Genomic DNA, 72,089 nt, shown 5'->3' on the forward strand with positions numbered 1-72,089 from the left:
CACTACATTTTTGTTGAATTTAATCTCTTATGGTTGTGGTTTGTAAAATTTTATTGCTACAAGATCTGTGAAACAATACATCATTGTCATGAGAGGAGATAGATGATCGGATTAAGGGCCAAAATGGTCGAATATCATTTTTGGCTAAAATATTTAGCAATCTACAACTATTTGCAAAATATTTAACAATCTACCATTGTTTTGAAACTCGAGTTCTACATAAAACTTAAGTTTATGAAAATTAAGTTCCAAAAAAAGTGACACAGTGGCAAAAGCTGATCTTGCATTTTATAATTTAAAGTCCACGTGGAATTTGAGTTTTAAAAAATTCGAGTTCCCTATAATATGAAACTCAAGCTCTTGAAGCTTGAGTTCCTTTAAAAATTGATGTGGCCTTATGTGTGTGGGACACGCTAAAGTGAAGAAGAAAAGCTAAAGGAAAAGAAGAAAAGAAATAGACTAAAGAAAGCACAAGTCAAGTGTGTGCAAGTGTAGTGAAGGATAGGTGAAGTGTAATAAAGAAAGCAAGGATGATGCCCATGCCGCATGACTTATGAAGTGAAGGATAGGTGAAGTGAAGTGTGTAAAAATCACAAGTCTAAAAGTCATAGTGTGTAGGTGTCTAGAAATAAGGTGTCAGGTGTGTGCAAATGTATTTGGTGAGTGAGTGTATTAAATAAAAAGCTAGTGTGTACTGGTGTAATAGTGGTGCTTGTAAAGTGTTGTAAAAGTTCTTTATTTAGTGCAGTTTTATGGTACTCAAGTTTTATAAACTCGAGTAACACATTACAAGAAACTCGAGTTTCACGTAACCTTTTTTAATTAAAATAATCTAGGTTAGTGAGTGCCACTGTGGCAGTTTTTATGGAACTCAAGTTACATGTGTTAAACTCGAGTTTCACGAACTTGAGTTTTAAAAAGGTAGTAGATTACTAAATATTTCGCAAACAGTGGTAGATTGCTAAAAATTTCATCCAAAGATGGTATTTGGCCATTTTGGCCTGGGATCGAGGGTCTTAGCCTTAACAACAACAACTACTATTATGAAGTATGAACAAACATGTTAAAGAGGAGGGAAATGACATGATTTGGATGGTGGTTGGGTCACGCAACTGTGGATGGGTCGCTACAGTGGCTATGTTATGGCAACGATTGGGTAGAGAGAGGGATAGCTTTTTTTTCCAAAAGAAATTTGACAAAGGCTAACAGAAGGATTAAATTGAATAAAATTGAAAGTTAGAAGATTGAATTAAACAAAAATAAAGTTAAAGAACTATATTGAATTATAGACAAAGTTAGAGGTTGCAATTTGTAATTTAACCAAGAACATAAAAGGACAAAACATGTGTTTTCATTCAATAGATTTTTTTGCTACAAATGGGTAAGCTCCAATGTTTCCTAGCAACCAAAACACTCACAACACTCAAGTAAGGTAATGTTTTGTGATTGGATTAATCTTCCTTTAAAGGATTTGTTTATGATGAGAGGGAGAAGGTAGAGGGAATAAGAAGGTTTTAGCTCTAGGATTTTAAGTCTCTCTCTAGCTCTTCAATATGGGTGTCCATGGGGTAAAATTCATGGGAATAAGATGTGTATGCTATATGAAATCTCAAATAGTCTAAAACACTATACCTTGTTTAGAACCCCAATTTTAAATTATGGTTTAATTACTTTTAATTTGCTCAATTAAGTGCAAAATAAGAGTAATCAATGTGCAATTAACCGGGACTACTTCCTAGTGCATAAGCATACATAATCAACAATTGAAAGTAAAGCAAAAGGAGTAAGGGAAGAGAGATGCAAACACAAGATAACATCGAAACGTGTTATTGAAGAGGAAACCGAAAAACTTGACGAAAAACCTCTCTGCAACTCTCCAAGTCAAAATGATCCACTAGTGAATAAATTGGAGTACAAGGATACCAAAAAGACCCTTCAAGCCTAATCTACCCAAAATACTTGAGCCCTCCAAACTCTAACTACCAACAGACTTCTTGGAGTCTTGTCTTCACTAGTTATCCAGATCTAACTCCGTTAGTTAGGCGAGGGTCCTTCCCCCTCCTAGAAGTCAGTCCGTTCCCTCGGGGAGAAGAAAGCCTTACTCTCATTTAGTTCGAACGTGGTCCGCAGGAGTCAAGGGGTTGTAGGGGCTACTTCCAGAGAGAATTACGGCGAGGGCAATACTGCGTGATTGCATCCGCCAAGCCTTACCAGCTTATTTTGGCAAATCCCCAATGCTTTCCCAAGCTCCAAAACACTCTCTACACTCTAAATAGGAGTGGGTTATGTTTAGAGTACGAATCTCCTCTTAAGGTATAACAATGGGAGAGAAAAAAGAGAAGAGACTTCAAGGATTTCTCTATTGAGGATGAGTAGCTCTCTCTAACAAGGGTGGGTGTGTTGTAGAAATCTCTCTAGGGTTTTCTTTTGAATAGCCTTCTTACAATTTTGTGGGTACAATAAGGATATATATAATATGGGTGATGGGTATAAGAGTCACACTTAAAAATCCCAACTGTCAATGCATTTCGCGGGTCATCTTGTGAGTTGGCCAAGTCGTGAGATGAGTCGCGAAAATCACTGACTCTTCAGCTTCTGACATGTGCTCCTCATGTGACCTTCGCGGGTTACACCATTCGCAAACCAAGTCGCGGGATCAACTTCTTCAGTAATCTTTATCAACTTAATACTAAACCCATCACAAATAAATCCCACCATAAATACAAGGAAATGATTGAACAAAAATATAATTAAATTTGACACAGAATTAAAGCCAACATAAAAACATAGTTGTAAATCACAATTTTACACTATATATAGTGGGTATAGAAAGGTACAACAACTAATCCAAAATAACATATTTCTCTCCAATACAAAGCCACTTGTGGGACAGGTTGTCTAGCAAGTTTTCTCACGAAAGCCCTATCAACTCCTTTTTTTAATCTTCTCTTGTGTAGGCTGCATGCACCACTCGTGAGTTACTTGGTCTGGTGAATCATCTCGTGAGTTAGAACGTCTAGCTACTCTCCATGTGATTTCTAACCCAATCCAACTATAAATAAAGCCCACGAATACATAGAAATCTCAGCTTGAGTGTTGAGTGTTGAGATATAAGAGCCTGTTTGGCCAACAAAATTTGGTCACTCAATTTCCGTCACTCAATTTTCATCACTCATCACTCATAACTCATCACTCATCACTCAATTTTTCACATCCGTTTTCCTTCATCACTCAGTTTCCATCACTCACTATTTTTCACACTATTTGGAGGGTCCATGCCTGTCACGGTGCATCTTTTTTTTTTTTTTTTTTCACTAAGTTTGGTGAGTCTAGGTTAAAGAAAAAAAAATACAGAATAGAACAGAACAGACCAAACCAGTAAAAAAAAAAAAAAAAAAAAAGAAACCCAGACTGAACAGCCAACCTAGGAGGGGAAAAAGAAAAAAAGAAGAAGAAGAAAAAAAAAAGAAAAAAAGAAAGAAGAAGAAACCAGACCGAATAGCCAACCCAGAGAAGAAAGAAAAAAAAAAGTCAAAGGTCAAAAGTTGCGGTTGAGTACTGTTTGTGGGTCCCCTATGTGTGTTTAATTACAATATTGTCATTGAGTTATGAGTTATGGAAACTGAAAACATCCAAAATGTATTTTCAGTTTCCATAACTCATAACTAAAAAATCAGAGAATTGAGTGATGGAAACAGAGTTATGGAAACAGAGTTATCGTTTGCCAAACAACCTTTTTGCTATGGGTCCCACCATTTTTGAGTTATGAGTTTTGGAAACTGAGAATTGAGTTATGGAAATTATGAATCCAAACAGCCCCTAAGTGACCTCTAAACCAAACAAGGCGTTGCCAAATAAAAGTCTATTCTCACTTAGATTTGACCAAGACTAGCCAGCAGGTGAGCAAAAATGCATATGGCAAATTGAACAACTTAGTACATATATATTGGTGTGAGAAACTTTAGGGCAACAAAATCTCATAACGTTTTTATAATACCCTTACTTTGAGTTATGGTAGGTCTTGATATAATTTATTTTAGACAAAAATACTATTAGTGTTTAAATTTAGGGGTCATAATAAATTTGGTCTTTTTTATTTTCAATTACAGTCAATTTAGTTCCTACCATCAATTCAGTAACAGAAAATGCCTTTGTGGCACATGACATGCACAACTATCACACTTGATGTTGATGTGACTAATAAAATAATAATAAATATTTTTAAATGTCACATCAACATTTAAATTGAAAAAGAAATTACAAAAAATAAATTTACATTCTCAATTTTAAAGATTTAAAAAAATGTTGGAATATTTTTTTTTCTTGCACTTTCTTTGCAATCAAACACAAATCAAATTTACCAATCTCTAACACAAAAATCAACCCATCAACTAAACATACGTAGATTTGAACTTAGATCAGAACAAACTAAGCAACTAAAATGAACAAATTTGGACCTAAATTTTTGTTTGTTCAGATCTTATTCACTCATACAGATAGACATGACAAAATGGGCGGGTTAGGTCAGGTCAATCGGGTTGCAGGTCAAAAACGAGTCATTTTAAGCAAGTTAAAAACAAGTTCGGGTCAATCAGGTTTCGAGTTGGGTTGACCCGTATTTTTCACGTGAATTTTTTTTTTTTTTTTTTTAAAGAAAATAATATGTATTTGTCATTTAGAAAGTCATGCAACAAATTACTTGATGTAAAATGCATTACGCTGAATTCACACTTATATCAAGAATGAATTACACTTATTAATATTTATTCAATAATTTTAAAATTATACAAATCCTAACATTGCTATCTAAAACAAAATAACACAAAGATAAGTAAAACAAATACGCAAGTTTTATTTCAACACAATATCAACATCTCAAAATATAAAACAAAATTACAAATGACTTATTGGATAATTCATTTGACAAATAATAAAAACATATAAGAAATTGACAATCTTGAAAATTAATTTTATAATCTATTGTCAATTGTGGTTGACACTCTATTTCAATTTGAGATATATATTAAAGTTTAATTGTTTACTTATTTATACATGGTTTTTTTTATGAATATCATATCATTGTTAAGCAACACATACTCTAGGAAATATCATGATTTATTTTGAAAAGTCGTTTATTTTGGACATAAATTGTTAAAAAATAAGTCTAAGCATTTATAATTTATGTTAATTTGATACTTTGACTTCACTATTTTCACACTTGTGAATGTTTCTCACACATGTCTACAATTTTAAATCTATGATTTTAACTATACTGTAACCAGATTATCTTAGTAAATATTTACTATTTGATATCTAAAAATCTTTACTCATTACAGAATACTCAATCATTCATCTTTAAATTTAAATGCTAACATGAAATTTTTAAATATTTATTCAAAAATTTAATTATTATTTTATTAATCATGTTAGCGTCCATATTAATTATAAGTTAAAAATAATATAGATTAAATTAAATACTACCAAAATGTAGTGACCAAAAATGGTATTTGCCTTTATTTTATTTTATTTTATTTTGATCTATGGTTGACGCCTGAGCTTGTTCACTTGTGAAAATGTTTATGAAATTTTATCCAACTGTAGAATTCCCGTGAAAGTTTATCTAAGTCTTATATTGTTTTATGCGAATGAGCTCTTTTTAAAGAGAGAAAATGGTTGTATTCCTAGTTCTAGGACCTAGACAGTTTAGTCTTAAGCTCTTAATTGTTGGTTATAGTTAACTCAACTGGTAAAGTTTTTTATGGTTAAATGAGAGATTTGAGATTCATTCTCTATTTACACCAAAAACTAATTAGTGTTTTAGTATGATAATAAAGAGCTATCATCAAGAATGAACCTCATAGGTTGAGACTATCTTTCTTTCTTTTTTTTTTTCTTTTTTTTTTAATTTTTTTTAAGTTCTTAGACTCTTAATTAGTTAGTTTTAAAGCAGTGAAAATACTTTGAGGTTTCCGCATTCTTTAGCTGTACACATCTCATTAACTTCAATAGGACAAGCTATGGTAATTAGCTAAAACAAAAGCCAAGATGTGGAAATTACAAGCGTTTGCCTCAAACAAAATTTTAATGTTGAAAGAATCAAATTATAGTAAAGATTCTAGTATCGAGATTAATTCTCAACTTTCTGGAACTGACTTGGGCAAATTACCAGTTTTGCTATAAATATACGGGTTTACAATACAGGAGTTGACCAACATTTCCCGTGAATTCAGTTTAGCATATCATGAGAAATTATTGTTTCAAACTCCTCTTTGATTTACACTACTTCACACCATGTACACGTTAAGTCTTTCATTGTTGTTGTTAAATTTCTAATTATTGTCAAATATTTGATTTGAATTCAAAATTTAAACAAAAATTATGGAGTTATTCAATGTTTGGACTAGTGATAATAATACTAAAAGGAATAAGAGAATTTTTTTATAAAAAAAAAAAATTCAATAAAATAATGGTTTTTTTTTTATACATGTTTATAGCAAACTAGGAAAATTTTGAATACTCAAAAATTTTATAAAGATAATAATTTCTCATATTTTAAATGTTTTTTTATTATACTGCATGAAAGGGGAGTGATGCATGATAAGAATTCAAAACACTCTTGAATGATTCCAAATCAAATTTTCAAAACACCATATTTAGTCCTCGCGTGGAAACTGCATGAATATTGAAAGGAAATTCTAGTGGCTTTTTCTCCCCAGTCCCTACTACCAATCGTAACACTTCCGTGCTTGGTTGCACTCTTGTTTAGCAAAGAACTAAGAAATGATATTATTATATTACTTTAGCTTCTCATATAATAGTCGAAGATCCCCCGAGTTCTTGACCAGAAACAAAAAAATAAATAAATAAAAAAGAAAAAAGAAAAAGAAAAAGAAAAGAGAGTCCTAGACCAGGAATAGTCTCTTCTTGTTCTCTTTTCAAATCAATTTCTTTTGGTCAGGTACCGCGAAACTTAAACATCCTCCAATCCTTGCTATCTGCCACAAGTCATTTTATAAAGAATGCATTCTAACTTTTGTATTCCGTGTTGCTCTTCTCTTCTTGCACTCTAAAATAATATGTACTGTAGTGCATATTAGGCTCTAATAATCCAGGGAGTACTAAACTACTACTATATATTATCATTGTGGAACAAAATCATTATGTTGGAATTAAAAACTTGAGAGTTACAGCTTGCAACATGCAAGCAATTCGGCCCATCTTAAACTTTTCTGAATAAAAAATTGAGGAGGCATCCCTTCTCCTGAAGTTTTTGCCGAGTTCCTTAGAGAGAGTTATCTCGCACCCTAAATAGCACTTTTGTATGCATCCATTAAGGGGAGCAATAGCTCAAACAGTTTGCCTCTCTACACGGAATGGGCAAGCTTGGTCCTCTGTGGTCTTTCTTGGTCTTTGTTTTCATATTTACTCAGAAGGCAAGAGTTAATGGAAGTACTAACTCGGCAGGAAATGACAACGTTATGGGCGTTATAGGCGCAATTGTAGATAATAGTTCTCGTATTGGTAAAGAAGAAAGTGTAGCAATAAAGATGGCACTGGAAGATTTCTATGTTAAGTTCAACCAAAGTTTGGTTCTGCACATAAGGGACTCTCAAAGGCAGCCCATTCAGGCAGCTCTTGAAGGTAACTACCCATATACTTTCTCCTTACTGAGTTATCTAAACCTTATTTTCGTATATGAAACTATCGTCTCCAATATAACTAGCTCCTTTGACAAAATTTTGGTATCTAAGTAACCTTAATAATAATGAATTCAGCTATGGATAGAATTTTCCAACTCACTTGGTGGCACTTAAAAGACTACTCACAAGTACTTTAGTCACCTAATTTATTTAATAGTATTGTAAACATACTTATTTGAAATATTTATTTAGTAATGTAATTTAACACATTGATGATTTTATGAACTAATACCTAATGTTTGAAGTAAACTTTTATCCAACTAACATTAATAACGGCTTGTTCCTTGTCTTCCTTTTTTATTTGCCTGAATATAACTCATAATTAACTTATAACTTACAAATACTTGTTTTATTATCATAGTGCTAAATAAAAGCATGATATCAGAATCTTATGCATAAATGAGCTCTCAGGCACCAGATTATAAGCATGATTGAAACAATTTTTAATGCATGTGAGCATTTGTTAATTTGAGGAAAAGTCTCGCTAAAGTTAGTTTAAGCAAGAGAAGACCATATCAAATGGATTTATGTAATGGTTAATTGTGTACTAATTCAGAAGTGATAGAAAACGATTGTGCTCTTTATCACACTCTGAAGGTGAAACCATGATGTCTTTGCTTCAGGGGGGAGGGGAGGAGTATCTGGGTGATTAACAATAAATGAAGCACACCATTAATTTTTTATTTTTTTTTGGTTGAAACAGAGAAGTGTAGGATTCAAATTCAAATTCAAAAAAAAAAAAAAAAAACAGAGCAGTGTATATATAAAGTAGAGCACGTCAAGAAATTTAGTTGAATTTTACTTACTCAATCGTTTTTGCAAGTGATAAATTCTCTGCTTTTACTCTTTTTCTTTCATTCTTAATTTCCCTGGACATGACAAATTGATTTGAACCAGTTACACTTCATATATTATTGCACGGTAGACGCATGGTAAGGTTGCCTAATTGAGAAGTTCAGTATTCAATTTCAGTGTTCGTTTGGCAAAAATAATTTTTGCTAACTTATTTTACTATTTAGTTTATTTTTTACTACTATTTCTAACTCCTGTTACACTTTTTAATACTATTCATGAGTCTCACTCTACTATTCCAACTAACTTTTACCTTTATTTATAATATTTTTAGCAAAAAATTTTCAATTTCAACAAAATAAGCGAATCCCAAACGATCCCTTAGTATATTATCAGCAATTTTTTTTTTTTTTTTTTTGAGAATTCAATAATTTCATATTACAAAAAAGACAGCAAGTCTACACACTATTAAAAACAGAGACAACTCCTCTGGCAAACTTACTACTACTACGCAAATTCACTATTCAGTATATTATCAGCAAGTATTTACTTACTACTACGCATGTGATCTACCATCACTACTGGTAAGTATATATATAAAGGAATATGTAGTTTTTGTTTCTAATACCATTTCATTAATCAATTTGCAGCTAAGGATCTCATAAACACGCAACAAGTGCAAGCCATTTTAGGACCGCAAACATGGGAAGAGACATCATTAGTCGCTGACATTGGAAGCGAAACTGGCACCCCAATTCTTTCTTTTGCTGATACGACTCCAAAATGGGCACCAGAGAGGTGGCCTTTCCTGTTGCAAGCATCGCCTAACGAATTTAAGCAAATGAAAGCTGTGGCAGCTATTGTTGAGTCCTGGGAATGGCGGCGGGTCACTGTTATATATGAAGATAGAGATTCTTCAGCCTTCAGGGTTTTACCTCATCTCTCCAATGCCCTGCGTGAAGTTGGTGCAGAAATAAGCCAACTTGTAGCACTTCCACCTTTTGCTTCCTCTTCATTGTCTAAAGATCTCGAGAGGCTTAAAGAAGGGCAATGCAGAGTCTTTGTGGTTCATTTGTCATTGAGTTTAACCGAGAGGCTATTTGAAATGGCAAAAAGAAAGAAAATGATGGAAAAGGATTATGTATGGATCACCACTGATCCCATTACAAGCCTTGTCCATGCCATGAATGCCTCCACCATCTCCAATATGCAAGGAATTGTAGGAGTCAAAAGCTACTTTCGTGAAAATGGAGGCTGCTTTCAAAATTTCCATCATAGATTTCGCAAAAGGTTTAGCTCAGAACATCCTGAAGAGGATAATCATGAGCCAGATATTTTTGCTTTAACAGCTTATGATGCTGCATGGACAGTGGCAATGGCAATGAGGGAAAGCAAGAAAGTATCACATCTTTTGTTAGAAAAAGTTGTTCATAGTGATTTTCACGGCTTAGGTGGAAAGGTTGAATTCATTGACAATAAATTAGTCCCTGTAAATATATTTCAGATTGTCAACGTGATGGGTAAGAGTTATAGAGAACTTGGATTCTGGTCAGATGGACAAGGTTTTTCGGAGAATCTCAATGAAAATGCTGCTTACAACTCTTCCATGAGGGTTCTGGGACAAGTATTTTGGCCAGGGGGACCTTGGTATACTCCAAGTGGATGGACTCTGCCAATAAGGTCCAACCCACTGAGAATTGGTGTACCTGTTGGATCCCTTTTCAAAGAGTATGTTAGTGTCAAAAATGATCAATCTGAAAGCAATATATCTTTTACTGGATTTGCAATTGATGTCTTCAAAGAAACTTTAGAACAGCTGCCATTCTATTTACCATACAAGTTCTTTCCCTTTAATGGAACATACAATGATTTAGTGGAGCAAATTCATTTGAAGGTATGAGATTCACTTTCATTTAGACTATGACTAAATTAATTTCAATTTGTAGATAAGAGTTTTGTGAGAAGAATATTTTCATTGAATTTGGCCTGGTGGACCTTCCTTATAGCCCTACTTTATATGTTTGAGATTAACTTGAATAAACTTTCATGCTGATCTCATAATAAACTAATTTTTTCAGATTTAATTAACCAAGGTTCTCCCATGGCAGCTGTCCTGAGAGACAGTTTATGTTATAGTGCCCAGGAAGACTTTAGACTGCCCTCTCTTTCTCTCAAGATCACTATATTGATATCTCTTTTCTCATAAGACTCTGATTTAATCTGTACACTGATTTCTTTAAACTTGTGTTTGCAACGGACCAGATTTTTGACGCTGTTGTTGGTGATGTAACAATAGTAGCCAGGCGATATCAGCATGCAGAATTCGCACACCCCTACACCGAGTCAGGACTGGTTATGATAGTTCCTGTTATATCTAAAACATCCAATAGAGCTTGGTTATTCATGAAGCCTTTCACAATGGCCATGTGGATTTTGACAGCAGTAATAAATCTCTATAACGGCTTTGTTATATGGTTGTTAGAGCGAAATAATTGCCCTGAACTGAAAGGCTCCGTGCTGAATCAAATGGGAATGTTAATTTGGTTGGCCCTCAACACACTCTTCTCTATAAATGGTAACAGAATTCTCGTTTCTTTTGGTTGTGTCAAATAATCTTGTCTTGAAATAGATTATGCAGCAAAGTCCTAACATCACTTTAATTGATTTGATTGGAAAAGGGGGAAGGTTACATAGCAATTTGTCACGGATGACAATGGTGGTGTGGTTGTTTGTAGCACTTATCATTATGCAGACTTACACAGCAAACCTCACCAGCATGCTTACTGTCCAGAACCTTGGACCTACTGTAACAGATGTTGAGGCACTAAAAAGTAGCAATGCTATAATTGGACATTGTACCGGATCCTTTCTGTCGAAATATTTGGTGGATGTGTTACATTTCAATGCTAACAACATCAAGAATTTTACCTCAATTGAAGCTTTTGCTCAAGCTCTCGAAACCCAAGAAATAGCAGCTGCCTTTCTTGAAGTTCCTCTTGCCAATTTATTCCTAGCAAAATACTGCAAGGGCTTCACTATAGCTGGGCCAACATACAAAGTTGGAGGGTTTGGATTTGTAATTCTTCTAATACTTTCTTTTGAATATCTTCTCAATACAAAAAGGTTAGTTTTGATTAATTACACTTTTATGTTCTCTGAATGCCTCAGGCTTTTCCAAAGGGTTCCCCATTGGTTTCCAGCATAACTGAAGCACTACTTAAGGTATCTGAAAGCGGCCAGCTACGTGAATTAGAGAACATCATGATTGCAGCCGCTAAGTGTGAAGACGTAGAACCAGACAAAGAAACTCCTAGTCTTAGCCCCAACAGTTTTTTAGTACTCTTCATATTATCTGGGGGCACATCAACTGTTGCTCTTTTAGTCTACATTTTTTGTTTGGATAAATCTATGCTTCGTCGCAAAATCATGTGGAGGCTAATGAAGGCTGCAATGAGACACTGGAGGTGTCAAAAGCAACGATTCTCGCGAAAAGTCAGCAATGTTGCTGAGAGTGCATGTAATTCTCCTAACACATTTGATCCACAGAATCGAGTATAGAAAGCTTTATGGCTATAGGCATTTAGAGAAATTGATCCGAAAGAAATCTCTTTATGTAAATCAAATGAAGTTCTATGTTAAATTTAGACAGAACAAAATTAAGACTATTGTACAAGTGCTGCTTTGTGTTTGAGGGAAATAGCTTTGTGTTTGAGGGAAATAATTAATTTCCCATTTTTTCCCTCCTGTAAATTCAAATAGAGGCACTTTCATGGAAATAAGCCTTTGTAAATTCAATATAGAAAATTTCGTAGAAATAACCCAATCACAATAACCAACATAAAAAATAAATTTGTAATAGTCCCTAAGAACACAACAACGAAATTTACGTGTAAAATCCTCTACTGTGCATAGAAGAACAACAGAAACCCTTTAGTGTGCAACTGTGCATAGAAATCGACAGGACCAAGTACAATATCTTCTAATAATTCAAAAATCAACTGGAGTTCCATAGCTTTTCTCTAGTTAAAGCTAGGGACATACAAACATCAAGAAGAAAATCTTGGCACACAAATACTACTATAATTATTACTGTTGTAAAATAGCGGAAACTCAAATTACCAAGATTGATTGTGAAAATATTTTAAGCTTGTGAAAGATCTTTAAACTAACAATAAGAATGAAGAAAATTAATCCAAAAGAAAATAGACACAAAACACCAAAATTTACGTGATTCGACAATAGCTTACATCCACAAGCGATGATAAACAAGTTTCACTATATCAAATTTGGGATAATACAAATTGGTGTAGAGGCACTCTCACAAACCCAAATCCCAAATACACCCAAATAACTCCCTCTCACAAATACAAAATCAAAGAACCAAATACGTACCAAAGAACTAAAGGTTCACAAATACTAAATACGAATACCAAACACCAATTGCACACAAACCAAAGAGAGAGCCACAAATCAAATCCAAAAGTTGCAACGCATCAAGAGAGAGCAAATCACCAAACTGCAAAACCAAAATCAAGCGGTAACAAACTTCTCTCACTATTCTAAATTGCAACCCACAAATATCAAATAACCAAACAAAGAGAAAGCCTTTTTCTCACACACACTCACTCCTCTCTCTCTCTCTCTCTCTCTCTCTCTCTAATTTTCTGTAGTAGCACTATGCTTATATAGGAGACTTGAGTCCGCTAGTATATCCAAAACCAAGAAGGAATAGACTTCTTTTCCACACACAAAAGGAGAATCACTCCTATTCCAAATAGAACTCGAAATCAAGTGGTAGACAAGACTTTTAATAAAACTTGATAACTTCAAACAACAAAAACCCAAAAGGAATAAAATTACTTCCTTATCCAAATCCAACAAGGAGTCGAACTCCTAATTCAAGCCATATTCTACAAATCTTCACCTTGGCTTGAATTCCATCAAGCCTCACAAACGAAATTTGCAAACCACCAAATACAAATCCTTAACAAGTCTCCACCTTGACAAGACATCTCCCAAACCACAAATGCAAAGCACTCAATAAAATAGAGTTTTCAAACAAACAAAGTGTAAATTATCAAAAACCACTTCCAAATACGCCAATGGACGCCAAATGCACCTAAAGATGGTGCCAAATCCAAATAAGAGTCCAAATCAAAGTGCATATCACCACAAACGAAATTTCTCCGTCGCCACCACCAAAGCCCCTATGGGCTAATTCAAATTGCAAATACCATACAAGTCCAAGCAACGCTTGAACTTGTGCAAAGGTTTAATCACCATGTCACCACCAAAATTAACATTTTTGGCCAAACACAAATAAATAGTGTGACAGGCTTGTCTATTAATCTTTTCCTAATCCTTGTCTGACATTCATTCAAGTTTGTCTTCCAAAGTAATATCCAACTCTTGTTGGACCAAGATATCCATAACTTCGCATTGCCAAATGCTAAAGTTATTCGTTCCATCAAATTTCTCTACTTCAAATTTGGCATTAGAAACCATCGTCCTAACTGCCAAAGGTTTTGCAGAAGATTCTGACAAAGCTTTTCCAAAGGAATCCGTTGAAGATTTTGTAGAGAATCACCCGACATCTTTCTCCCTAAAAATCAAATTCACAAACCAATCTCCAAAGAGAACAAATCCAAACGCCTAGGTAGCAAACCTTGGCTTTGATACCAATTTGTTGTAAAATAGCGGAAGCTCAAAAAATTAAGATTGATTGTGAAAATATTTTAGGCTGAAAAAAGATCTCCAAACAAACAATAGAAATGAAGAAAATTATTCCAAAAGAAAATTGACACAAAACACCAAGATTTACGTGGTTCGGCAATAGCCTACATCCACAGGTGATGATGAGCAAGTTTCACTATATCAAATTTGGGATAATACAAATTGGTGTAGAGGCACTTTCACAAACCCTCTCACAAATACACCCAAATAACTCCCTCTCACAAATACAAAATCAAAGAACCAAATACGAACCAAAGAACCAAAGGCACAAATACTAAATACGAATACCAAATACCAAATTCCAATTGTGCACAAACCAAAGAGAGAGCTACAAATCAAATCCAAAAGTTGCAATGCACCAAGAGAGAGCAAATCACCAAACCGCAAAACCAAAACCAAGCGGTTACAAACTTCTCTCACTATTTCAAATTGCAACCCACAAAAATAAAATAACCAAACGAAGAGAAAGCTTTTTTCTCACACACACTCTCCTCTCTCTCTCTCTCTCTCTCTCTCTCTCTCTAATTTTCCGTAGTAGCACTATGTTTATATAGGAGACTTGAGTTGGCTAGTATATATAAAACCAAGAAGGACTAAACTTCTTTTCCACACACAAAAGGAGAATCACTCCTATTCCAAATAGAACTCAAAATCAAGTGGTAGACAAGACTTTAATAAAACTTGATATAACTTCAAACAACAGTAACCCAAAAGGAATAAAATTCCTTCCTTATCCAAATCTAACATGGAGTCGAACTCCTAATTCAAGCCATATTCTACAATTACTTCATCCCAAAGAGGTGCATTTCCACAAGAGCAAGTTTAGGTCTCAGGGAATTGAATGTATTAAAATAACAATATGATAAGGTTTTGCCCATGATTCAAACCAAGAATAGTGAAGAAAAATAAATTAATAAGCATACACACAAACAACAATACAATTTATGTGGTTTGGCAAGACCTACGCTTATGTCCACAAACGTTTAACATGAACAAATTTCACTTAAAAACTAGGGATATTACAATGATGACACAAAGGCTCTCACCAAAAAAAAAAAAACTATTAGGTCTATAGGACTAGATTGGCAAACTATGGCTTTGTGTAAACTTTTGAAATCTTAGTGTGTCCTGAGTTTGTATTGAAGGTATTTTCAAGTGCAAGACAAGTCAAAATTCAAGCTATAAAAGACCCAAGAAAACTAGAATTTCAACTGCAACTTAATTCAAGTTCGACCCATTGAGTTATGTTTAACTCAATCAATTGAAGCAAAATCTCAACTGATCAAGATTCGTGCAAATTTGGTTTATTAATTTGTTTTTCTTCAATCATTTGAACTAGAATTTCATGAATTACAAGACAAGTATAAAATTAACACTAGAGCATGTTTTTCAAGACTCCTTGAGAGTCGTGTTACTATACACAAATCTTAGAATTTTCCATTTTTTCTTAAAATATCAACCAGAGATCTACTTCCATATTAAAGATCTAGTGAATGAAATTAAAAGTTTTTATTATCTAGTTTACCTCAAAGTTACTAGTTTAAACCTTAAAGCGGTTTTTAAGAGTTGTGAATAAGGGTTTATATGCAACAAGATCCAAAATAGAAGAGTTTGAGAATTCTGCGTTGTGTGTGGTCAAGTTAACAAATATAAAGTAGTAGTAAATTTCAGATTAAGTTTGTTGTACAAACTTTCATTATATTCTAGTGGATATTGTTTACCTTGGGATTGTAAGCTTAAATCCCTCTAAAATTTTTACCATGGGCCACAATAATATTTGATTTTGAATTACTTGAGATTGAAATTATATGATTGAATTTTAATAAAGTTGTAGAGAGCAATTTGTAATTTAACCTTATATTTTTCTTAAATTTGATAAGGGTCAAGTACACTATAAATATTTTCCAAGAAATTAAGTCACAAATAAAATATTAGGTAATTTTTAAGGAACCAAAATAGAATAAAATTTATTGTATTATGATCCTTCACTAACTCCGGCCAAAGATTACAACTTTTCATAACTTTCAATAGTGGATGGACGCGTGTAAGTACAGGAATGGACCAACATTTCCCACGAATTTCATGCTTTGCAGATCAAAATGTTATTGCTTCGATGGTTTTGCAAATCAGCTGCTTAACATATATAAATCAATGGTTTTGAATTTTATCCATGCTGAACATATAGATATAGTTGATTAAAGTACTTTAAAACAAAACAGTACAAGACAGTACACATCCAAGAGCTCGAAAAAGAATTTATTTAAAAATAAAAAAAAAAACCCACTGATTGTGCAATCTAGGAATTGACATCTTGTTCTGACTTCTGATCCCTTTTTATGGATTCCAGTTTCTACTTATCTTGTCCTCACATGGGTGTAAGCTGCATGAATGTTTACAACGAAATTCCAGTTGTATGAACAATCTACCAATCCTAAATTTGTCGTGCTTGGTTGCATTTTTTGACAAAGTTAGCATGAAAAATGCTATAAATAAGTAGTTCGACAAAAATCTGATTGCTTTGCTGCTAATATTATAATTTAAGATCTACATCCTAAGGCTATTATGATCCTATTGTCAGGAATTTTCTCGTTTTCCAAATTTCTTTTAGCCATTGATGCGGCGAAACATAATAACGTGAGGCTGACTTTCTGAAGTCTTATTAAAGCAAATCAAGAAAAGAGGCTAAGGGTTTTGAGGGTTTTTTTTTTTTTTTTTTTTCCTGAGAGAGAAGGGTCTTATAATTGAATTGGCACATTCTCATGCCCAAAGTATTTGAAGATTTAGAAGAGAAAGAATTCGAACTATAAAGTTAGTAGTATATTGTAATTATTTCTAAAAAAATATACATACATGTTACCTCCACGGTTTCATTTCTTGCACTCTATAGCTTATTTGGATTGAATGCACATTAATCATGCCGACTCTAGGGATGCTAAATTGATATCTTAATTGAGAGAGTAATTTTTTTTTTTTTTTTTTTGGAGAAAGAAATTGATTGATTTTATAAATGTAAATCAACTTCATCCACTCGTAAAATCGAAACAAAATGCGATGGAACATCTTCCATCCATACTTTAAAATCTGGTATGCGTAACGCATTTTTCGTCAAACTATGAGCTAACCTATTGCCGTTTCTCTTAATGTGATAATACAACAATCTTGCATAATTATTAGCAAACATCTTCACATCTTCTATCAGCAAACCCGTTGGTGATAAGCTATGCTCCTCTGTCTTCAATGCTTGAATCAGTCCAAGAGAATCACCTTCAGGATTGGCTCTTCGGGAACCCAGCTCAAACGCAAAAGACAGAGCCTTCGTGTTTGATATTGATATTGACCATATATATTAATTATTGACGTGTGTAAATTACGTTACTAAGCACTCTTATATATACAAGTAGTGGCCTAAGAAAATATCTCTAACAAACTATTATTTCTAACTAATTACAAAATCGCATATAGAAAATACAAAAGTTCATGTAAAAAATGTGTAGAGAAAAATATGATCTACAAAATACAAATATGCTAATTTAAAATACAATTTATAATACTTAGATCTTACATGAAATTCTCTCCTAGAAACTTGAATCCTGACCCTTACCTCTCAAACCCTACAAGCACTTATATTTGTGAAGTAACCATCGCACCAAAGGTGTGCGTTGACCAGAGTGTCACAATTTTAAATAACGTTGTGTTAAATACACTAATAAATTTGTAATATATAAACTGTATCATTTTATAATTAAATGACAAACACTTATATTTGTGAAGTAACCATCGCACCAAAGGTGTGTGGTGGCCAGAGTGCCACAATTTTAAATAACGTTGTATTGAATACACTAATATGTGATAATGATGCCTAATTGAGAGATTGACTGTTCAAATTCATATTAACAAAGAGCACTACTTTAGCTAGGACCACTACTAGTAAGTATATTTTGGATCTAAACTTCCCTAGAGAGAGAGAGAGAGAGATAATGAATAAGTATTAAGTAGTTCTCTGTGTTTGTAATACCATTTGTTTAATCAATTTGCAGCTATGGATCTTATACTCACAAAACAAGTGCAAGCCATTTTAGGACCACGAACATGGGAAGAGATCTCTTTAGTTGCCGAGGTTAGCAGCCAAAATCACATCCCAGTTATTTCTTTAGCTGATACTACTCCAACATGGGCAGCACAGCGGTGGCCCTTCCTGGTGCAAGCATCACCCAACCAATTTATGACGATGAAAGCCGTAGCTGCTATTATTCTGTCTTTGGAATGGCAGCAAGTCACTATTATATATGAAGATAGAGATTCTTCAACTAAAGCAGTCTTACATCATCTCTCCAATGCCATGCGTGAAGTTGGTGCAGAAATAAGTCAACTTCTAGCACTTCCACCTTTTGCTTCTTCTTCATTGTCTCTAGAGCTTCAGAGGCTTAAAGAAGGGCAATGTAGAGTCTTTGTGGTACATTTGTCATTGAGTTTGGCCGAGAGGCTATTTGAAATGGCAAAAAGAATGAAAATGATGGAAAAGGACTATGTATGGATCACCTCTGATGGAAAAGTGTGTTTGGCTCCAGCTTAAAAAGTCAGCTTATTTTACTATTCAGCTTATTTTTGCTATTATTTATGAGCCCCTATTTCAATTAACTTTTACCTTTATTTACAGTACTTTCAGCAAAAAGTTTTCAGTTTCAACAAAATAAATGGATCCCAATCAGCCCCTAAGTTTTAGACTAGACCCTTGCAGCCCTTTCCTTTCAGTTCGACCTTCCTGAGTTCACCCTATTTATGACATAATTTAAGTTGACTTCTATTATTCAATTCTACCTTCCTAAGTTCACCCTACTTTATGAAGTTGGATAAACTTTTATATTAAACTCTAACAAACTAATTTAGTCCAAATTCCTAAGTCAATACCACCATGGCAGTTGTAACAACCCTTGGCTGGTTGGTTTGACTGACTAGTTAAGTTACAATTAGAACCTCAATTCGACTTGATAAACACTAGATGTGAAATTCAACATATGCCCACCTATGAAGCACTGGTGCGTTTCGGGACTCGGGTGTGGGTGCGAGTGCGGGTGTGGGACTCGGCAATTTTTGAAAAAGGTGGGTGCAGGTGCGGCAGGACTCAGCAATTAAAAAATTATTAAAAATATTTTTATTTATATTTTTAATATATTGCTAAGCATACTTTTTCACATTATACAAACATATACCAAATTTAAGAGCAATAGTAGATAATAACTAAAACATGATATTCATAAATTAAATACAACCCACAAGATTGAAACTAAAACATTCCATGATGTTCAAAAATTAGAATACAACTCACAAGTTTGAAACTAAAACAAAATAAAAGATAATCAACAAGACAATTAAACACCAACATCATCATCATCAAGATCAATAGCTTCACTTCGAACTTCACTTTCACTAGTAGTAACACTAGTGCTAGCATTCCCAATAACCATGGCCTCCAACTCTGGCTCATCAAGTGTAAGGGTTGCATTCTCAAGAATTTCAGCTCCTTCATGTATGTCGCTCTCATTCCAAGAGTCTCCTGCAATATCCCACATCTTTGTTGTTGTACTTACGTACTCCTCATTGCGCCTTGACAAGAGTCGAAAATTAGAATGCACATATACCAAATCCTCAGCGCGTGCAAGAGCCATTTTCTTTCTTTTTAAGGAATGAATGAATTTGTATGTGCTCCAATTCCTCTCAGCACATGAGGATGAACAAGGTTGTCCAAGAAGTTTAAAGGCAAGGGATTGAAGAGTTGGAAATGCGGAGCCATGGTATTGCCACCAAACCAAAAGGAGTAAGGCCCACCTATTTGTCAAGGCATTTGGTGAAGGAAACCTCCCTCCTGAAAATGCAGCAAACTCAAACTTCACCACCTTTAATTCATTCTCATTTTCAAAGTATCAATCCAAACACCTGCTCATTTCCATAGAAATTTCATTATCCTGATGTGGAGAGATGCATTTTGGATTCTCCGAAAGCCATTCAATGGAGTAATACCTAGTTAAAGATTAAAAAACAAATATAGATGAAACGTGTGTTTTACTAGAAGGGGGAACTAAGGAAAATAGAAAATAAATGTACTTACTTAGGATTTAAAGAATGAGCCAAGCAATGTAGTGGTGTACAATTTTTAGTCCATCGATCAATGAGTATATCATACACCACACTCCAAAATGAGCTATACTCATCATCTTCCAAGTCTTTATGCCGATATATTGCTGCCTTCACTTTCTCTATCATTGAATCCCACATCTCATACACAAGATGAAGATAAGACTTATCTGTATTGGCTACTCGTAACATATCATAAATAGGTGCTGTGAATTCAAGGATATAATCAACTTTATCCCACCAAAGATCACTTAGAATCATATCTTTCACCTTTTGAGCTTTTCCAACATTATCCTCCCTATAAGAAGCCCATTGCTCACTAATAGCCATGGCTTAAAGGCATCTTTTTTATCAACTTCAACCTTTTCAGCATTACAACAATCGAAGCAAATCTAGTATCAACAACTTGGAGCAGTTTTAATGGACAAAATTCATTAAACATTGCCAACCTCATTGAATGGTTCATAATAAAAACACGTATGAAGGATGCATCATCAGCAATACGTGTAATTCAACTACATTCCTCATATGTAACTTCATTCTTTTCAGTGTTTTTTACTGCACAAATATTCTTCAAAGCTAGATTGAGAGTGTGGACAACAAGGGGTGTCTAAAATATTTTAGGATACTCACCTTCAATAAGAGTTCTATCAAACTTCATCACATTAGCATTATCAATGATAACTTGAACAAATTTTTCATGTCCAATCTCTTTTATAGCATCCTTCAACACCCCAGAAATATAATGTTTGTCTTTGAACTCACCTAACCCATCAATTGCCATTATAAACACTAGAACCCCATCTGATACAACCATAATATTAATAAGAGGCCTCCTTTGTGGATCTGACCATCCATCAGAAACTATGCTTACACCATTTTCAAGCCAAAAGTCCTTAATTGGTTTCAAGAGTCTTTCAATATGAGCTCTTTCTTTTTGCAAAAGTGTTGTTCTTAAGGCATTGTATCTAGGAGGAACATAACCTGGGATGCTATGGGTAGCAACATATGCATAGGAATTACAATAATATGGGTTCCTTGCAAAGTTAAATGGAAGCCCACCGATGCAAAACATCTTAGCAATTCTACTATCCAATTCATGTCTAGCATTATTCTGGAATGCTTTCTCAATAGGAGAAATCCCAATTACCTTCCTCCTCTTACCATCAATCGGATTTGTACTATCACTCCCTTCCTGTCTTCGAAATGGGGAAATAGATATAGGCCCACAACCTGGGAGAGGTGGGGGGTAAGGGAATTTGACTTCTCTGTTCTCTCTCTAACTTATCATTCTCAACTTGATCATGCATTCGCTGCATTTCCAGCCTATGGCTCGATGTCACATTAGGGCATACTTTAATACCTTTATTAAGAATTTTTAATAAATGAGCCTTAGCCCTAGAATAGGATCCCAAATAAACTACACCACAATAGTTGCACTTAAAGTATGTGTTTCCACCTTTTTTAACAGTAGCACCAAGTGGTTTTTCTACTTTAGTCACATATTGCCAAAGAGGACATTCAACATTTGGCACTTCTTGAGATGAAATTTTTGTGCTAGTAACTTCATCCATTGTAAATTCAATAGATTCAATTCAACCTACAAATAATAACTATTAAGTATTAACTAAATAAATTAATAATAAATCAAACCCAAGTGCACAAATTCACAAAACAAATTCACAAATCACAATGAGTAATAAGTAATAACTATTAACTAAATAAAACTAAGATTGAAAACTAAGATTCACAAATCATAGATTCACAGATTCACAAACCACAAATCAAAGATCAAACTAAGATTGAAAGCTTTATATCAATACCTGAGTTAAGAATGCGTGAGAGAAAGCTGAAGAAAGAATGAATTGAAGTGACTGAGTGTCGAGTAGCCACAGGGGAGACAAAGAGCACTAAGCAGAGACAGAGGCAGAGAGCACAGAGAGTAAGAGACGAGTGACGGAGCGAGAGAGAGCTGAAGTTTGGTGTTTGGATGAAGTGAGCTGAAGTAGGGTTTTTTATTAAGTTCAAATGGTGCATTTTGCACCTTTTTTTTAATTTTTTGAATTTCGGCCTAAATCGGCTGTTTCGGCAATTTCGTCGGTTTTGGCCCGAGTCAGCCCGATTCAGCGCGAATCAGCTCGAGTCGGAGCTGCATCGACGTTAGTCGGCACGAGTCAGCTAAAAAAAAAAAAAAAACCACGTGGCATGACACGGCCCGACGTGGCTGGACGCGCGGGCAGCAGCGTCCCTCGTGCATTGCCGCATCGGACATGGGTGTGGCTCCTCTAGCGCCGTATCCGTGCTTCACAGATGCCCACAGAACACATTCATCTAATCTGTTCCACATAATTCAGGTTATCACACGTGCATTTCTAATCATGGAATTGTTTATGCCTTGGAGTAGAATTTTGATACAGTAGTTGGTGACATAGCAGTCATGGCCAAGCAACATTAACATGCAGAATTTACACACCCCTATACTGAGTCAGGACTGGTAATGATAGTTCCTGTTCAATCAAAAGCATCCGATAGAGCTTGGCTATTCGTGAAGCCGTTCACAAAGGCCATGTGGGTTCTGATAGTGACAATAAATGTCTACAACGGTTTTGTTATATGGTTTATAGAGGGAAATAATAATCCCGAACTTAAGGGCTCTATACTAAACCAATTGGGAACCTTAATGTGGCTGGCCTTCGGAACACTTTTCTCTATACATGGTACCATAATTTTCCCCATTTTTTGCAACTTTGAATAAGATTTTATCTTTAATATTAACCTCAAGATATATAACTAATGCAAGTTACATTACTTTAATTGATTTGAATGACAAAGGGGAAAGTATACATAGCAATTTGTCACGAATGACAATGGTGGTGTGGGTGTTTGTGGCACTAGTCATAATGCAGACTTATACAGCTAACCTCACCAGCATGCTCACTTTCCAACAGCTTGAACCTACTATAGCCGATGTTGAGGCACTGGAAAATAGCAATGCAATGGTTGGACATCGCAATGGATCCTTTGTTTCACAATATTTGGCAGATGTGTTACATTTCAAGCCTGACAACATCAAGGCTTTTACCTTACCTGAAGCTTATGTTCAAGCCCTTAGAAGCAAAGAAATAGCTGCTGCCTTTCTTGAATATCCTTTGGCCAAGTTGTTCCTTGCAAAATACTGCAAAGGCTTTACCATATCTGGACCCACATACAAATTTGGAGGGTTCGGATTTGTAATACTTCTACCACTTTCTTTTGCATTTCTTTTCATTAAAACTTCTAAAACCAAAACGGTAATTAAGGAGGTAATATAGTTAAAGACAATAAATAGTTTACAAATGTTAAGATAGTGGGTTGTGATTGGTATATAACAAAAGTAATGCAACGGTGATCTGAGTGAAAGTGATATTGCACTAATCAAAATCTATCAAGTCAAATATGTTGGGAAATTTAGACCCCGATTGATAGAATTAACAAGTTTTAAACCAAAATTGTTAATTAGATTTATTATGAATAAATCTTATTAAAACAAACAAACATCAATATCATGTCAATATCATGCACAGTGGAAAAGTAAATAAGATAAGCTATGATGACCTAGGAAAACCAATGAAACAAACTAATTTCACTATAATAAAGCAATCCACTATAATAAAGAGAAGTTTCAGATCTAGTACAAAACTTTTGTCCCTAGACTCTACAATCTCCGTAGATGAACTTACAGCAGAAACTTTCTACTGCTTCAGAACCTCTGAACTCTTCAATATATGAACACCACCCTTTTGCACAGATCCCAGTATGTGACTGACCAATGATGCACGGCTTCCAGTACGTGACTGACTCACTAACTTGAGAAGAATGTTGTTGGCTGCAAAGTTCTTCACTTCATCAACAATAAAGATCAAGAAGCACTTGGTTACAAAACCATAAAGCGCAAAAACGCAGTAGTTTCTTTAAGGGAGAATAAGGCACTTGGTCACCTTTTTTTTGCATGTGTTCTTCTTGTATTCTCATATGTGACGGCCTCTAACATAAGCCTTATATATGTCTAGGGTTGTAAAAAAAGAAACCTTACACAAATACATAAGCATAGGTCGAAAAGATTTTGTAGATCTCGATAGATATTGTATCTGTCGAGCAGCTGTCGAGACCTCAATAGATATATCTGTCGAGCTTTAATGAACAACACTTCTTCACTTATTTCTTGGACAAACTTGCATGGCTTCAATACTAGACTTGAACTCTTGTTCCTTGAAATATTAAACCCATCCTAGATTTACCCAAATACAAGTAAAATGCGTTTTGTCAAAAGATTAGCCAATTTACATAACATATGTTTCTAACAATTCTTATATATGTCCTAACAATCTTCCCCTTTGGCAATCCGTGACAAAACCACAACAAACAAATGAAGTATGAGAGAAATCATAAATCATTAAACTCATAATCACGTATTAAATACAATAAAATCTAATCCTAACACAAACTCTTAAAAATTTTTGCAAGAAGAGAGTTCATGACATGATAGACTTTGACAACTTGTCTTTCTGAAACACTTTAAACAAAACTCGTCAAGGCATCTTAGTGTGAAATAGAAATAAATGATTGCATACATAATAAGAAACATGTGTATAAAGAGAAAAAAGAAACAACACATGTATAGGTAGGTGAAGAAGACATACATCATATATATATATATATATATATATATATCAAAGATAAGCACAATGTATATAAAAATGGTCATAAGACTAGTGTACAAGAAGCTAAAAGAAGCTCCTAAAACAATAAGGAGGTAAACACTCCCCCTAACAAGATGAAACACAACTCCCTTTTACAAAGGCATGTATCTCTCCTCTTAACAAGTAGAATCTTAAAAAGAAACCACATTTTCTCCCCCTTTTTGACATGATTTACAAAGGGTACAAGAAGCTATAAAGTTTCATCCAAGAAACATAAAGATGATCAAGAGGGCACAAGGAATCCATATAAATGCATGAATGTAATGAAGCAAGATGCTATGGATGACAAGATAATAGAAAGATGCAAAACATGTGAAAAACAATGCATGCAAGAGGATCCCGACAGATCGAGAAGCTGTCAAGCTGCTATCAAGTAGTAGCCAACCTCGATGGATCAAGGATTTGTTGAGAATCTATTGGCCAGATAGAAAATTTCTTGATGGATCGAGAAGCTATCGAGACAAAGTCCAGAAACCTCGATAGATCAAGTATGTGATAACTTCTATCGAGAAAAGAAGAAAAAGGGACTCGATAGATAGGAATCTGTCAAGGATTTATCGAGAAGCTGTTGAGCTTGATAAAAAGCAGTTTTTCAAAGAGAGGAAAAACACGAAGAGATAAATGCAACAAGCAAGCTACTCAACCATAGATTCAATCAACATTTGAAACTTTCAAAAACATCTCTCAACAAGAAAATGCAAAGCATTCATAGATCCAAAACACACACACACACACTAAACAAGTCTAACTAATTTTATATTTCAAAAACAAGTTAAGACAGTATAGTGAGCACACATTTGCACATCTCTCAAAGAATATGCGTGTTGTGTGTGAAAACATTGCAAGAGTGCATAAGTGTCTCATGTTATGACGATTTGAGATATGAGATAATCAATTTAACTCACACACAATCATAACTGCTTGATGGGGATTATCACCTTCGAGGTACATCTTATAATTCTCACATCTCCTAGAAACATGCTTGCAGCCATATTAAAAAACCATTTTGATTCTTTTTGCTTTTGATTTTCTTTGCATATTTTTTCTTTTGAGCATATCATGCATAGACATATAAGAGAGAGAAAAGAAATACCCAATTATGTTAAGCTTAAACATCATAATTTTACTATGTCAAAGCATACAGATGTTATTCATGATTAGTGGGTTTTAGTGGTGAGATGGTTATTTATTTCTTTCTCTTAGAATTTTTTAGTCCTTATCGTTAAAAAGAGTGATATGAGTGTTAAGTACAAGAAATTACTTAATCTTACTCATCACAAACATGAGCCACAAAACTTACTTGCTTAGTTGTGCATAGAGATACTCATCTAAACTACAAAAGATGCAAAATTTAGAAACTGTTTCAATGGTCATCCAAGGTATACAAGTACCAATGTACACAAACACACACTATTTTTATGTATGCGTATATATATATATATATATATATATATATATAAATTGAAAAACAAACAAAATAAAGACTAAACAACCAAACAAAAACAGAGAAACAACATGAAAGCATGAAGGCAAGGTGCAAATGCATGAAAGTATGATTTCAAAAGCAAATAAGAAATCAAGCAAGGAGAGTCTTACTTTAGATAGAAAGAATTAAAGTAGAGGACAAACAGAAAAGACAATTAAGTCTTAAGCTCCTTTCTCACCCACACAGCATGAGTCTTTGGCCGTGAAGATGAAAAGATACGTGTCCTAGTATGTCTACTAAAGGGCATAGAAGAATTAGAATTCTCCTAAAATTGAGTTAAAAAGATCAAAGTTTTTAATAACTCTCCAAACAAAGGTATAGGTCCTTGAGAGGAAACCTGTGACCGTTTGGACACTTGCTATTGAGAATACAACTTAAAGTAATTATGACGACTGTGTCCAGAAACACCACAATAGTGACAAACATGAGGTCTAACAAAGGATTTAGAATTACCTAAATCAGTTTTGGATTTCATACCTTTATCACATTTCTCAGATTGGGGTACAAAGACAGTCTTTGATCCAGAAGCTGTGCAAGAAGAGGGACTGGAGAAAACAACATATCCTAAGCCAGTCTTATCAAAACTAGGGTTTTGAGCACTCAAAACCTAATCAAGCTTTGCACTAGACATCCTCTCTATTTGAGTTCTAGCTTGACTAAGCTCAACCTTGAGATTCTTGACCTTTTTTTCTAATGAGGTGTTCTCCACAACAAAAGTCTCAACTAACCTTGTAGTCTCATCTAGTTTGACTAACAGATCAGCTTTTTCAATTTTTACCTCATTAAGCTCTTTTCTACAAAGATGAGAAGTCTTTTCAGATTTTATAAATTCAATGCATAGCTTATCATAGGCTTCCTAAAGTGTCATCTTCTTGGGTATTTCATCATCAGAAGAATCCTCACTGTCACTAGCACTCTCCACAATCACCTTATTGGTTCTGACAATAAAATTTATAAAGTGACCACATTTATCCACATACTCATCAGAAGAGTCATTCTTAGTATCACTCTAGGTAGCAACCAACCATTTATCTTTTGAATTTTTGGTCTTTTCCTTCATAAGGTAGTTTGGGCACTCTATCCTCATATGACCAAAACCTTTACACTCATGGCACTAGATAAAGGGTTTTTCACTCTTACCCTTCCTGGAGGATTTAGATTTTCTAGGAAGTTTGTCCTTATCCTTTTTCCTAAATTGAAGAAGCTTGATAATCTCATTAGTTATGAAGGTTAGATCCTCATCCTCATCATCATTTTCATCTTCACTTTCATCTTCATCTTCAGAGTCATCAATCTCTTCCTCTATACCCTTAAGAGCCAAGTTTCTACTCTTTCCACCTTTTCCCATTAAACCTAATCCCATCTCATAGGTTTGAAGGTTCCCTACAAGGTCAGTCGAAGGAATTTTATCAATGTCATTTGTTTCTTCAATGGCAGTGATCTTGGCATGGAATCTTTCAAGTAAGGACCTAAGGATTTTCCTAAAAATTTTGGATTCTGCTATAGATTCTCCAAGGTTGAAGGAAGAATTCACAATATCCTTGAGTTTAGCACAAAACTCATCAAATGTCTTATCCTCCTTCATCCTTATTTCTTCAAAATTGCTAGTGAGTCTTTACTGCCTTGGTACATTCATAGGTGGTCTCAAGAATGGTCCATACTTCCTTGGCAACTTTCGTGGATGATATTTTCTTGAATTCCTCATTGGTCACCTCACAAAACAAAGCGGCCCTACTGTTGTTGCCGCTATGATTGTTGCTTCATCCCAATCCACTGACGCTTCCTTTCACTTAATCCAGCCAACTTCAACAACTTGCCATACTTTTTCACCTAGTGCCTGCAAAAGAACTTTCATACGAACTTTCCAATACGCATAATTAGTGCCATCAAATAAAGGATTAATCTAAAGAGATTGTCCACGATCCATGACAATGGGGATCAAGGATAACACTCAAAAAATTAATTCAATTAGAGTATACCCACTTTGATACTACTTGTTAGGAAATTTAGACCACAATTGATAGAATTAACAAGTTTTTAACCCAAGTTGTTAATTAGATTTATTATAAATAACCCTTATTAAAACAAACAAACATCAATATCATGCACATCGGAAAAGTAAATAAGACAAGATATGATGACCTTGGAAAACCAATAAAACAAACTAGTTTCACAGTAAAAAAACCTAGGGAAAAACCTTCCCGAAAAGTAATCCATTATAATAAAGAGAAGTTTTAGATCTAGTACAAAAATTTTTTCCTTAGACTCTACAATTCCCATAGATGAACTTATAGCAAAAATCTTCTACCGCTTCAAAACCTCTGAACTCTTCAATATATAAACGCCACCCTTTTGCATGGATTACAGTATGTGACTAACCAATAATGCACGGCTCCCAATATGTGACTAACTCACCAACTTGAGAAGGATGTTGTTGGCTGCAAAGTTCTCCACTTCATCAACAATGAAAATCAAGAAGCACTTAGTTATAAAACCCTAAGGCGCAAAGATGCAATAGCTTCTTTAAGAGAGAATAAGGCACTCGGTCACCTTTTTTTTTGCATGTGTTCTCCTTGTATTCTCATATATGACGGCCTCTAAAATAAGCCTTATATATGTCTAGGGTTGTGAGAAAAGAAACCCTACATAAATACATAAGCATGAGCTGAAAATCAAATCTGGAAATTCTGATTTCGTAGATCTCAATAAATACTGTATCTGTCGAGACCTCAATAGATATATCTGTCGAGCTTTAATGGACAACACTTCTTCACTTGTTTCTTGGGCAAACTTGCATGGTTTCAATACTAGACTTGAACTCTTGTTCCTTGAAGTATTAAACTCATCCTAGATCTACCCAAATACAAGTGAAGTGTGTTTTGTCAAAGGATTAACCAATTTACATAACATATGTTTTTAACAATTCTTACATATGTCCTAACAAAATATATTGTAAAAAATGTAAAATTCGTTGCATCTATCGTATTGTTATTAAGGAGAAATGATTAATAAGATTTTTATATTGCATGCACACAAGCATTTCCAAGGCGGTTCCAATTGCTTCCTAGCATAACTGAAGCACTGCTTAAGTTAGCTGATCATAGTGGCAAGCTACAAGAATTAGAGAACAACATTTTTTTTTTTTTTTTAGAGAATGAATTAGAGAACAATATGATTGCATCTGAGAAGTGTAAAGATGTAGAACCTGAAAATGGAAGTCGTAGTCTTAGCCCAAACAGCTTTTTAGTTCTTTTCATATTAACCGGAGGCACCTCAAGAATTGCTCTCGTAGTCTACATTTTTTGTGTGGATAATTCTATGCTTCAATACAAAACACTCTAGAGGTTAATGATGGTTGTAATGAAACACTAGAGAAGTCAAAAGCGACGATTTTCAAGAAGAGTTAGTGATGTTGCTGAAATTCTGAGTAATTAAATCTCATATATGATTTTTTTAATCTAAGATAAAATTTTACTCTAGTATAATCTAAGTGTATATATATGTAGGGCTGTCCACGGGTCGGGCCGGGTCGATTTTGGACCCAGCCCAGACCCGACCCGCCGGCGTCGGGTGGAAGGCGGAGGGACCCGAAACCAACCACCAACGTCACTCGGTCGAGTCGGTTTTGGGTTCGGGTGGTGTTCGGGTCGGTTCGGTCAGTTGAGAGAGTCGCCAGATCCTGCAAACGTCGCCGGATCTTGCAAACGTCGCCGGAATCTTCAAAAAATTTGCCGGAATTTGCAAAAATCCAGTAGATCTGCCCCAAAAATCGCCGAAATCAGCCTGGATCTCCTCGAATCTCGCCGGATCTCACCAAATATGGTCGAGATCTCGCTTGGATCTCCTCGAATGTCGCCGGATCTCACCAAATCTCGCTTGAATGTCACCGGATCTCACCAAATCTCAATTGGATCTCCCCGCATATTGCCAGATTTGTATATAACATCGGTCGGGTCGGGTGGCTCGGGTTTTGGAGAAGAAAACCCACCACTCGACCCGCCGGCGTTGGGTCTTGGGCGCGGAAACCCATCACCGACCGTCGGAGTGGTCGGTTTGGGCAGTTGCTGGTTCGGGTTCGAGCGGGTTGGTCGGGTTCCGGGTTGGGTTGGACACCCATATATATATGTATGAAACTCCCTTCTATAGGCTTGAATCCTGACCCTTACCCTCCACACTCTATAAGTAATTATACTTATAAAATGACCATCACATTAAAGGTGTGCGGTGGTAAGTCTCATCTCATATACAATTATACTCACATACTTCGGTATAGAAATTTAATAACACCGTCAAGAAGTCAATGCATCCAAAAGAAATCTTCTTGTGTCCTAGGACTACTATATTAAATGCACATAAATAAATCTTTTAGCACCACCTTACAAAGGGCACCCCTAGTTCGGGGAATAAAATGTATATGTAAAATTTTTCGTATGGACAATTCAAAGTGAAATACTTTTCTTACAAAATATATGGACTATGTGAAGAGCTTGTTTTATAAATTTTAGCATAACAATGTTCCTCTTATCTTTAAATCAATTACCTATCACAATGTTTTTTTTTTCTTAAGTTAAAATTGCATCCATTTAAGTTTTGTATGAATTCCTAATCTCTTTTCTTTTTTTTTTCTTTTCTTTTCTTTTTTTTTTTTTTTGATAAGGATGAATTCCTAATCTTCATAAAAAATAAATTAATTAATTAATAAAAGTTTGGTACATGTCACATTAATATCTAAAATCCCTTTTTTTTTTCTTTTTTTTTGAATCTTCCACAATAAAAGTTTGCAAATGTTATCAATGCGATTGTTCTGTCCACAAAAACAACAATAAATAAATAAATCATTACGTCTATCATTAATACCACCAAACAACTATTACTTCTCCCGTAATATAAACCAGAAAGCTAACCGAAGACGTTAAACATAGCCATTGTCTCAAATGGGTGAAGATAAGCCAAACTAGACCAAACTTAAAAGTTTTATTATAAAATATGAGGTTTGATCAAGTTTAACTGGATTTGACCAACTTTAGCCAAGTTAATTTGATTGAAATATCGATCCTATAGTTCGATCTAAAATGTATTGGACTAACACATAGATGTTTGAATTCTTTTTAAAACATTTTCTCGATCACAAAGATTATATGTAAATCAAACGAGGCATCTGAAAAATAAATAAAAATAAAAAATCATAACATCCAAAAAACTGTTTTTAACCCAAGTATGGAAAATTTTAATTCCAGTCAAATTTTGGTCAAATAATATTGAAATCTCATAAGTCATAAATTATGGGAAACTCACAAATTTCAGGGTGGGGAAAAAAACCCTCGAATCACGAAAACAAAGGAACTTTGAAGCATGTGAAAATAGGCATATTCTCGCATAGGTAACTTCTCAAAACAAAGTAATTTTAGCAGAATTAAAGTTCATACCGGAAATTGATGTCACAAAATTTCCAATAACACACCATCCATGCAATTCCAAAACACCTCAAAAGTAGAAGCACCGAAATCATGCCATGATAAGACATAAGTTCAAATTGTTTATGAGATGCCCAACTTCCCGATGCTATGATAACTTCGGTCTGAACCTCTGTTTGATGCAAACATGGTACCATTAAAAAAATAATTTCACAGTTTACGCAATTTCAATACCTAAAAGACCCTTAAATTAGCTGTCGAAATAAATAAAGGGCAAAAAGAAAAACGTTGAGGGAGGTCAAAATTTGGCACGTGGAACTCACAAGACAGTGCTTAAGGCTCACAAAAGTAATTGCATAGTGAGTAGGAGTGACAAAATTAACCCAAGGTCCCAAACCCACCCACTTAAATAAAACACAAACCCACCCAATTATTAATTGGGTTAAATGTGTATTAACCAAATTAAACCCAATTAACATTATGGTCTGTTTGGATTGAGGAAGAGAGAGGGGGGTAAAGTAAAGTAGAGTAAAATTGGTCCAAAATTAGCCTATTTTCAGCTAACTCTACTCTCCTTTACTCTCCCTCCCTGCCCCCTCAATCCAAACAGACCATTAATGTTTATTGGGTTTTAACTAGATACTCAATTAGATCCAATTATGACCTAAGTATCATTTTTACAAATCACAACTCTAAAATTGTCAAAAACCACTGAAATTGACCAAAATACCCACTAAATCTAAAAAATGACCAAAATACCATCAAAACCTAAAAAATGACTGAAATACCCTCAAAACCTAAAAAATGACCAAAATACTCCTAAAATCTAAAAATTTCCAAAATCCCCCCTAAACCTAAAAAATTATCAAAATACACCTGAAATCTAAAATATGACCAAAATAACCCTAAAACCTAAAAAATGACCAAAATAACCCTCAAAACTTAAAAATTGACCAAAATACCCCCGAAACCTAAAAAATGACCAAGATGCCCCAAAAAACTAAAAAATGACAAAAATGCCCCTTAAACCTATAAGATGATAAAAACACACCTTAAACCAAAGAAAACCAAAATACCTCCAAAAAAAAAAATGAGTGAAATACCCTAAAATCTTAAAAATGTCCAAAATTTTCTGAAACCTAAAAAATTATAGAAATAGCCCTAAAATCTAAAAATTAACGAAACACCCCTAAAACCTAAAAAATTATTGACATTCCCTCAAAACCTAAAAAATGACCGAAATACCCTTGAAACATTCAATATACCCAAAACCTCTATTTTGGTAATTTTAGAGGCTTTGGGTGTATTTTGTTCATCTTATAACTTCATTGGTATTTTGGTCATTTTAGATACTTTGGGGGGTATTTTGGTCATTTTAGAGGTTTAGAGCTATTTTGGTCGTTTTAGAGTTTTTAGGGTAATTTTAGAGGTTTCGAGTTACTTGTGGCCATTTTAGAGGTTTTCTGTGCATTCTGGTCATTTTAAAGTTTTAGGGGCATTTTCGTCACTTTATAGGTTTAAGGGTATTTCGGTCATATTTTAGGTTTCAAGGATATTTTGGTCATTTTTTATGTTTAGGGGGGTATTGTTGTCATTTTTTAAGTTTCAAGGGTATTTTGGTCATTTTTAGGTTTTAGGGATATTTCAATCATTTTATAGGTTTCAGAGGTATTTCAATTACTATAAAGGTTTCAGGGGTATTCCGTCATTTTATTTTATTTTATTTTATTTTATTTTTTATGTTTAGGGGGTATTGTGGTCATTTTTTAGGTTTTGGGGGTATTGTGGTCATTTTTTAGGTGTTGGGGGTATTTTGGTCATTTTATTAGTTTTAGGAGGTTTTTTGGTTTTTTGGTTTTTTTTTTTTTTTTTGGTTCTGGGGGTATTTTGGTCATCTTTTAGGTTTTGGATATATTTCGGTCAATTTTTTATGTTTAGGGGTATTTTGATTATTTTTTAGTTTTCAGAGGTATTTTGGTCATTTGTTTGGTTTAAGGGATATTTCGGTCATTTTTTAGGTTTCGGGGGTGTTTTGGTTATTTTTAAGTTTTAAGGGTATTTTGGTCATTTTCTAGATTTCGAGGGTATTTTGGTCATTTTTATGTTTCGGAGGTATTTCGGTTATTTTCAAGGTTTCGAGAATATTTTGGTCATTTTTAGGTTTATTTTGGTAAATTTTAGGTTTCGGAGTATTTATGTCATTTTTTAGGTTTAGAGGGTATTTTGGTAATTTTCTAGGTTTAATGGGTATTTTGGCATTTTTAGAGGTTTTTGGCTATTTTAGAGTTGGGTGATTTGTAGAAATGATACTTAGGTCATAATTGGGTCTAATTGGATACCTAGTTAAAGCCTAATAAATATTAATGTCAATTGGATTTAATTGGATTAATACTCATTTAATCCAACTAATAATTGAGTGGGTTTGGATCGTATTTAAATAGGTGGATTTGGGTGGGCAAATTGGTTTGGGTTAATTTTGCCACCACTAATTAATAAGCCAGCTAATAAAAAAGATTTATAAGATATGTAGGTGTCAGATCAAGAAATAGTTTAGCTAAAAGCCAATGGAACTAATCTGATGCAGTCTTTTATATATTGTAAGTTGAGGCAGACACATACTTGTTGACGAAATTTACATCCTCTCTTTCACACGTGCAATAGATGAACTAAAAGGTTCTACATCAACTATCTAACGTATCATGATGACAAGAATCACTTAACTTCTTTTGGTATAGAAGAAGCTTTTCTTTTTTTCATTTTTGTTTTCAAAGAAAGGTATAGAAGCTTCTTGATCAAAACCCAAACACATTCAAGATACTAGTGTTTTATGCAGACCAAAAATGGGTTCTTAGACCACTAAATACCATTTTTTCAGATAAATTGACAAACTAAACATGGATCACCAAAACAATTTCCCACAAGAATCAATAACTTAATTAATAGAAAAATGGCTTACAACAATTTAATAAATAGAACCATTAGTAAGGCAAAACCTACCAAAGACATACGTTTGAGATCTTACTTTATTATTTCTTCTAGATTTTTATTTATTTATATTGTACATAATAATGAAACAAAGTCAAGAAAGAATGCAACAACTTTTCATACATACTAGCAAGAAAACTTGCATTGCAGAGAATGAAGAATGGACAAATCAGATGCTCACAAAGATATTTGCATTCGTGACTAAAAGCCATCAATAACAAGATTAGAGTTTCATAGGATCATTAGAGCTCACAGAATAGCATTTCTCAACAGTTCCAGTAATGTTATAGTTGGAAGATATGATCTCTTGAGACTTGAATATCATAAGTGCACCATACAAATGAATTTGATATGTTCAAGATACAAACTTGAAGGCTTAAAAAATGTCTATTAACATAACAGGCAAATGATGGGTGAAGAAATTTGTGGTTTGAGTGTCATAGATTTGCAGAACTTGGAGAACCAAACAGAAACAAGTCTTAAGGGTGTTCAAATGAAAAAGGTTTGGAGGCCTCTTCCCATATGCAAAGCTCATTCTCTAGAATTCCAATACTTGAATAAAAAGCACACACATGGTACTTACCATAATTTTTTACTTTTGTAGGACCAAATTTTAATGGATTAAATAAAGAATTTAATCGAAAAGTCAATGCTGTGGGAAAAAATGGCTGCTTATTTTCATTTTCATTTTTGTTACTATTCACACAACTAAATTTCATCCTTCTTGTTGTAGGGAAACCAAATTCAACATGAAAATAAGGAACTATATGGTGAACTTAATCTGCCAAGAAAACATGGAATTATATAAAAAGGTATTAATTAAAAATAATAATACAAACTTCAACTATCTCTTACATATAAAAATTCAATCCTTGAAATTATGCCAAATTTGAGATTTTTTATAATTACCCTCAACAGAAAAGTTTCAGATCCCAAGTCTATGAAACAAGGGATGCCAATGGAGCAAACAGAACTTCCCTTCTCTTAGATGGTCTTGGAATTGGAGAGTGGACCTGTCTATCTCCAACTTAACCAGCCACAACAAACAAACTAAGAGACACCAACAATAGCTACAAAATAATTAGATATTTCAATCATAAATACCAATGTACCTTGCCAAAATCATGATCCCATACTTGTTTCCTTGATAACTGCAGCAAACTACAACTGCAATAGTGAAGAAGATGCAATTAGAGATGGATGTTACTTGGTGTCAATCAATAAAATGGCCTGGCGAGATAGATTTACGCTTCCATCAATGAGGTATGATATAAGAGCCAAATAACAAAAAAGAAAGGTATGGTATAAGAGCGACAGATAAATTCAATAAAAAGTCAATTTGAAATGATCAATGAAACCAAATATAGCATGTGGGTGATGAGCGATGAAACCAGCTACTTATATAACGATAAGATTAACTCCAGTAAGAATAGCGGTAATATATTGCATGTGCAATGCATTCTTTTAGCAGTCTTCAAGTCATCATCCTTGAAACAGACAAGCCAGCTAAAAGGTTGATACCAGTTATTTTGTTGGTAAAGAGGATATGAAAAAAGAAAAGGTCCTCGCCATCTGGATGAACACAATGAACCAACAGCAGCAGGTACTTATGCAAGAATAAAACTTATAGATAAGTAAGCATAACTATAGAAGTATCTCAACAAAAAAAATATATATATATATTCCTGTAATAAAACTGCATATTTCAACTCAGTGTCATATAAAAAACTTAAAAAATGATTTCTTAATCTCTGTTGTAATAATAAAGGTAATAGCATACCAAGGTCATTAAATTATAGATATATGGCCTTCTTTACAATAAGAGACAGATAATAGTGCAATACTAAGCATAAGTGATAAAACAAAAACAAAGGCAAAAGAGAAAGGGGTAAAATAAAATAATAAAATAATAATAAAAAAAGGAATAATTTCATTATTTACACATGGCAACTGGCATAATCAAAACATACTTTAACTCCACCAAAGAAAACTTGAATTACATAAAGGGTTAACAGGTACAGAAACTCAACAATATGTACCATTGCTCTGTCTAATGATACAAATGCAGCTCTAGAACCTGGCTTAACTAATAAGCCCATTGAAACTCTATTAAGCAATCAGGAAGCGAAAACACGTAGAGTTTGTTAACATTAAAATTGGTAATATTCAATAATAATTACTGGCATAATAGACAAGGATGGAACACTTTTTATCAAGATGCTTAACAATTCTCTATTGAAGAGCATTATTGTTCATTTCCATGACTTTTTTTTTAAATCAGTAAATAGAACTTTATTAAAAGATGAAAAGGAACAGTATAAGCTAGACTCCAATTACACAGGATGTGTACTACATCAGCCTAGAAATCATCTAGAGAGAATAAATCCAAAAAATCAACATGAGAAGAAAAGAGAGGATCAGACCTCACAGACATCCAATCGCACAATGAAAAGGAGAAAAATATTTTCAAATCCAGGATGGAATGCTCTTTCCCCTCAAAGGTACACAGGCTCCGCTCTCTCCAAATGTTCCACATAAGACAAAGTGGAATTGCCCACCAGATATCTGCAGCCAAACAGCACCCAAAACCAGCTTTCCAACACGCTAACAACTCCACCACATGCATAGGTATCACCCAAGAAACACCAAACAAAAAGAAAACCAAAGAGCATAGACTAGACACCTGAGTGCAATGAATAAGTAAGTGGTCCACAGATTCCTCACTGCATTGGCACATACAACACCAATTGACCAAACAAATATTCCGCCTTTTCAAAGTATCAAGGGTAAGAATCTTCCCCTTAGTTGCAGTCCAAGTAAAAAAACACCACCCTTGAAGGAACTCTCGCCTTCCACATGCTTCACCATTCACCAAGGGAAAGAATGATCTCCACCATTTGTAATAATTTTATAATAGGATTTCACAAAAAAAATTGCCATGCCTTTTCCAAAACCATCGTTAATATGATTGAAGTATGTGGTTATTATCGTTTATTAATGACTAACATTTCCATGCCTTTTCCTTGGAAAATTATTTAGAGAACGAAGGTTCCGCAGCTTCTGCTAGAGTTGCTTTCTTTTAGTAGATGCACTTTGGGAAAAATCCTGACCATCGATTATTTGCAGAGACACATTATTGTGGTAGATTGGTGTTATATGTGTAAGTGTAATGGGGAAACTATGGACCATTTACTACTTCATTTCCCTATAGCAACAGATTATGGCTTTGGTTTTTTTGAGTTCACTGGGTTATGCTGCAGAGACTTTTGGATATGCTAGCATCTTGGCAAGTTCAGTTTGGTCATCATTGGAATATAGCAATTTGGAAAGTTGTGCCTCATTGTTCAATAAGGTGCATTTGGCAGGAACAAAATGCTAGAAGCTTCAAGGGCTGTGAACAGAGTATTCTCGACCTTAATTTTTTTTCTATAATTCTTTATTTCATTGGCAGCTAACTTAGGATTCCTTTTTTATGCAAGAGCATCAAAATGGTTGTTTACACTAGCAGCCTTGGTACAAGTCAGTAACAACCAGACAAGCTTGATGCAGCAGCTAGTATAAGTTGCAGCAGCTTAGTTGAGCAGACAGTTAGTAACTTAGTTCAGTAAGAGCAGCAGCCTACTCTAGTGTGATCTAACATTTCCAGCAGCCAACCAGGATCAAGATAAGATGGTTAACTAAGTTTCTAAAGCAATCCCAAGTCAGTTAGAAGTAACTGGTGGGAGCATGGAAAGCTGGAGTTCTCTGCTGTAACAGTTTGTTAAAAGAGTTCAAATTTGTTAAGACTTGTAACCAAACAGCCAGCTTGAGGAAGTTATAGTACCAGCACCCAATTAGATCCACTTAGTTAGTTAGTGTGTTAGCTATAAGTTAAGCATTAACCAATAATATTTAGTCTCACTTCGAGTTAGTTCTTAGCCTTAACACCAACAGATTGTATAAATAGCAATTCCCTTGTAATAGTGATCAGTGACTTGAATTTGTGAATGCAATAAGCTTTGAGAGGTTTTCTTGGAACTATGTTCATGCAGAGCTGCTTATCCACCCATAGGTTACTCTAATCAACTCACAATCCTTATTCATTTCCAAAGCAAAACAGCAGCCAGCTAATTTCCCTGCACCACTTTTTCTTTACTTCTCTCCTTGAAATGATTGACTATTGTAATTTCAGAACTTGATTGTGTACCCATTGTATACGACTTGTGTATTTGGGATTTTCTTTTCATCAATAAAGTTATGTTACTCATTTATAAATAAAAATAAATAAATAAAAGAACGTAAGAAAACATTGGATAAAATTGATCTACTCCCTCTCTTCCCATCAATTAATTCAAATAAGGGCCAAACAGAAAAATTTCATTAACAATCAAAAAAGAGTAGTAACAGTTTAATTACCACCTGCAGGGGGTCTATAATAAAAATAAAATAGTTGTAACATTGCCTTTGGAATTAGTTGCTAATAAATTGTTGAGTACCGGTAATAGAAGTGTACCTCATTCAAATGTAAGTAGACATGTCTTTGAGCACCTTGGAAACATTGATAGTTCCTCAAGAACACTTTCCTTCGACTCTCTATCAGAAACTTGTACTTTCATTGTCTTCAAGACTATTGCCTTGTTCAGAATCTATGAATTCCAGTTCATATTCCAAACCTTCAAATCCACTATAACAAACACTTGTAAGGTGAGATGACAGATGATAAAGGATATTTTGGTTGCTCCCTCCAACATATATAAGGAAACAACGACTCTGATGACAACAAAAAGCAGCTCAAAAGTGTAATTATGGTGTTGGACAACTAAAATACTTGTATTAAGTATTAGCTAAACTAACCTTAGTAACAAAAAGAATTTCTAGATTAGGAGAAATGTGGAGCAAGCTTTTTAGCACATGCCAGCTACAATCATTAACTTTAAAGTCCAGTCGGACCAAACACTGGAACGAGGAAGGATGAATGTAACCGTAGCGGAGGCACTGCACTGCATGATGATGAGATTATAATATATCACAACAACATCAATTTAATAGAACAATACATCAAAGCAACCATGGAAAGCAAAGTACTCAAGGTCAAGAGCTGGCCGGTGTTTATCTCAAGTCTTTTATAAGGAAACTCACGCTCCGATTCACCAAAATAGATTATACATTAATTGTGTCAAAATGATACTCAAACGTTTTTAGCGTAGGAACAAATATTTGAATGAGAAATCTTCGAGGACAGGACAGGCAGAGACACGTAAATGAAAAGCATGTACTAAATGTAAAACCTTTAATTTGAGAACCACTAAAGTCGTGCTGCAAGAGAAGAAACAATGAGGCAACTCCACTACATGCAACTACAGGTTTCCAATCGAGGTGTAACTGGAGATCGAGTTGTTCGACTTTACGTGGAGCTGCAGCAGCGATGCGAAGCCATGTGTCAAGTCAAGATAGGACCAAGAATCATGCCCAAAACACCAATTGAGGCTCAATTTTCGGAGGCAAAGGGTTGCTGGTACTGGTAGACCCAAAACTCTGGAAACATGTGACTCCTCCCTCAATGGTTTCATTGCTGAAGTCAAGTGTTGTCTCGTCAAAATTCTAGTTGTGACTGATTGTTTGGTTGGAAGGAAGGAACGAAAGGATGTGACAGAGAAGAGCGTCTGGTAGTTCACTCAGTCTGCATTTCTCATGAATGTTTCTGCCAACCTGACCAGAGTGTGTCTTTGATTTATCCATCAACGATATGAAGGGTTTGGTGAAGGAGCGCAGCGGAGGCCTTCAGTCGTTACTATCTTTCTCACTTCTCACCACTCACGGGTCACAATAAAAGCCAAAATAAAAAATTAGGTCATTGTCACATTTCCATCCAAAAGAAATGGGTAAAGACTAAATTGATACAAAACTGAAAGATTATGGACAAAATTGACACAATTGGAAAGTTAAGAATCAAATTAAAATACAATGTATATGATACGAACCAAATACCTAGTTTATCCTACAATATATTCATTTTTAACGGTTACACATACTTCTGTCTCAACAAATTAAAAAAAATAAATAAATAAAATCATTACATATACACACTTTTTAGTATTTATGGATAACATTTAGTTTTTTTTTTTTTTTTTTTTTCATTCTCTTTATGGTGATGGCGAACTATGCATAAATTTTGGAATTTACGTCTTTTTTTTTTTTTTTTTTGAGTAGTTTGTTATTTGATCTCTTATCATATATCTATATTTATAGTTTTATAGTTCTACACTACTATTTAAAGGGCTTCACCTTTTTGATGCCCAAAATATTCCTTATTCTAGGTTTTAAACTAATGGGTAAATGCATCAAATAAAACCCTCAAACCTTAAACCACCCATGTTTGCTTCAACAGTATACATAACACATGTAGTTAAGTGGAAACTATCCTTTTATCTTTACATAAAATTGCTCTAAAATAGATAGGGATGCAATCTCTCACAAAAAAAAAAAAAAAAAAAAAAAAAAAAAGGAGATAGGGATGCAATGTTATATTAGCCTACTACTCTCTCCGGTCTCCACCTCCTCTCCCCTGCAATTCCAATTCCAAACCGACTAAAACTCTCTCAAAGATTATTTTGCATAGACAAAAATGGAGACAATCGCTAAAAACACTATCCTCGAAATTTGTCATAATGGCTGCAAGAAAATATTAGTACAAGTCATTGCAGACATAATACTATTAGACCAATAGTGGCATAAAGCCATAAAGTAGGAAGCCGAGATTAAAACTACTGCAAACTTAGCCCTCACTAACACCGATATCAGTTGGTATAAGTTTTTCTTTTAATGTTACGTATTTTAGTTTTTTTCCCCAAAATCCAAAGTCACATTTAATTGTTATTTTAGTCCTTTTTTTTTTTTTCATTTTAATCCTTTTAAATTTAGGGGAGTAATTTGGATTGTAGTTTTTTTTTTTTTTTTGGGTCTTTTACCTTTTTGGGAATGATTCATTACCTTTTGTTCTAAGATGTTTTGATCTTAGTTGGTTGTGGCATTATTTGATCTTCATTTGCATATTTGCATGGACCAAATAGCTTAAGCAGTCATCATATATATGTTGTTCTATTAGATATTAAGATGCAAATTTTATATGTTCATCAAAAGAAAAAAAAAAAAAAAAAAAAAAAAAGAATAGAGAAAGGAACTATAGATATGTTTTGTCACAATCCTGTTGTGACAAAAGTTGTAACCTAAAGCTGTATTTTTAGATTTTATCATGTGGGAATAGATAGACCGAGCAAATGGGTTAGGTGGATTGAGTTCGGATTCAATGCGATCAAGTTCAAATTAGAAACAAGTCTTCTTAAATGGGTTACCAAACTTATGACACTAATCCAATTTTTAAGGAGAAAATTAACCTAATATATGACCCATTATGAAAAAAAAACAAAAAAACAAAAACAAAAACAAAAACAAAAACAAAAACAAAAACAAAAACAAAAAAAAACACAAAAACAAAAACAAACAAACAAACAAAAACAAACAAACCTAATCACTTAGACATTCAGCTCAAAGGAAAATTCCAATAGAAGATCTTTGCCCTTGGAAAAAGATTGATTGATGCTACAATAATGTGGTGTAGGTGAGAATAACAAAAATCTATCCAAGTTCACAAAGTGATTAAATTTATGCTCTCATCTTCTTTTTTTCATACGCACATGGTGTGGCGTTATTCAATTAGGCAACTCATGTCATATCATCATATTTGGTTTTTAAAAAAATGGTAATAACTAGTGCACAACCATTATTGAATACAAAGTAGACAGACTTACTTTTTTGCACTAAACTCGTAAATTAAAGTCATGATTTCCAAGTTGGAAATCGTGACTTCGAGTTACAAGTTTAGTGCAAAAAAGTGAGCGTGTGTGAAATAAATACCACTCTGACGTGTGCGTACTATGTTTATATGCACTAGAGTTTTTTTTTTTTTTTTTTTGGTGAATACTAAGTATTTTTTAAACACACACAGGGAGATGGGAGAAGATTTTTTAAGACATGCACTAGAGTATGTAAACTAATAATTATCCATCTAAAAAAATATAAGTGTCGGACCAAGTTCTATAAAATCCAAATAGACCAACTAGTCATCCAACCTTATGGATTGTGATTTTACTCAACATATATTGTGGCCCACATTTTTTCACTTCACAATATGGACTCATAGTCAACTACATGGATTGGGTTTATGGCTCCTTTTTTTTTTTTTTTTTTTTTTGGTGGCATCATAGATTGGGCTTAAGCCCATATGTTTCTCTCAATGGATTTGGGCTCATGGCCAAACCACATTATTTGTTTTGTTCCTCATGAAAAAAACCTTCCCCAATAAAACTCTATGTTTACACTAGTGAGCACAAAAGAAAAACGTCTAACTACAAGCCAAATGAATTATTTAGGCTACAAAAGCTACTAAGTCATAAGTAACCCCAAGCATGCTTCTTCAAGTCCCAATACCTAATGGGCGGAATTTCATATTTGGCTCCAAATCCAATTATCTAATAAGTCCACCTCACTAGAAGACAAAAGATTCAAATGGGCAAGGATAATAACAAAAGGAACTAAATTATTTCCCTTGATGAACTACATCACCATTATAAAACAAAAAGGCAAATCAATAGAGGAAAGAAAAAAACACATGTAGAAAGGGGATAAAATCCACATTTTCATGTCTAAGTAACATGTTGCCAGCACATGGGCACCAACTTTTCCCATGCAACTTCAACATCTCTCTCTCTCTCTCTCTCTCTCTCTCTCTCCCCTCTTTTAGCAAACAAAGGTCTTTATTTTTTTAGAGAATTTCAACTTATGGCGTCTGGTCCTAATAATAGCTCTTTATCATCAGACTAAGACACCAATCAGTTTTTGGTGTAGGTGGGGATTGAATCCCAGATCTCTTATACAACCATCATAAACTTTATTAGTTGAGCTAACTAAAACCCACAAATGCCAAAATTTTTGATGTTTGGAGAAAGCTTAGACAATCATAATCGGAACTTAAAAAGAAGCAAACTTCTTATCACCCATGAACCGCCAAAACGAAAAATCAGAATGAGCTATTGAGCTCATTAGCCACCTCACTACAAGCCAAAAAGAAGCAACCTTTGGTTAATGACAAAAGCATCAAAGCCAAGCACTCAAGTCCAAGGCAACAAATTTCTCAAGAAAACTCCACAAACGGAAAATAAAAGTGATTTGGTCACTTTAAACTCTCTTTCATGGTCAAAACCCATGAGCTTTGATGACAAAAACTTGGAAATTGGTGGTTTGGAAAGCCAAAAAAGTGTGATTATATAGACTCTTCATTTTGCAACTTCTATTTAACTTCATCGCCAATGGCAAAATCATCATGTTATGATGTAATGTCAACTCATAATTTTGACAATTGGATGAATCTAGAATTCTAACTGTCAAAACAATATATCATGTGCTTAAATTAAACCTTCAAATTGCAAGATCAAGCTAAATCAAGATTTTAATAGTCAATATGCACTCTTACAAATGGGATTAATTATGTGTGATTATGATAGGCTAAAAAATTAATTATAATCAATTACATTTCATAATTTCATTGGTTCGAACTTAAAACAATAAATGTATATAGGGTTGTGCAATAAACCCACCCAAACGAACCCAATCCAACCCAACCTGCCAGCAGGTTGGTGGGTTGTGTTGGGTTAGGTTGTGAAATTTGTTTTTATAGTGGGTTGAGTTGGTTTTGGGTCATAAAATTTACAAATCCGCTTAACCCAACACCTATATTTAATATATATTTAAATTTTAAAATATATTATACAATTTTGTTATTTACTTTTTTACTCCCTTTCCTAAATTAAACTCAAACCTTAAATCCTCCTTATATAGTTTTGGTTGGTTTGGTGTTATGCTTAGAATTATTTGGTTATAAATTTGCTCTTATTTGTGATAGTGTTGTTCTAATTCTCAATTTAATATTAATAATAGTAATTAAAACAAATTTTGTCAAACCCATGGGTCCAACCTGATCAATGTGGGTTGCGTTAGATATCTGGAATTTTTTTAACTAACCATAGTGAGTTGAGTTGAAAAAACCCCTCAACCTGACCCATGTACAACCCTAAGTGTATATTCAAAAGTAGCTTTAGGACTTTTTTTTCTAAGGTGGTGGTGATTAAGAAACTTAATTTATACATAATTTAATAAAGAGAACTTGAATACATCGACATCACACACAAAAAACACTAATACATAAATTTAAAATTTTCCTTATAATATGAAAAAGCAAAAAAAAATGACTAATGAGAGATAAAATGAAAACTGAAAATACTAAATTGGGAGAGGGAATGAAACGGTGTGAGAGAGAGAGAGAGAGAGAGAGAATAGAGGATGATACTTACTACAACTACGAACCGAGCCACCGAGAAAAGCAAAGTTGCCGGTGTTACTAAGGAGAACTCACAGACACAATATATCTCTTGGTACCATTTTTATATATAAGGATGATACTTACTACAACTACGAACCGAGCCACCGAGAAAAGCAAAGTTGCCGGTGTTACTAAAGAGAACTCACAGACACAATATATCTCTTGGTACCATTTATATATATATATATTAATATATAAGGATGATACTTACTACAACTACGAACTGAGCCACCGAGAAAAGCAAAGTTGCCGGTGTTACTAAGGAGAACTCACAGACACAATATATCTCTTGGTACCATTTATATATATATATATATATATATAAATGAAATTAGGGATTATTTTTATGGAATGGGTTGAATTAGTTATGAATTTGAATGATTAGGAGATTTTTTTTTTAAAGGATTTTTTGTTCATTTGTTGTTGTTTCGCCTAATTTCGTTGTTGTTTGAACTATTTTAGCTATTATTTGACCTAGTTTTTATTGTTGTTCTTTGGACTTTTATGTTTTTCTTTAAGTGGAATGGATTATGTTTGGGGGTCAAGATTTTTTTTTTAGTGAGAAATGCTATGTTCACAACATTTTCCCAACAATTTCACAATATATTATAGGTGACAAACTATTATTGATGGATAAAAAAACATGTCAATAGTGGACTTAATTTAAAACAAGCCACGTAAGATTTATTGTGAAATTATTGTATAGATATTGTGGATATAACATTACTCTTCTTTTGTGGAACTAGAATTCTTAGATTTTTTTTTTTTTTTTTTTTTTTTTGTAGGGTAAAAGAAAACAAGTTAGATAAAAAAAAAAAAGTTATTTGGACCTTTTCTATTAGTTTGAAAGGGCCTAGGATATTGTCAAGGGAACCAAGTTTAATATTGTTGGGCTTAAAAAATTTAAATGGTCAAAACGTTTTTTTCTTAGGCTGATCAATTTTTCTTAAGGATGGACAAATCATAAATTTTAAAAATATTATATATAATTTTTTTCCTAGGTTTGGGTAGTCTTGTGACCACCCTGTCATCAACTTTTCACTGTGTATATTCATGCACTAGATAATTTCATTAAGTAGTTGATTTTTTTTAAAAAAAATAACTTATTGATTATCTTTTACTTTAAGATAATTAATTGATAAAGAAATACTATGTCTACAATATTTTCATAATACTTTCACAACAAATCTTAAGTGACAGATTATTACTGACATTTGTCTTAAAAACTAATTAGAATACCAAGTAGAACTCAAGCATGATATGCTTAATCCTTAGTTTTAGTGTCATTTGATCGATACTTTGGCATTTTTACACTCACAGCAATTGTTATTTAGCACTCAAAAATTGCAAAATGGCACATTAGTGCATTAACTCAAATTTTCATTTTTATAATTAGCAACTTAATTTAGAGTAATGCTACATACACAAAAACATTTGACAGCTTTTTTCACACCCGTTGAGTCAGCAGTTGTCAATTTTTTTTATTTTATCTGTAGACTTTTTCATTTATTTAATCATTTTATGAGATAAATTCCAGATAATTCAATAGGTGAATAACGATCATTTTTGTCAATCACAACACTCTTCCTCAAAAGCTAGAAAATTTCCTATTTTCAAAGCTTAAAAATCACTTTGAATCAATGTCCAACTGCCTCCATAAATCCTAAACACCTAACCCCTAGTGTTAGGACCATCAAACCTCTCTCCATCTTCAACAATCAATCCATCAACAATTTGCCGTCATTCTACCCTAATTTTAAAAAACCAAGAAGGAAATTTGAGAGAACATTTGAAGGGAGAAGGTGCTGCCATAGAGCTAAGTTTCCAATCCCAAAGAAATTCAAACCCATTTTTTAAGAAACTAAACTTACATGCAGGTATAACCTTAAATCGAAGTAGTTTAGGTCCAAATTTGTATTCCTAAATGATTAGGTTTCTCATTGATGATATGGAATGATAGGGGTATTTTCGACAAAAGAAAATAGATGTACAAACAAAAGATCAGGAGAGTGGACAAGCTCTACGAGACCGTCAGTTTGGTAAGAAGGTGACGAAGGCCCCAGAAAGACTAGGATAGAAGTAACATACCTCTATCTAGCCAACGGTGCTTTCAATAGATGATGCCACCACAAAAGCTTGGAGCAATGGGTGACCATAAGGCCGATGATACCCCTGGCCGAACCAACAAAGGATCTAGAAGAAATCTCCTTGGATGATGATACCCATGGCCGAACCACTCATATCGGCACATAAGCCAACCCTTCTATTCGCAAAGAGCTTGCTCTCTTCCTAAAGAACAATTGAGACGTCTTCGCTTGGAGCCACGAGGACATGCCAGGGATTAGTCCTAGTACCATGGTACATAAGCTCAAAGTATGCCTATCCTTCCCTTTGGTCCGGCAGAAGAAGAGGGTCTTTGCCCAAGAAAGGGACAAAGCCATTGCCAAAAAGGTATGCAAGTTGCTAGAGGTAGACTTCATCAGGGAAGTCTACTACTCAGAATGGTTGGCCAATATAGTCATGGTCAAAAAAGCAAACGACAAGTGGAGAATGTGCGTAGACTTTATTGACCTAAATAAGGCATGCCTGAAGGACAACTATCCACTTCCGCACATCAACCTCCTTGTGGACTCTACTGCTGGCCATCAACTGTTAAGTTTCATGGACGTATTCTCGAGGTACAATCAAATCAGGTTAGATGAAGCAGACTAGGAGAAGACCTCATTTGTCATAAGCCAAGAACTTTTTTGCTACAAAGTTATGCCGTTTGGGTTGAAGAACGTAAGGGCAACATACCAGAGGCTTGTAAACAAGATGTTTGCCCAGGGCAAAACGTGGAGGTTTATGTAGGCGACATGCTCGTGAAAAGCATGCAAGAAGTTAGCCACTTGGACGACCTCCGAGAAACATTCGATACCCTTCACCTTTATGATATGAAGCTCAACTCTAGTAAGTGTGTATTCGATGTGGCGTCAGGGAAATTCTTAGGCTTCATGGTATCGCAGCGCAGCGTAGAAGCCAATTTCAACAAAGTTTGGACAATAATGGAGATGGCTCCTCCAAAAAAATCAAGGAGGTGCAAAACCTGAACGGTAGAGTTGCAGCCCTTAACAGCTTCATTTTTAGGGCGACGGATAAGTGTCTACCCTTCTTCAAGGCACTACAGAAGGCTTTCGAATGGATTAACAAATGCCAGAAGGCTTTTGAAGAACTGAAGACATACCTTGCATCCCCCCGCTGCTCAGTCCATCCAAACTTGGTGAAAAGCTCTTCCTTTACTTAGTCGTGTCCCAAATGGCCGTCAATTTCTCTCTTATACGGGAGGAAGACCGAGTGCAGTTACCCATATACTACACCAGCCGAGCATTCTAGAGAGCTCAAGGAAGATATCCCTCAATGGAGAAGCTGGCCTTCGCATTGATCACAGTTGCCCGGAAACTCAAATTGTACTTCCAAGCACACATCATAGTGGTCCAAATAGACAAGCCACTGCGGAAGACAATGAACAACCCGGAGGCAACATGACGACTGGTTTTATAGGCAATAGAGCTCAGCAAGTTCGACATCCAATACTGACCCATCATAATCAAAGTGCAAGCTTTAGCTGAATTCATTGCCAAATTCACGACAGGAGAGGATGAAGAGGAGAAACCAACGACATGGATGATATGGACAAACGTTTCGTCTAATCAACGGGCCAGAGGAGCTAAGGGCCTACTACGATCGCTGGAAGGAGATACAATAAAATGTGCAGTCCACCTCCAATTCTCAACGACCAACAATGAAGCAGAGTACGAAGCAGTCCTTTCAGGCCTTGACTTGGCTAAAGCAGCGGGGGCCGTGTCAGCTGTCATACACTACGATTCATAAGTTGTGGTCGGGCACGTCAATGGCAACTAGGAGGCAAAGAGGAACAGATGAAAGAATACTTGAGCATGGTCAAAGGCAAGATGAATGAGGGATTCTTGGCTAAGTTCGTACATATCCCAAGGAAAGAGAACGAGTAGGCTAACCGTTTGGCCAAAGCTACATCCGCCGAGTATACGGTCGTCACTAGTTAGGTGCTATCCTTTGTCCAATATTCCCCTGCCATTGACAAAGTAGAGGTACAAGTTATCCCCATAGGAATCGACTAGACGACGTCGATCGTATCCTACCTTAGGAGTGGGACATTGCTAGAAGACCACAATGCTTCCCGTAGACTGAAGGTACAGTCTTCACATTTCGTTATGATGGGGGATGTCCTTTACAAAAGGGGTTTCTCCCATCCGTATCTGAGGTGCTTAACCCCCGACGAAGCAAACAGTGTCATGAAAGAAGTACACGAAAAAGTATGTGGGAACCACTTAGGGGCACGCTCACTAGTTCACAAGTTGATACGAGCTAGATACTATTGACCCGTTATGCAAAAGGACGCCCAGTCCTATGTAAAGGCGTGTGACAAGTGCCAATGCTTTAGCAACATCATGCGACAACCAACTGAGGAACTTACACCAATGAGCGCCCCCAACCGTTTGGCCAATGGGGATCGAACATAGTAGGACCCGTTCCCATTACCATACAGTAGTGTAAGTTCCTCATCATAGGGATCGACTACTTCATTAAATGGGTTGAGGTAGAACCATTGGCCACTATCACGAAGAAGAATGTCCTGAGCTTTATCTGGAAAAGCATCATTTGCCGCTTCGGAATCCCTAGGGTCTTCGTTTTTTATAATGGAAAGCAATTTGACAATGACGCATTCAGGAATTTTTGCCAACAGTTAGGAATTAAGAACTACTACTCCTCTCCTGCTCATCCCTAGGCTAGCAGATAAGTTGAAGTCACAAACCGATCCCTGCTCAAGATGATTAAGACTCAACTTGAAGGGGCAAAGGGTATATGACTAGATGAGCTACCCGATGCCCTGTAGGCATATAGGACAACAGCTCGCGCACCTATGGGGAAGACACCTTTCCGCCTCGCGTGCGGACACAAAGCCATCATTCCAGTAAAAGTGGGACTAACTAGCTATTAAGTATCCCACCATAATGAAGAAAAGAATAGAGAAGGAATGCCCCTACAGTTAAATCTTCTTGACAAAGTGAGAGCAACGACAAAACAGAGGATGACTCATTATCAGGATTTGATGGCAAAGCATTGCAACACCAAGGTCATGCCTTGTTATTTTCAGGTCAAGGACCTAGTGCTAAGGATGGTAACAACGGCCACTAGAGACCCTTCATAGGGTAAGTTGGGCCCTAATTGGGAAGGACCCTACAAGGTCGTCAACTGCTATAGAAAGGGGACTTACTACTTGGAAACTCTCGATGGACAGAGGCTCTATCACCCATGGAATACCGAGCACTTAAGGAAGTACTACCAGTAGTAGTCAGATGCAGCTTATTTTTTCGCTTTCTTTTCAGTTTTCATTTTTAGGTGTCAAGAGATGTTAAGACTCTAAGGATGTTAAGTTTTTTTTTTTTTTTTTTAAGCTCTTTCTATTATTAATAAGACTTGGATGCATTATCAGAAACGCTGCTCTACTCTCTACCTTTCAGTGGACCATCTAAAACACACCAAGTCCTACCTTCGGGGTGGATGGACGACCAAGGATACTGACGGGTACCTAGTCTTAAAAATTCTTACCAAGTCCTACCTACGAGGTGGACGACCAACCAATGATACTGACGGGTACCTTGTCTTAAAAATTCTTACCAAGTCCTACGTACGGGGTGGACAAACAACCAAGGATACCAACAAGTACTTGGTCTTTAAAATTCTTACCAAATCCCATCTACGAGGTGGACAGATAACCAAGAATACTAACGGGCATATGGTCATAAAAATTTTACAAGTCCTACCTATGGGGTGGACGAATGACTAAGGATACCGACGGGTACCTGGTCTTAAAAATTTTACCAAGTTCTACCTATGGGTTGAACGAATGGCCGAGGATATCGACGGGTACAATCTACCAAGTCTTAAATACAGGATGGACGAACGACCAAGGATATCGATGGGTACTAGTCTTAAAAATTCTTACCAAGTCCTACCTATAGGGATGGACGGATGAAGTAGAATATTGATGGTACAAATGCGACAGGGGCATATTTGCAATTACAATAAAAATAAAATCACATAAATACAAGCAACAGATAAAAATAGTAAATGTAAACCCAAAGGGGTAAATGTTTTCCATAATATCCCAAAAGCCAAAGGGACATTCACTATTGTTTAACAAATGAACTTATAAAAACAGGATTTAAATACAACTTGAAAAAAAGGAGTCAAGATGGGGGAATGCTAGAAATATTCGGGTCCACAGCAAACGGGCCATCCGTAGTAGTCAGTTCCACAGCAAACAGAGCCACGGGAGCTTCCGGGCCTTTCGGTGCAAGTTGATCGACAACCCCAACGTCATCGTTCCTCGCCTCTTACTCGACGGTATGGACAGAGTTCACTGTTTCATCACTAATGGTGTCCTCTCCCTAAGTGTTGGCGAGACGGTATCATCTATTATAATCTGGGATAGGTCAAGATTGAGGTAAGCAACTTCCACCTGCTTCAAGCACTTATCGAACCCGTCACCAAAATAGGTGCCACATGCGTCGAAGAAAGGTTAAGAGACACGGAACTCTACCACAGTGTCTACCTTGGCCTTGTCTATATGCTCACGGAACGCCATCCTCTCCATCATCATCAAATTGGTCTTCGCCTTCTCTATCTCCTCCTTAAGATGGGTCTCCTCCTTCAACTTGGCAAGCATTGTTGTCAGCTCCTTATTAAGAGTGCGAATGGCCTCCTTATACTAGTCCATTTCTTTATTCTCAATCTCCTGACACTTGTGGAATCGTTGGATCACCCCCTCGTTGGCCACGCACCTATCCTGAAGGGTTTTCATCCACACCAACACCTGAGACAAAAGCAATTGTTAGAAGGAGAATATAGAAAATTCAAAGTATTATGAATGACAAGGAGCATACCTTGAACAGGTCATAGAGACTAGACGCCCCCAAGTCTTCTGAGGAGTGCTCCCCGTAAGGATGCAGATCTGTCTCCTTGATGATCAAATTGACCATCTCGACGACGTAGTCCTTGTGTGTAACCAACCTCTGGATGGGATCAAGGGTGATGGGACCCTTCCCCGTCTTCAAACCCTTCCCGCTGCAATGACGAGGAGGAAGGGGCGAAGAGGACTTTTGCTGCTCGTCCCCGACGAATGGGCCCATCCCCTTTTTGGGTGGACGATTGTCCTTGGCATCGTTCTTCCACTTAGGCGCTTTAGCACCCCCCTTAGGGGTCATCGCTGAGGCCTCGTCCTACTACTTACGTGCTACAGCAGACTTTCTCACCAATGCCCTCTATCTACCTACGTCTATCTCTGCAAAAAAGTGATGAGGAATATTAGAAAAAGCAGACGGGTTAAACGGAGTGTTGAAGTTGAGACTTACGTTGACGGGAGAAAGCATGCAAACGTCGGGCTATTGTCGTCAGTTCAGGGCCAGCATAAAATGCGTGGAGAGTGTCAAGAGTGACTAAGTCCTTCCACTTCCTTTGTTCAAAAGGAATCTCCAAGACACGATGAATGAAAACCTCCTGTTCATCGCTAATTTGTGGACGGACTTGGGTTGAAAACAAAAATGGGGATGTTAGATACATAACAAAAGCAGATGGGATGGTAAAAATAAAAACAGACGACACACTTGACTCCCTTACTATGCCCCAAGTGTTATCAAATCCATTGGGCATACTATCCCACTCCTCAGGCCTACACACCCAATTGGTTCCCTCAACAAAAAAATATATGTTCTTCCAATTCCTATTTGAATCAGGCATATCGAACACTAGCCTAAGAGACGTCTTCCTCACTAAGAAGTGGTAGATACCCTTCGAGGAAGAGATCTGCTGGGGCTTGTAGCAATAGAAAAACTCGTCAAGAGTAAGTTGACGATTGCCACCACTTAGCTAACCCCATATCACTTCAGCTCCTAGGAATATCTGCCGCACATTAGGTGCTATTTGGTTGATGGATAGACCTAGGTAGTTGGCTAACTAACGATGTAACTCTGTCAGCGGCAACCTTAGGCCTGCAGCAAACATGGCATCATACAAGCCAACATTTGTCGTCTTTCCTGAGTAACACCTCTCAAACTTCCTAGGTAGACGGATGAGAATATTTTGGGGAATTCGGAAACGGTCGCAGAGTTTATTGACGACATTAGGAGACATGGTCAGGTAGAAGGCCTGCAGCAAACATGGCATCATACAAGCCAACATTTGTCGTCTTTCCTGAGTAACACCTCTCAAACTTCCTAGGTAGACGGATGAGAATATTTTGGGGAATTCGGAAACGGTCGCAGAGTTTATTGACGACATTAGGAGACATGGTCAGGTAGAAGTCGTTCACCATCCATACCAGAGGAAGGATGAAAGGCCTAGGTCTGGCACCGTCGACTTGGCCCACCATCTCTTCATTACTCCTGTCCTCGTCATCCTCCTCATCATCTTCCTCTCTGTCTCTCATTCCTCCTTATTATCCTCTTCCTCTTCCTCTTCCTCTTCCTCTTCCTCCCCTTCCTCATCCTTTTCACACTCCTTTTCCTTCTCAGTAGGGGAGTGAGTAGACGGGTCCCTTTATGGGGACCAGGTTAAATCTTCCTCGAGCTCGTGCCTTGAAGGATAGACCTCGTCATAGGCTGCACCCTCACGGACTGATGACTGATCACTCATCGCTTCTCTATCACCTAACATGTATTCACCTACAAGCAACAAAGGTATTCTAAGAGCCTATTTGATGGGTCTCTAAGCAATTGACGACCAATTAGGAAAACAAATTGAAAATTATAATAAAAGACAGAGCAAGGAAACTTACAAAGGACAAATGACAGCTCGGAGTGACGAATCCCTCAAAGACGACGAAGAGACATGGTGACGTTGACTTGTAAGTGACGGCACGACATAATACTGATCTCCAAAGCTCTCAAGAAATGAATAGCGAAGTAAAGAAAATAACTTAAGGAGGGGGAACTATTCATAGAGCGAAGGAGCGCAATATATGAAGCAATGCTTCTGATTAGAAATGAGACCAACCAACATGTGCCACGTGTCACCTAGCATTTAAACTTAGGGCAGCCTATGCCATTTAATGACACACTCTTCAATAAAACTCTAATTAATGGTCTTAAGTACCTATACTACTTCGAGGCCTGTTAGCTACAGCTGACGAAATCGTGGAGTATGAGGCAGCTAATAGGGGTATTTTCAACAAAAGAAAATTGACATACAAATAGAAGACCAGGAGAGCAGACGAGCTTTACGAGACCGTCAGTTTGGTAAGAAGGTGACAGAGGCCCTGGAAAGACTAGGATAGAAGAAACGTACCTCTATCTAGCCGACGGTGCTTTCAATAGACGACGCCACCACAGAAGCCAACAGATGCATCTCCCCCAACCGATGGGAAAACTTGGAGCAACGGGTGACCATAAGGCCGATGGAGTGGAGAAGCTGACAAGTACCACGTGGCCTTACTTGGTCCTCACAAATATTCATGTATGGAAATATCTTGAGCATCATGCATAAAGACCTTATTACACTCCCATATCTTCCCCATATGGAAAAGGCACCCTAGAATCATGAAAACCCTAATACCAAATCTCCTTTACAAGGGAAGATCCCTAATTCCGAGGGATCTTGGTTCATTACTCACCACTATATAAGCACCAAACCTCCTCTTTCCTCAGGTATGCTAAAAATCCCTAGCTCTCTCATAATAGAGTTCTTAGAGATTTATCATTCGCTAACTTGAACTTCGGAGGGTTCTTGGCCGGTGCCACATCGGTGCCTTCTATCTGGTCCTTGTGTTTTTACTCCACAGTTATTCATTGGCGTGACTTGAAGCCTACGACTCACTGACAATTTCAGCACATCATCATGGAATAAATAGAATGAAAACACTATCCTTATAATTAAGATTTCCACATGGTCACATGCTTTTAATATGCTCAAAATCCATTTTTCAAAAATCTAATTTTAGATCCAATTTTTCTAATTGTAACATACACTCTTTCTTTGTAATGTTTGCATGCTTTAATTGTAGGCTATTAAGGCTCCAATACAATACATCACTGTAGTATTCTTGTGCAATGAATATTGGTATAGAGTTAGTTAGTTGGTTAAGACATGTATTAGAAGCTTGTACTTGGTTCATTGAGTGAATAAGATGTAATGTGTTGTACTTTGTTAGTAGTTAAGCAGTAGTTGTACTCTGTTAGTTAGTGAGTAGAATATAAGACTAAACTGATTATAATATGGAATTCATTGAAGAATAATACAGTAATTAGTTCTCTTTGAGATACTATTGGAGGCCTATTTCCCATGAAGAACTATACTAGCATATGCCATGAATCTATAGTCATCATGTTCTAGAAGATCGACTTTATCTAGATAGGATGAATATCTAACACCTTTGTACTCTGTAATTTTGAATAATTAAAGTCTTAAAGGTACCTTCTTTAACTATTACAGGAAAAAATACCAAGCCTTAAACTTTGGACTAGTGGTCAATACACTCCCTGGACTTTTATTTTAACCAATTTACTCCTTGAACTTTGTACACTTGCCAAATTGAACCATCTGTTAAGTTTTCGTTTAAATCACTAACGTCAATTATACAATTCCATTCCGGCCAAAATTCAAGATTCGACTGATATGGATGCTGAGCTCGGTGAGGGTAAAAAATAAAAAATAAAGAAGAAGACGAAGAAGAAGAAGAGGAGATGACGATAAGAACAGAGATTAGAGGAGAACTAGAGAAGAGTTTGTTTTTGATGTCTAATAAGTGATGAGAATGGAGATAAAACTTAATAAATGTGAGATTTGAAAGCTTATTCACGTGGGTGCCTGTGAGGTGAACATGTGGCTATGAACTTTTGGGATTTTTTTTTTATTGTTTTATTTAATTTGCTTAAAGCCTGCACGCCACACAATATTTTGTCATTCATAAGCAATAACATTGTTGGAGAAACTGAGAGGAGAGAGTGGCTGCATCACTGAAACTACCCTCTTCCTCCCACAAATTCAGGCTAACGTGGTCATAACCCTCTTCGCTGAAACCGGTGTTTTTGGTTGTATTTATTGTTCGGGTATTTCTTTGGTGAGGAGGAAGGGAATTTTCTGTGTTTTGGTTTTCGCTTGTAGGAGGTTGATAATGAGTTTCCTTTTTGAGATTTCTTTTCTGTATTTGTTGAGAACATCTAGTTGTTTCTTTGGGTTTTTGTTTTGGGTATTAATGGAGGGTAGTTTTTTGGTTATGAAGGGTGTGTGAGTGGACGTTTGATAGTGAGAATGGAGGATAAGGTTGGTGGTAGTTTCTCTCTCTTCATCAATTTGTTGGATGTTAGTGATTTAAACGGCAAAATTAACGGATGGATCAATTTGGCAGGACTACAAAATTTAAAGAGTAAATTAGCTAATATAAAAGTTCAGAGTATGTATTGACCACTAGTTCAAAGTGCAAGGGATATCTTGGCCTTTTACCCACTATTACAAATAGAGGGACTATATTGATACAGTTTGTAAAATTTGAAAATAAAACTAATAAATTTTGAAAGATAAGCAACAAAATGTCAATTAAAAGATGGAATTTATAGTTTAAGCAATTTTTCCGAGGGAGGCGGAGGCTCAGACAACTGGCAATTAGGGTACTTTTTGGTTTTTACACTTTGAATAGCCAGCTGGAGCACATTCATAGACGCTAGTCACGCTACTAACTGATTTCTATTTTTATTTTTCCTTTTTAAGTACTCACCCAACATTTTCTTTCTGTTTTTTTCTTTTGAGGAACTTGACCAACATTTCTCTTTCTACTATACCATAATTGATATATTGATAAATCAGTAGCAGACCACATTTTCTAAACCCAGCTGTTCTTTAATATTTAGTATTTAATAAGTCCTACCCCCGCAATCATGCTAATTTCAGAAACTGCAAGGCCGAAAATACCATTAATGTCAATGATTTCTGTCCACAACTCTCAATAGATGACTTGACTTCTTTTTCTTTCTGTTTTTTAGTGGTAAAAGCACTTAGCTAACAGCTTGTTTGGTTGGAAAAAAAAAAAAAAAAAAAAGAATCTATTCAATTGAATGATAAAAATATTAAGATTTTTCTTTTCTATGCTCATTACTTTTCTGAATAGGAGTTGCATTACTTTCCTTCTATGCCCATTTTTCTATCTTTTCCTAAAAAAAAAAAAAATAGAAATAAGAGGAGATGAAATATGTTTTAACAAATTTTTATTTGAAACCATAATATACCTGCTTTTTCTTAACTAGAATGGAATATGTTTGTGGGTTTCAATTAGCCTAACTAGTCAAGTCTCTTACATTGAATAAAAGATATGAAGCTCAACGTTTATACCTCGCCTACATAAAAAAAATAAATAAATAAATAAATAAAAAATCAATTAGTGTCTTAACCTGATGATAAAAGCAATCATCATGAAGTGGACATCATAAGTTTAAATTTCTATTGTATCTACCCAAAAATAATAATAATAATAATAAAGAAATATGTTTTAATGTGTATATCTCTATTTTTATTTTTAAAATATTACATAATAACTAGTAACTATATTGTAAAAAAAAAAATTATATTTTTTTCCATCCAAAAAGACAAATAACTATTTTATTTATTTCCATTCCCTTATATTATATTATATTATATTTATTGTATTCATTTCATTCCTTTATAATATTTTTTTTTATACAAGATAGAATTCTACTCTAGTCTAGTCTAAAGGCACGTTTGATACACGGTAATGATTATTACATTGGAATATGAATAAGTATTATAAAGAATACATTAAGTTGAAATGTAATAAGTATTACTATTTATTAGTTTGGTGACAATTTAGGAATAGAATTTTGAATATGCATCCACAATTTAGTTGAGTATAAAAAGAAGGTGTAATTAAATCATTTTTAAGTCAAATTTTCTAAAATACACTTATTTTAGGGTATTCAAAATAAAGCTAATAATTAACGACAAGGAAAATTTATTTTCTTTCCTTTTGAAGATGGTAACTAATGGCTTTTTAGGAAATTTTTTTAAAAAGTTATTACATAAGGTGAAAGAATAGATATTCAGTACTTTTAATAAAGAATAGTTATTCCTCATTTTGAAGAATAGCTATTCATAAGGATATTACAGTGTCTATTACAATCGATTATAGTCTACTAAACGTGCCCTAAACGTGTATGTGTGTGAAGCTCCCTCTTAGAGATTTGAACCCCGACCTTTGCCCCCTTCCACACCCCACAAGCACTTATACTTATAAAGTGATCATCGCATCAAGGGTGCACGGTGGTATTCCTTTATAAGTTTTATACTATAATACTATTTGCTATTAAGATAGACAAAAGATATATATATTCATAAATTATTGGGATTAGCACAAAAAATTAAGAATAAGCATGCGTTAATCACTCCATACTTTCAATCCAATCAAGAATGAAACATAGTGAGTTATAATTTTTTTAACAATACTTTACTTTACGATGTAACATGAATATTCATTTGGGAATTCTTAACTGAATTGTAAAATATTTCTCAAAATTTTTTACATTTTTCCAAGAAAAGAATTAAAACCGAAGTCATAGATAAAACATTATTAGAATTTTAGACCTAAGGGAAATAAAACCACATAGAAAAATCCAATAATTAGACATTAACGATCCCTCGCCCTGAACTCTTTCTTTTATCAAATACAACCACCATACTTTGCCCCTCAAAAAATTAATTGAAAATTAGAGATGAAAAAAAAGAAAAAAAAATATACTGTAGTCATGAATACATTTAACCAAAAAAAGAAAAAAGAAAAAAAAACCAATCCCATTTTCCCCAAAACATTACTGGAAAAAACAAGATATTTTCACCACCCAATCTAAGAAAACCACGTGTCCATTCCAAGCCCTTTGAATCTTAGGAAGCTTGTCAGAGAGGTCCCACATAAACATACAAGTGGGAACAAATATCACGTGAAAACACCTGTTAGCAGAATGCAGCTACAATAGCAGTACGTGATCTGATTCTCACACGCGCGCGCGCCACTACTCTCTCAGCCTCAGTTGATAAGCTGCTGTGTGTTTGTACAGCCCAAGGGAGCAGAGGTTGGTGGCTGTCGTGGTTGTGCTGCATTTTGGTTGCTCATCTTCTTAAGGTTCTGGTGGTGGTAGATTTCCCTCAATCTCTCTATTTCCTTCTTTAATGCCTCTTGATGAGCTAATTAATTATATATATATATATATATATATACAACCAATAACAAAAACAAAAATTTCTTAGACAAGCATGCCCCGCCCACTCAATAATAATGATACATTATTGATTATCATAAACATTTAATTATGCCAAACTTCCCACTGAGATACAATACATAAGATTTTTCAACTTTTATTTATTTATTTTTTAATTGAGGGTAGAATAGAGTTAGGATTTCAACTCATGGCCATCTATTCTGAATCTGACATTATATATAATAAATTATAAATTGTCTCAAAAATTTTAAATTATTATGAAATGATAAATTTAATCAGTTAACTATAATTCTAAACTATAAAATGTGTTTTCTTAGTATAAAAGTATCATTTGCATATCTTCTAAGTGTTGATCTTCTTATATACAATTCTTATTCCACATTTAAAATCAATTATATAAATTAGAGATCTGCTCATTAATATTATGTATCCACCACCTTCCATCCTAAAGTCTGACACCTACTAATGCCACTTCTAAACAAATATTAATTTCCAAAGTGATTAAGGGAGTTATGCATGTGCAAGAGTAGTGTTTCTGGTATTAGATTGTAACATTTTCCTGCCCTTCAATATTATCAAAAAAGAAAACCAGCCCTTCAAAAAAAAAAAAAAAAAAAGAGTTTGTCTGTATTAACTTTTCTTCATTAGTTTTTATAAACTTATTCGTTTATATACCACTTTTTAAAATCTTAATATTTTGGGTACGGTTGTTAAGCTTTTTTGTCAACTTTCAACAAATAAACTTCCCAATAAAAAACCTAATCCCAAACACAATTTAGAGACCTGCACGCTTTTCTTATATATATAGCTAGGTTCGTACTATTATGGTTTCAATTCACTGTAAATTTACTAGGGGTTATTAGTAATTTACTTGGTGATTCCGTGTCAAACAAAATAATTACAACCTTTATCATTTCATGTCACATGGATCTTAAACTTAGCCATCCCAAAACATTAATTCCCATGTGGTCATGGGTCATGGAAGCAATTTTTGTACTTAGAAATCATGGTACTTCATGATTGCATTAATGGAATTGCAGTTGGAGGAAATGTGTTATTTATTAAAATATTAAAGAAGTTCTTACCATCTTTGAAAATCTTATCCTGAGCCAAAGCAGCGATCCGTTGCTTGAGAGCGCTATTATCAACATTAAGAATCAACCTCTGGTGGTCCAAGAATGCAACCCGTGGTGACAACGCTGATACTTCGGTCTTCAATTTGCATTATAAAATTAAATGAAAATTTTTTAGCATATATTTATAGCATTTAATTTGAATAGTATACATTTTAGACCACAATAAATATCACATAATAAAGAAAAATGAACTAATTAACTATATCTATTCATTGCAAGTATATTATATTATGTACCTGTAACGTTGTCACACTCCGTTCAAGCTCTGAAATATATTGTAGCTTCCTAACTCTAGACCTTTGCGCTGATTGCCGGTTTGCCAAGATTCTAATACAAACCCAAGAATAATTAATAAAAACAATAATTTGATTTCAAACCTATCTAGCTAGCTCCCTTTACACCATAGATCCAACAATACTTCTTCTAGTAATGTTTTAGCGAACAACTATAGTTTCTAAATTGTTTTATAAATTATAACCTCAATAGAATTTAAAAATTTACGGTTCTACTTTATAATAACTATTTTTTACTGTCAAGGAAAAACACTAATTAGTTCCTTTTTTTTTTATGTTGATAGAATTTCAACCCTGGCCTGATAGACAAAAAAAAAAAAAAAAAAAAAAAAAAAAAAAAAAGACTAAGTTAGAATTTAGGTATTGTAAGACGTGGGTTATCAATATTGTGATTACCTTTTAACCCTCTTAGGATCGGTGATGGAGTCTCCGGTGGGGGTTGCGGAGGGCGGTGGCGCTTGTGGGTCAGTATTGCATGAGCTTTCCACCTCTCCTGGTTCAGCTTTAGGCTGTTGCTGCTGTTCTAGTGGCATTGGCTTGTTGTCATCATCAATATTGCTGTTGTGATCGGATGGCGTGGACGGGTTGGAAGACGACACAGTAGGCGGAAGTGTGACCGATAAATCATCGGAGAACATTGACATGAGCTGCTCGTCGTCCAAACGGTCAAAACCATTATTCCCATGCATGACTACCGCGGTGCTAGAATTCCGGCATTCTTCAATGAATGGGGCTTCCAGAAAGGCAATGGAATCGCTCACAGTCCGACGGTGGGATCCGCGTCGGGCGGATGAGAAGTCGAGGAACTCATCTATCCAAGAGGGAGGTTGTTGTTGTTGTTGTTGTTGATGATGTTGGGTGTTGTTGTTGGTGTTATGGTTTGTGGGAATGAAGTTTGCTATAATTGGCATTCGTTGGTGAGGAGATGAATGCCAATTTTGAGTCATGCTTGGTATTTTGGGCGGTAATTGTGCCATATGACACACAAAAATAGAGAGCGAAAAATGCGTGCTTTATGTACAAGAGAGAGAAACCAATCTGACCAATCAAAACAAAAACAAAAACAAAAACAAAAACAGATGTGTGCTCACTAGTAACATTCATTAATCAGAATAAGTAAGCAAGCAAGCAAGAAAAACAAAAATCTTGGGAGTCCTAAAATCACTGAGGAAAGGAAGACTAAAAGAGGGGGAGGAGGAACACAAACACAAACACAAACACGGCATTAATTTGTTGCTTCTATTTCTCTCTCTTTAGAAGGCCCAGAGGTTTTGGAGGGGGTGATCACATGGGGAGAGATTAGAGACAGCTAGCAACAGCTGGGGAGGGGTAAAGGAAAGGAAGGGAAATGGGGAGGGGGGGGACTCAACGGTTCCACTGGAAAGTCGTCAGTGTAGTTTTAATAACTGGCGGAATCAGCCACCACGTGCCGATGTGACCCCTCTCCTTGGCATCCATCACCCTTAATACTATTTTTTAATCTAATCACCAACATGCACTTACCATATTTGTCTCTCACTCTCACTTCCCTCCATCTACTATGCATATCTAGCATTGATGTCTTATATGTGTAAGTGCCTTTTGACCATTGGATTTTCCCTTCATCATCTTCATCTCATGCCCCACTATTCTATCAAATTTTGTGTCACAATTCTTTGAATAAAAACAGTAACTAACTTATTCAGCCAAAAAAAAAAAAAGTTACTAACTGACTATAGGATTGTACTTTTTTTTTTTTTTTTTTTTTTACAAATATATTATATGATTGGGTCATCGGTTATTTGTCACTTTCAAATGTACTTACCATATTTTTTCTATTACTCACAATTAGTCACATGAATAGTTGTAAAAATTGATGTGAAATAATTTGTGGTTCTAAAATATTTCAAGTAAAAATAATAAATCCCACTTTTTATTTTTATTTTTATGTTTTGTCAATGACAGTCTATCATATCTCTCTCTCTCTCTCTCTTTTTCTTTCTCTTCCTTAGAAAGTAATCAAAGTTTAAAATAGAAATAAATAAGATATTTGGCTGGTAGAGTATAAATTAGAATAGTAATGAATTTTCTTGATAAAGGAATTTTAAGATAAGGATTTGAATTGCAATCTATAGTTTAAATGACTTAGTTAAGGTATGAAATGATTGCCATCAAAAAAAAAAAAAAAAAAAAAAAAAGGGTATGAAATGATAGAATTTTTTTCATTTGATGAAAATTTTGAAAATTTTTTATTTATTTATTAATATGTGGATTTGAAATAATTATGTGTAAGATTTCATCTCAAATCCATAATATCACAAATATTTTATTTTTAGGAAAGTTCCAAAGATTACATCACAATGTGTTATAGAATTTATATTAATTGACTTATACTAGTATTACCAAGAGTCTTGTACCTTAACTAGCTAGTAATTCATGTTATTTCTAACAAATACATCTATGTAAGCTTTAAATCCCTACTCCCATAACCATCAATTATCAATATTTTTTCTTTGAATCCTCAAATCCAAATGGGATAGAGGATTTTTATTCCAAATTGATTTCTTAAGATGATGGTGACTTAGGATGAATTTCCACTTTTATCATAGTTGGGCATATAAATATGAGGGGCTAAAGAAATTAGTATTAGATCATGCTACCAAAGAAATTAGGATCAATTAATGGGATCAATTTCCACTTTTATCATTGTTGGGTATATAAATATGAGGTACTAAAGAAATTAGCATAAGCTCATGCTACCAAAGAAATTAGGATCAATTAATGGGTTCAGCAAAAAGAAATTAGATCATAGGAATATAGGAGCTACCAAAGATTTTTTTTTTTTTTTTTTTTTTTTTTTTTTTTAAGGTTGGATTAATTTGTTGAAGGAAAGAATTTAAGGAATCAAATGGGTCAGGGTCAATTTGAGGGGAAAAAAAAGGTGGGGGGTAGGGTCATGATGAATTAGAATGGTATAAGATCATACTCTATTAATCGTCAAGTTATGCATGCATATTATTGTGGACTAGTTGCATATACAGGAGGAAGTCTTATTAGAAAGATATATATATATATATATATATATATATAATGGATAGGGGGAATATAGTGGGAAGATGTAGGACTTAGGGGGAGGATGAGCTGTGAAAGAAAGAGGGCTAAGAAGAATCATATGTCCTCCTCCCTCCCATGTGAATTGCTTCTAACTTGTAAGAGCCCACCTTTCTTTGCTTTGTCCCCAAATCAGACTCACATGGGAGGATTTGTGTCCCTTTTTGCCTCTCTCTCTCTCTCTTAAATTTCTTGGTACCTTCCATCATCTGATCATGTTGGAATTTATTAATCTAAGTACTTAGGAGACGCTAATAATGATTAATTGAAAAGTTAGAATGCATGCCAAGTAATCCCCTTTGTTTATTAACTAATTAACAATTTGTCTGTCAATTGTCATTTCTATTTCCCCTTTTCTTTGGGGAAGGGTTTTATTTTCTTAATGTATGCATATGAAATTATTAAGTAAGCATTTGAACACCACGGGTTTGTATTGTATCAAAATAATTAAATAAATAAATAAATATTTGGTCAATGCCCATAAAATGATAAACTTCCACTATGCAACTAATGCCATGTTCTGCTCTTTCTCAAAAAAAAAAAAAAATGCCATGTTCTGCTCTATAATATTAGCATGATTATTTTATATAATCACCACCCAACCAATATAGCCTTTATCTAAGAAAATATATATATAGATATCAATATTTTGGCTAAGATATAATGTACTGTTACGCTAATCAAGACCTCTAATCTATTTGCTGTCTCCTCCAAAGGGATGAGATCGAGTTCGATCCACCCATTCCTTTAACTTGACTTCTAAATTCAGTTCCATCCACCCATTACTTTTATTTTTAACTTATTTCTTTACCTAAAGATTTTTTTAAGTATTCACTTAATTAGCATTAACTTCTCTTCAAAAAAAAAAAAAAATAGCATTAACTTATTTTATTTTTTACTGAAGAAAAATTCGTGACAAATAAACACAATCTTTTAGCTTAATTGTTTATATGTAAAACCTTTAAAAAAAGTTTTTTATTTTTTATTTTTAAATTGCAATTATAATTTTGTTAAAAGAATAAAAGAAAAAGAAGAGTATAAGATTCCCACATGTAAATGCTAATAAAATGGTTTGCATGTGCATTCCAATGGTAGCTTTCAAGTGAATTACCTAATACATATATAATAATCTCTCTCTAATCTCAATCCTCTCTGAATTTTCATTTAATTGAAGGATCCCAAAAATTCTTAAGTACCGTACAGGAGAGGGGAGAGGGAAAGGACTGTTTGTGAACTGAATAAAAAAGAAGCATTATTGCACGTGGGAGGAGCGAAGAAGACCCTACTTGTTTTTATTTTTTTTTTCCCCCTAAAAAAATAATCGGATAATAATAAAAGGTCCAGAAAGAGAACGCGCAAACACACTAATTAAGAAAGAAAGGTGGGGTGGTGACCACATTGCACAGTTCCATCCATTTGTACCAATTATACCAGATATAGATCTCCATTTATTTCAATTATATTTATATATATACTTAAAAAACAAGTGGTGACCACATTACGTAGTTCCATCCATTAATTTGTTCCTATTAGACAAGATAGAATCATAAGGATTTCCTCTTTTCTTTTCTTTTTTTTTTCTTTTTTTTCATTTTGTATATATAAAAAATTGCATGTGAAGTTATTTTCAAATGTTTTTTATGAGAAAATAATAATAATAATAATAAATGTCAACTATATGTCAAGTTATCTTTCAAAATAATGGACAATTAAATTGAATCAAAACAAGATACCATTTTAAATAGATGTTTTGGCCCTTTTGGGGTGCTTAACACGGTAACACCTTCTCTATATATAACCAAACTTTCAAGTTTTTATATTTTTTTCGAGATATTTTCTCCCTTTTAGCTTAAGAGCCCTTGGGGTATCTTTTAGTTAATTAGGAAATAAAATTATTTTTTTTAGAATCTAAAAAAATTTTTTTTTTTTTTTAGAATCTAAATAAAATGAACAGAATTAGACATAAATGTCAAATTACATCTAGAAATCCTATGGTTGGTGACGACTCCTAAAATGAAATTATAAGGAAAAAATAAAAAAGAATAGCTGATACTTACACATTATCACACACTCACACATGTCAACAAGGCCTCCTAAATGGTTCATGGGGTCGATCCCAAACAAAAAATTTGATGTCAACATTAGGGTTGAGGACTAAAAATTATTAACTGATACAAAACAAATTGTCTACAGTTGCCCCTCTAAAGCAATTGTATGTCACATTGATGATATATATTGTTTCCCAAACTTCAAAATGGTTTTCCTCACTTGATTTAAATTCAAATTTGTGTTTATTTTGAAGCCTTGGCTGTCTACTTTCTAATGGAAAAAACCTCACTAAAACATTCATTGTAGTTCAACAAATTGTAGGAAAAAGTAAGAATTTTCATTTTTCTACATCATTTTTTGAAGTATTTTTTTTAGAACATTTAAGTTGTGAATTGTGATTACCTCCAAATATCGAGAATACTACAATTATACTTGGTAGACATTTTCTAAGTTCCTCATTGGAGTTAGGGACTAAAAGATTATTAACCAGTACAAAATGAGAGTGTCTATGATATGCTTAAAATATATTTTTAGATTTTCACTTAATCATGAAAGAGGAGGTTTTCGTACTCACACATATTGGGATATGTACATGCTAACATCTAATGCTATATGTACATGCTAACACATATTGTTATGCATACTTATCTTTGCCTTCAAATGACAATCATTCACATTGTACATCATAAATCATGAATGATCATATGAACATGAGTAGATATATGTGTATGTATATAAGGTTTACATGCATATATATTCATTTCATCATGTTCATATGCCATACGACTATGAGTCTATACACATCTAATTCAAGAGAAAATAGCCGTATGGCATGAAATTCAACAAATCCCAAGGTATTCATAATTTAATCATTCAATCACATAATCATTCTATTATATAACCATGAACTCAAGGAATTATGAAATCATCAAACCCATTTCATGTTTGGGTGTGTGGGTTTCCAATTGTGATTGTGTGTGGTAAGGTGTATTCAGTTTTTGGTGAAATGTTGATGTGTTTTTATTTTATTGGATGGTATAAACCCTTAGTTTTACACCAATTTTGGATAGACTTTAAACTTAGGCTGTGTTTGTTTCTGGTGTGAATGGAATTGAGAAATTATTTTACACCTTGATGCGTGTTTGGGTGCACATGCAAATAAGGTCAGACTAAAAATCATTTTTAGTTGACTGAAAAATACACCAAGCTAACTCGTAAAATGTTTTACACATCAATTCTTTATTCTATTTCTGGACTCAAACACCCGAAGAGAGAGAGAGAGAGAGAGAGAGAGAGAGCTCAAAGTGACACGAGTAGAAGACAACCCAAGCAAGGTTCGACGGTCAGATCGCACTGTCCTCTTCCCCTCCACGCGACAGTGAGTACTATTTTCCTTTTCTTCCTTTCTTTTCTTCTCTCCTTGTCCATCCTCATCTCCTTCATCTTGCTTAAACCCAACTCCGACGAAACAAGCCTAGATCGAGCAATGCATGTACCTAATCTACCCACTGCAACTAAACCCACATCAATTTTAGCATCCCAACACCCGATCTGTCCCACTTCGGACACCATCTCCTCAAACCCATCCCTTAAACCCACCACTTAAACCCATTCCTCAAACCCACCACTCCATATCCCTGTACCAGATTCGCTATATATATATATATATTTATTTATTTATTTAGATATTCATATTCATATATATATATATATATATTTATTTATTTATAGTTATTTATATATTTATTTGTATATAAAATATATGTGCATAATGTTATATGTAATAAGTGTTTGTGAAGGTATATGGTAGCTTGTGCATATTTTTGTAAACTGAATTTAGCATTGTTCTTGAATTGGGCTTGTTACAATATTTATGTGAATTTAGATGGTTTAACAAAAACTAAGCATGGCTGTATATACTGATTGCGTTAGAGATTACGTTGTTGTATTGGTTGACAAGGTGTGTTGTGTTGTTTTGTCATTATGATGTTCTATACACTGTGTAATATCTAAAATAGCATGCTTGTTTATGTACCTCTTATACCACAGTGTTTGTTATTTTTAGTTAAAGAAAAAAACTAAAGCAGCAATTCTTGCCTTAGTTTCATCTGTCCTCCTTGTGGGGGTTGCATTGTTAAGGAAATTGCAGCGTAAACGACTGCATAGGGCACCTTATGTTAATCATGTAGCTAAAAGAAAGCATTACATAAATAGTATTTTGCATAGAAGTGAGAGACATTATGTAAGTCAAATTAGGATGAAGCCTATAGTTTTCCACTAGTTATGTGACATTCTAACTCAAGGGGAGCACATATGGCTGACTGTTCACATGTCCGTTAGGGAGCAAGTGCTAATTTTCTTACACATAATTGGTCATAATGTGAGGATCCGTGTAATTGGTAGTCGGTTCCATAGATCGACTAAAACTATTCATAGATATTTTAGGGTTGTTCTTAAGGGGATTCTGAAATTATATAGAGCTCTAGTAAGACTGTCTAGCGAAGATACATCCCAAGAGATAAGGGATAGCAGAAGGTTCTACCCATATTTTAAGGTAAATATTAAAAATTTGTTTATTTTTGTAATTATGAAGATTTTGTGTATTTTTTTAAACCATTATATTTGTCGAATATTAGGATTGTGTTGGAGCAATAGATGGTACACATGTTCGTGCATCTATGCCACCTGAAATACAAGGAAAGTTTCGTGGTCGCAAAGATGGAAGCACTCAAAATGTGTTAGCTACCATTAGTTTTGACTTGAAGTTCACTTATGTATTGGCTGGATGGAAAGGCAGTATATATGATTCACGTGTGTTAAATGATGCATTCATTTGGCTAGAGGAATTTTCAATTCCTGAAAGTATTATAGGATTACTTCACCTTTTGGGTTTATTAGTTTTAATAAATTTTGTTCGTTTTACTAAAGAATAGGAGTGATTTCGGTTTATCTTTCAATATATGTAAGTAAATATTATCTTGGTGATGTTGGGTATGGTAATAAAAATGGAATTTTGTCACCTTATTGGAGTGTTCGACATCACTTGAAAGAGTTTAGTGATCATCCTCCTGAGAATTAATGTAAATTGTTCAACCTTTGTCACTCATCCTTAAGAACTACCATTGAGTGAAGGTTTGGAGTATTGAAGAAACGTTTCCGAGTCTTGGATGCAAAACCATTTTGGTCTTTTGAAACCCAAGTGGAAGTAGTATTAGAATGTTGCGTGATTCATAATCACATTATGGGGTTTGATTCTACTGATTGTATTATGGAAGCTACAATGAACCAAGTAGAGTCTAGTGGTGGAGAACTAGAAACATGTTCACGTCGGGACTCCACTTAAAAAAGTAGAGTGTGGAATGTTAATAGAGATGAGATATGCCAAGCCATGTGGTCTGATTATACCAGGAGTGGAGAGTAGTACTTTAAAAATGTGTGATTCAGATTTCTATAATTGTAATATGTAATGTATTTTTCTATGATTGATTACATTGAGAATTATAACTAACTGTTATGTAAGGACAATGTATTTACTATAGACTTGTGGTGGCGTAAGGATAATTATTTTTAGTATTACATTGTTATTTCCAATAGTTGTTTTGTTTTTTCTGCACATCTGTAGGTTTATTGATGTTAATGCATTTTTTCCTCAAATAAGCATGGTTGTATGTGTCTTTGTTTTGTTATTCATATGCACAATAATTATTAAATTTTACTCTCACTATACAATTTTTATATGTAGCAATGTCGAAAGAGAAAGAGGAGGAGAAGGTGGGCTTTAAGCAGTTCAGGTGTTTACCACCAATGCATACTACCATGCTTACGTTGCTTGCCGAAGAGGCTATAAAGGGCAACAAGCCCTCAAACACTTTCAAGGCAGGCTCCTTTGCCATTGTAGCAAAGGCCATCTTTGCTCAGTTTAGGGTAGAGTGCTACCCCTTATTTGTGGAGAACTGGTTATGTACGTTAAGGAATATGTGGAGTACCATCCAAACTCTTCGGAAGAAGAGTGGATTTGGATGGAATGACAACCTTAAGATAATCACATACGATGCTAAGACTTATCAGGAGGAAGTTATGGTATGGCTTCCAACAATATTTTGTTAATATAGTATTGTTTTGATGCTTCTGCGATATGTACTAAGTTATGTTAGTAAATATTGATTATATGAGTGAATATGGCATCTATATGAGTCAATTATGATGATTGAAGTGAATATTGAATTTTCTACGTTCCTTTCTCCCTTACAGACACATCGTAAGTATGCCGAGTTTTTGAATAAGAGGGTAGAGATGTACGATGAGTTGGCCCTTGTAGTGGATAAGGATATGGTCACAGGCAACTTTTCTAAGTCATACGTTGATCTTGACACACAACAAGAGAATAGTGATGACACTGAGAATGTGGCCGACAATGGCGAGGAGGGTGTGATGGATAAGGGGGATAAAGGGAAGAATGTGGTAGAATCATCCACTACCGGGTCCACAGCTTCAAAGTCCTGCAAGAGAGGCTGTGCACCTCCTAGTGATGATAGTGTTCTCGTTGATCTGTCTGATCAGCTTAAGGAAATTGTTATGGTCTTGAAAGAAATCAACCGAGGGCTTGTACCAATCTTTACCTTGAGGTGATGGCCATGGCGTTGGATGGGTATAGTGAAGATATGCTAAGTTATGTTAGTAAATATTGATTATATAAGTGAATATGGCATTTGTATGAGTCAATTATGATGATTGAAGTGAATATTGAATTTTCTACGTTCCTTTCTCCCTTACAGAAGCATCATAAGTATGTCGAGTTTTTGAACAAGAGGGTAGAGATGTATGATGAGTTGGCCCTTGTAGTGGGTAAGGATATGGCCACAAGTAACTTTTCTAAATCATACGGCCACAAGCAACTTTTCTAAGTCATACGTTGATCTTGACACATAGTAAGAGAATGGTGATGACACTGAGAATGTGGCCGACAATGGCAAGGAGGGTGTGTTGGATAAGGGGGACAAGGAGAAGAATGTGGTAGAATCATCCACTAACGGGTCCACAGCTTCAAAGTCCTGCAAGAGAGGCTGTGCACCTCCCAGTGATGATAGTGTTCTTGCTGATCTATCTGACCAGCTTAAGGAAATTGTTGTGACCTTGAAAGAAATCAGTTGAGGGCCTGTTGATTACACTAGTTTTTACTCTGAGGTGAAGGCCATGGCGTCAGATGGGTATAGTGAAGATATGTTCACAACTGCCTTTGACCATCTGTGTGAAAATAAGAAGGCAGCTAGGGGATTTTTGGCTAAGAATGCTAAGTTGAGGAAGCTTTGGATGGATAGTTATTTTTTTACTCGACTTTGACAACTCTGTTTGGTGTTTACTGTGATGGTAGTTTTTCTTTTTGGTAATATGTTGTAGTACTAGTATTCACCTCTGATTGTACCATACATGTGACAGTATTGTATTATCTATAAACATCAGCTAGTATAAGCAGGCTATGTATGTATTTCTAACTTTAGACATACGATAATGGTATGTATATCTTGTGGATTGTTGTGCTCTAAGGGATAACAGTTACATACCTTGACTATAGGATGTAGTATTTTGTGTGCTTGGGATGATACAATTACCCAAGTTATGTATGTTTAGTGTAAGCATTTAGGGCACATGTGTACTGTTTAGATACCATGTGTAGGTATCATTTTTGTAGACCATGGAGGCTCACCTCCAATGGTGAATGCTACATTATGTGCTTATTGATATGAATATTATGAAACTATTTATTAGATGCTCTTTGTTTATGTTGAAGTGGATGAGTACAATATCTGTTTAGATTGTTACAAGAATGCA

At 34.8% G+C, this 72,089-nt stretch overlaps 3 protein-coding genes and 1 long non-coding RNA gene across 4 annotated transcripts; 1 reads left to right on the forward strand and 3 right to left on the reverse strand.

Moving 5' to 3' along the window:
- Positions 1-7,373: 7,373 nt before the first annotated feature.
- Positions 7,374-12,165, forward strand: LOC115956685 (glutamate receptor 2.8-like). The gene is made up of 5 exons (XM_031074994.1): positions 7,374-7,641; positions 9,143-10,386; positions 10,755-11,067; positions 11,171-11,568; positions 11,661-12,165. Exons 1-5 carry the CDS (start codon positions 7,374-7,376, stop codon positions 12,048-12,050), a joined length of 2,613 nt encoding a protein of 870 aa, XP_030930854.1. The 3' UTR covers positions 12,051-12,165.
- An 8,802-nt stretch (positions 12,166-20,967) lies between these two features.
- Positions 20,968-21,931, reverse strand: LOC115956687. Its single transcript, XM_031074995.1, has 2 exons — positions 21,721-21,931; positions 20,968-21,590 (listed from the first exon to the last, which is right to left on the reverse strand). Exons 1-2 carry the CDS (start codon positions 21,929-21,931, stop codon positions 20,968-20,970), a joined length of 834 nt encoding a protein of 277 aa, XP_030930855.1.
- Positions 21,932-35,794: 13,863 nt separating this feature from the next.
- Positions 35,795-40,277, reverse strand: LOC115957546. The gene is made up of 3 exons (XR_004084374.1): positions 40,249-40,277; positions 37,405-39,960; positions 35,795-36,148 (listed from the first exon to the last, which is right to left on the reverse strand). It is a non-coding gene; the product is annotated as an uncharacterized LOC115957546 (long non-coding RNA).
- Positions 40,278-59,080: 18,803 nt separating this feature from the next.
- LOC115954863 (basic leucine zipper 61-like) lies at positions 59,081-62,303 on the reverse strand. The gene is made up of 4 exons (XM_031072831.1): positions 61,518-62,303; positions 61,065-61,155; positions 60,778-60,904; positions 59,081-59,657 (listed from the first exon to the last, which is right to left on the reverse strand). The coding sequence occupies exons 1-4, from the start codon at positions 62,096-62,098 to the stop codon at positions 59,500-59,502; spliced, it is 957 nt and encodes a 318-aa protein (XP_030928691.1). The 5' UTR covers positions 62,099-62,303; the 3' UTR covers positions 59,081-59,499.
- Positions 62,304-72,089: the final 9,786 nt, after the last annotated feature.

Source organism: Quercus lobata, chromosome 8 (assembly GCF_001633185.2).
Source record: "Quercus lobata isolate SW786 chromosome 8, ValleyOak3.0 Primary Assembly, whole genome shotgun sequence".
In the NCBI taxonomy this organism is placed as follows: domain Eukaryota; kingdom Viridiplantae; phylum Streptophyta; class Magnoliopsida; order Fagales; family Fagaceae; genus Quercus; species Quercus lobata.

Bases quoted from the DNA above. Each gene is read 5' to 3' on its own strand.
- LOC115956685 (XM_031074994.1), top strand. From the start codon at position 7,374: ATGGGCAAGCTTGGTCCTCTGTGGTCTTTCTTGGTCTTTGTTTTCATA. The intron at 10,387-10,754 runs GTATGAGATTCA...GCAACGGACCAG, and splicing joins TGGAGCAAATTCATTTGAAG to ATTTTTGACGCTGTTGTTGG. The intron at 11,068-11,170 runs GTAACAGAATTC...TGATTGGAAAAG, and splicing joins CACACTCTTCTCTATAAATG to GGGGAAGGTTACATAGCAAT.
- LOC115956687 (XM_031074995.1), bottom strand. From the start codon at position 21,931: ATGGATGAAGTTACTAGCACAAAAATTTCATCTCAAGAAGTGCCAAAT. The intron at 21,591-21,720 runs GTATTAAAGTAT...CACCTCTCCCAG, and splicing joins ATTAAAAATTCTTAATAAAG to GTTGTGGGCCTATATCTATT.
- LOC115954863 (XM_031072831.1), bottom strand. From the start codon at position 62,098: ATGGCACAATTACCGCCCAAAATACCAAGCATGACTCAAAATTGGCAT. The intron at 60,905-61,064 runs GTACATAATATA...TGCAAATTGAAG, and splicing joins GGAGTGTGACAACGTTACAG to ACCGAAGTATCAGCGTTGTC. The intron at 59,658-60,777 runs GTAAGAACTTCT...ATAATTAATTAG, and splicing joins GGATAAGATTTTCAAAGATG to CTCATCAAGAGGCATTAAAG.